The 72,089-nt window shown below is 45.1% G+C and overlaps 1 protein-coding gene across 1 annotated transcript; it reads right to left on the reverse strand.

Moving 5' to 3' along the window:
• Positions 1-611: 611 nt before the first annotated feature.
• LOC140207943 (probable G-protein coupled receptor 139) lies at positions 612-27,579 on the reverse strand. The gene is made up of 2 exons (XM_072276481.1): positions 27,489-27,579; positions 612-1,519 (listed from the first exon to the last, which is right to left on the reverse strand). The coding sequence occupies exons 1-2, from the start codon at positions 27,577-27,579 to the stop codon at positions 612-614; spliced, it is 999 nt and encodes a 332-aa protein (XP_072132582.1).
• Positions 27,580-72,089: the final 44,510 nt, after the last annotated feature.

The following is a 72,089-nucleotide window of genomic DNA, read 5'->3' on the forward strand; positions in this document are numbered from 1 at the left end:
GCAGCTTTTAATATTTGGCAATGAGATATGGTGCAGGAACATCCAATTCAAATATGTTATCGCAATGTTCTCTTTCAGCCAGTGATGCCTCGCTGTATTTCAATGTTGAACTTGCTTTAAAAATTGGTTCCCTACAATGTTCAGTTCGGTAATGACTATGGAAATTTACACTCATATAAGGTGTTTGAGAGGCTAGGAATGTTCCATTCTCCTAGCTACAACAATTTGGAACTAGTTACTCTCATGAACACCAGGTTGTCATTGTTCTCACTATGTGATTTGAGATGGTCATTTGTCTGATATTACATTGCAGGTAGACAGTTTTGAATTTATTGGTCAGTTTTACGGCTCCGAGTTGTGACACGGAAAGGAAAGGCTGCACCTGCTTGAAACAATTGGGCTGCTTAAGGTATTGAAACAAATCAACAGAGTTGCAGATGACAACAGATGAGACTGTATCAGGGCAGCGTCAGTGTCAGGGAGTGTTGAATCAGAGAGTTGTGTCCGTCCATCCAGGGAGAATCTGGAGCGACACGGAGCATCAATGGACAACATTCCGACCTCCTTCTCTTCTTGAAAGTAGAAGAGACGGATGCTGGTCACATGAACCCTCAGTTTCGAATCCGTTTCCAAATGAGAGTGAGAGGAGAATTCAGCACCTGCTTCAGCTGCTGCCTGAACTTAGTCTGGCTGACAGCGTAAAGAACGGTGTTTGTGCAGCAGCTCAGCAGTTGCAGCATGTAGCACAGTTCAGTGAAAAATGAAGGCATCGTCAACCAGTACAGGGGGCCCACGACATGAGCCATTCTGTTCCAGATAGCCGTCACCACATACAAGGCCCATAACAGGATGAAATTTCCCGAGATGACCAGCAGTAAAACGAGGGACTTTCTGCGGCTCTGCATCTCCGGGTCTCTGGAACTCTGACCATTACTGGAAGCCCGGAGTCTGTCGCGGGCTTTACTGGCCAGTAAAACGTTTGTGATGGTGAAAACATTGAGCAGGATAACAACGAGGAATGGAATCACAGTTGAAAAAACAGAACGAGCGACATCGATTACTGTCCAGAATAGTGACCCCAGTAATTCCCATTTCCGCATGCAAGGCCACCAAATGTTAGAGGAAGTGTATATATCTTGGACCATGAAGAACCAGAAAACATTCTTTAAAGAACTCAGTACAGTCAGTGTGCTGAGAACCACAGCCGCCGTTCTCCCAGTGCAATAGGTAGTGTTTAGATCCTGGAAGCAAATGGCCACAAATCGATCAAAGGTGAAGGCGACGGTGAACCAAACAGAGCAATCTGTGGCGGCCTGCAGTAAGAAGACGTGGGTTCTACACACGCGGACGTAAAACAGGAAGGAAAACTCATCCGGAAAAGCTTTCGGAATTTTCATCATTATAACGTCCAGGAAAACCACCGTCAGGTCTGCCGCTGACATGGCCAACAGATAGCGGGTGACGGTTTTAGAGAGTCCGCACTTTCCCCGTGACAGTATGACAATCGTCACCACGTTCACTGTGAAAAGCAGAAGTACAGAAATTATACATCAAATTCAGAGCATCGTTGTAAAATTTACTAAGAACAAAATCATAGTACGCTTCAGAGGTAGGATAATTTATGGGTGATTGGCAACAATTCTTTGGTCAGTCAGGGATTAATATTCAATGAGCTAATTACTGGAAGTGACGTCATCCACTGGCCAGAAGAACCCTTGAAGACAAAAGTCAGCAGATAGCGTTTGTATCATTTTTCTCCACACATAAATACGCAATCTGAGGGAAGCAGCAAATATTGTGTTCAACTTGTGCCACATTTCAGTCGAACAAATCGAGTTGATATTCGCCCCGGTTCAGTGCAGTGTCATCGATCTCCGTACATCACTGTAACACACGGCCAAAGTCAATAAGACAGTGGTCGTCCTTGTTGATCGAATACTGTGGCTGCATCCAAAACGGAACAGGGGTCAATAAAATCCATAACATTTCAGCTGGACACGTTTCGGGGAAATGCCGCAACCTTTATATCTTCCACTGTTTTTGCTCCTGCGTTATCAAATCAAACATTTCACCAGAAGGCACGGATATGATGAGCCGTTATAATTGACCGACTCCTCGGTCCCTTTGAAAGTTTCGGATGCATAGAAAAGCTGAAAACAGAAGGTACTGCAGTCTGACATTTCAGGTGGGAGTGATGCAGATAAACACCCAGATAGAGTTGCTGCTGAAACTGTCGGACGGTTATTCAACGCCTTGGCGTCACTATTAGACCACAGGTGGAGTATATTTGTAAGTAATGGAGATTGCTAGAAAGCATTAATACCCAATGAACACACGGGTACACAATGAGAGTGTGAGAAGGCTGCGGGAGATCGAAACTGGCGGCATGAACAAATGCAAGAATATTTAGGCCAATCCAAGGTGTAAAATAAAATATTCAGGCAGGCGTCCGGTGGAGACAGTAAAGCAATGTGAAAAACAGTAAGTTAGGTACGGGTAGAATCAACGTGCATTGAAAGCATTATCAATGGCTGGGGTGGTGTATTTTAATTTCCTCAAAGCCACCGGGTCAAGGCAAAAAGCAGAATTGACATCATTACTGAACCAACAAGCACTAACTTTAATGAGATGGGATATAGATTACGTAGAAATTTCACTCATTGTATAGATGGTCTTGAAGTTTTCACTAAACCTAAGCCTACTGATTTTCCATCTCACCGATCGTCGTCTTGTATTCTGTTGCAGATCCGACCGGAATCTCGCAAACTCTCTCACTGACCACTGCCCCCCCCCCCCCACCGCCCCCTGCACTGACAGAGCGGTAATTTCTCCGCCATTTTACTTCTTCCGCTATCGTCATGAATCTATATACTGTACACTGATCTTACTGATTTGTTCCGCAGATACTCTTCCTGCGGATAGAAAATGTTCACCTGTCTGGCAAAGGTGCAGATGCTATGTACTGTGTGTGTCGGTTTAACCCATCAGAGTTTGGAACCCGTGTTTTAGACTAACAAACGATAGAAAGGCAGAAGGGACTATTTTTCTCCTCATGATTCACTATTTGGTCCACGTTGAATGCATTGCGTGCCGAACAATAAACCGGACTTTAGCGAGAAGCTCAAACATGTTCCGATTGTGCGTGAGGAGCAGAGTCTGGAGTGTTGCACAAAAATTGGTCAGAGCTCAGAAAGGGCGACAGATAATAGGTGAAACGTCTGTCTCTGAAGCCAGGAATTGAACTGAATAGGGAATTATGGGTTCATCATGCCTGGTGACAGAGAGAATCGAAATCATCGATTCTCCACAGGAGGAGTTGAACTATGGGGTTTACTTTAAATATTCAGTAATGGAGAGGACAGAGGCTTTCACTCTGTTCAGAGTCGAAAACAAACAGGCGGATGAAGACGTCCATTACATCTGCCTGTGATACTTATGGAAGGTTAGCCCAGCGGGCAGGGACAGATTTTGGAATCGGCGCCAGGGTAAGATTACATTCTCGATAAGTAAAAACCAACACAAGAAAAGAGTACGGCGCGTATCTTTGAAAATCTGCGGTAATTGGTGCCGTCTACACTATACACTGGAGCAACTCAACAAGGCTCGTTGACAACTTCCTAACCTACGACTGCGACCAACTAGAAGTTCAGGAGCAGCACAGCATGGGGATTCCGCTGCCTGGACATTTCCCTCTAAAATACGGCATTCCAACGCGGAAAAGAATATTGCAATTCCCTTACAGTCTCTGAGTCAGGACCCTGGTTCTGTCTCCCCAACAGCCATGTGGGATACCCAGTCCTCAAGTACATCAGTTGCTCCACAAGACACCTGACACGCTCGTTCTCTAAGAGAGGTACGGATGGACAATACAATGCCGGGTCAGCTTGAGAAATTTACCGCTCTTGAGCAGATGAAACAGAAATTGAATGTAAAGATTTGACAGCATCCCTAACTGTCGGAACAGAGAATAAGTCGTCAGTCTGACACGGGCGTTTTCAACATTTACCGAATATACACGTGGAATTACTAATATATATCAAGCAAACAACAAAGACAGTGTGTATTTGTGGGGAACATGGGGAGGAGTGGATGTGACATACGTGTTGTGTGTGATAATAAGACCATGGTACAGCTACCGCTCGAAATATTTTCAACATGAGACTTTGACTTACCAGGGATGGCAACAACAGCAAGAATTGGATAGTAAATCGGCGCAAAGTCCAAGAGCGCAATTTGGATCCGCTGTGATAATGTTAGTTCATTTAAATGAGTTTTGAAGTCAGCATCCAAATTGAAACTTTCTGATCCATTGGTGTAACTTTCCACTGAGCTGATCCCAGATTCCGACCCATTCTTGAACTGTCCCGCTCTACTCTCCAGGATCGGTGAGTCGGAACTCCGATTCGCAGGTCTGTTGAACAATGTCATTCCTGGAGACGTTGCTCGTACTGACAATCATTGTAGGAAACCCCTATTTGTACTAAAGAAGCACACTCCGATGACGCAATCAGGCCACGTGGATGTTCACTTAATTAATCCAATGCATGAGCAGGTGCAGTTAACCCCTGCAGAGACAGTGAAATAAAGCAGCAGGGATAGAGTGGAGGGAACAGTATGTAAGGCGCGGGGTTTAAAACTAGATGTCATTGGCATCGGTAGAGAAAATTATCACTGAGACTGATACGCCGAATATTTTCTCCAGGCGGATGGAGCATTAGATAGTTGTTTGTTTGATTTTTTTTTTTTTGGCAGACACAATATGTGGTCGGCTTAGAAACACACAAACATAGAAAATCTACAGCATAATACAGGCCATTCGGCTCACAAAGTTGTGCCGAACATGCCCTTACCTTAGAAATTACTAGACTTCCCCATAACTCTCTGTTTTTCTAGGCTCTATGGACCTAACCAAAAGTCTCTTAAAAGACCCTATTGTATCCGCCTCCACCACCGTTGCCGGCAGCCCATTCTACGCACACATTAATCTCTGAGTAAAAAGCTTACTCCTGACATCTCCGCTGTACTTACTCCCCAGCACCTTAAACCTGTGTCCTCTTGTGGCAACAATTTCAGCCCCGGGAAAAAGCCTCTGACCATCCATAGGATCAATGCCTCTTGTATAAGCACTCGGTGATAAACTTTCTAAGGCTCAAAACGGGATCAGGCCCTTGAATTTACAAACGTACAAACCGATACAAATCCAAGCCTCGTCATGTCCTCGCCACGAGGAACCCTAACAGAAAGAACCCATGCCATGTCCAGTTTAGTAGCCATGTCATGTCCTCGCCTAGTTCCGGGGTCCGAGCACCAGTGAAGACCCAGGTTCGGGGTCCTTGTCCAGTCTCCCGCTCTGAGTCCAAGCTCAGGCTCCTAGTTCCCAGTTTCTAGTCCTGGTCCCGCTTGTCAAGTCCAAGTCTGCGTTCTTGACCCTGCTCCTAGACTGCATCTAGTCACAGCCCTAACTCTAGTTTCTAATTCCTGTCCTGTTCCTAGTACTTCAGTGTCTGTGTCTTGCTTTTGGGTCCCAACAATCATCTAGCAACACACATCAAAGTTGCTGGTGAACGCAGCAGGCCAGGCGGCATCTCTAGGAAGAGGTACAGTCGACGTTTCGGGCTGAGACCCTTCGTCAGGACTAATTGAAAGAAAAACTAGTAAGAGATTTGAAAGTGGGAGGGGGAGGGGCAGATCCGAAATGATAGGAGAAGACCGGAGGAGGAGGTATGGAGCCAAGAGCTGGACAGTTGATTGGCAAAGGGGATATGAGAGGATCATGGGACGGGAGGCCTAGGGAGAAAGACAAGGAGGAGGGGGAATGCCTAAAGAATGGGCAAGCGGTATAGTGAGAGTGACAGAGGGAGAAAAAGGAATTGTGTATATACATAAATATATAACGGACGGGGTACGAGGGGGAGATCGGGCATTAGCGGAAGTTTGAGATGTCAATGTTCATGCCATCAGGTTGGAGGCTACGCAGACGGAATATAAGGTGTTGTTCCTCCAACCTGAGTGTGGCTTCCTCTTTACAGTAGAGGAGGCCGTGGATAGACATATCAGAATGGGAATGGGATGTGGAATTAAAATGTGTGGCCACTGGAGATCCTGCTTTCTCTGGCGGACGGAGTGTAGGTGTTCAGCAAAATGTTCTCACCGTCTGCGTCGGGTCTTGCCAATATATAGAAGGCCGCATCAGAAGCACCAGATGCAGTGTATCAACCCCAGCCGACTCACAGGTGAAGTGTCGCCTCACCTGGAAGGAATGTCTGGGGTCCTGAACGGCAGTGAGGGAGAAAGTGTAAGGGCATGTGTATCACTTGTTCCGCTAACGAGGATAAGTACCGCGAGGGAGATCACTGGGGAGGGATGGGGGTGGGACGAATCGGCAAAGGAGTGGCGTAGGGAGCGATCCCTGCGGAAAGCAGAAGGGGGGCGGCTGGGAAAGTTGCGCTTAGTGGTGGGATCCCGCTGGAGGTGGCGGAAGTTACGGAGAATTATATGTTGGACCCGGAGCCTGGTGGGGTGGTGGGTGAGGACAAGGGGAACCCTATTCCTAATGGGGTGGCCGGAGTGGGGTGAAAGTTGAGGACAAGGAGAACCCTATTCCTAACGGGGTGACGGAACATATAATTTTCCATACCTTCTGCCACCGGGCAACGTGATCCCACCACTAAGCACATCTTTCCCTCCCCTACCCCCTCTCTCTGCTTTACGCAGGGACCTCGCCCTACGCGACTCCCTTGTCCATTCGTCCCCCCATCCCTCCCCATCGATCTCCCTCCCGCCACTTATCCTTGTAAGTGGAACAACTGTTACACATGCCTTTACACTTTCTCCCTCAGCACCATTCAGGGCTCTTGACAGTCCTTCGAGGAGAAGCGACACTTCACCCGTGAGTCGGCTGGGGTGATATACTGCGTCCGGTGCTCCCGATGTGGCCTTCTATATATTGGTGAGACCCGACGCAGACGGGGAGGTCGTTTCGCTGAACACCTGCGCTCTGTCCGCCAGAGAAAGTAGGATCGCCCAGTGGCCACACATTTTAATTCCACGTCCCATTCCTATTCAGATATGTCTACCCACGGCCTCCTCTACGGTAAAGATGAAGTCACACTCAGGTTGGAGGAACAACACCTAATATTCCGTCTGCGTAGCCTCCAACCTGATGGCATGAACATTGACTTCTCAAACTTCCACTAATGCCCCACCTCCCCCTCGTACACCATTCGTTATTTATTTATTTATATGCACACTTTATTTATCTCTCTCTCCTTTTTCTCCCTCTGTCCCTCTCACTATACCTGTTGCCCATCCTCTGGGCTTCCCCCCTCCCACTTTTCTTTCTCCCTAGGCCTCCTCCTGTCCCATGATCCTCTCATATCCCTTTTGCGAATCACCTGTCCAGCTCTTGGCTCCATCCTTCCCCCTCCTGTCTTCTCCTATCATTTCGGATCTCCCCCTCCCCCTCTTCCTCCCACTTTCAAATCTCTTACTAGCTGTTCTTTCAGTTAGTCCTGAAGAAGGGTCTCGGTCTGAAACGTCGACTGTACCTCTTACTAGAGATGCTGCCTGGCCTGCTGCGTTCACCAGCAACTTTTATGTGTGTTGCTCGAATTTCCAGGTCTGCAATGACAATGATCTACTTTTTTTTGCTTGTTGAGATCTTAAATACTTATGTTCCATATTCTTCTATCAGTCGTATTGTAACCTGATGATCTGTTTTGCATTTAGTTAGTCTTATTATAACTTTCCTATGTTCAATATTCTGCACTTATCTAATCCAAAGATCATGTCTATATCTTCAGAAAATAGTTCTACTATTTGAATTAATTTTGCCATCTTTTCTGATGAAGAAGCGTATAATTTCAAATCGATCATGTGTAGAAGGGATTTCAAGGTCTAATTCATTTTGTTGCTTCTGATCTGATTTCGAACGTTCGTGCGATCCAGGAAATGAGATTTCTACTGCCACAATAGCTCTCCAGCAGATGCAATCTCAATAGTTCCTCACACGGCCTTGCATCACCTGGCCGGGGGGGGGGGGGGGAAACGTCCATATCAAGATGCTGTTCGTTGACTATAGCTCAGCGTTTAGCCCTATCATCTCCACAGTCCTGAATGATAAGTTATATAATCTGGGCCTCCGTACCACCGTCTGCAATTGGATCCTCGATTTACTAATCGGAAGACCACAATCTGTGCATATTCGAAATAATAACTCCCCCTCGCTAATGATTAACACTAGCCCACCTCAGGCTGTGTGATTAGCCCATTGTTATGGTCCCTCTGTACCCAGAACTGTGTGCTAGGTATGGTTTAAATACCATCTATAAATTCGCTGATTATGGAATCATGTTTGGTACAATCGCAAAGGGCGTACAGGAGCGAGATATACCAGCTGGTTGAGCAGTGTGACAGCAACAACCTGGACGCAGTGTCAGTAAGACGAAAGAGCTGATTTTGAACTACAGGAAGGCAAAGAGGAGCGAATACCAATTAATCCCTATAGAGGGATCAGAAGTGGAAAGAGTGAGCAACTTAAAGTTGCTGGGTGCCAAAATCTCTAAGGATCGAAACAGATCCCAACAAGTCGATTGAAAAATTAAGAGTGAAAGACAGTGGCTATATTTCATCAGGAGTACGACAACATTTGACTTCTCACCTAAAACACTTGAAAACATCTACAGATGTACCGTCGAGACCGTTCCGAAAAGTTGCAGCAGAATTATTGAAGCTACAGATAATTGTAAAGTTAGTCAGATCTCAGATCCATTTTGTCTTCTCACCCCCCGTAGGAGCAGTGCATCATAAAGCCCAGAGCATGTCGTCCTCACGTTATTACCGTCCGGAAGAAGGTACAGAAGTCTGAAGGCACACATTCAGAGAGTTGGGAACGGTTTCTTCCCCTCCGACAGACGATTTCTAAATGGATATTGAACCGGAAATGGAACTGAACAAAGTGTCCATCGGAGCCGGTGGGAGGCGAGTGCTGAAATTGTACTGGCCCTGGCAGAATCGGAGGATAGCTAACGTTGTTAATGAATTGCTACAATAAGACAATAAGACAATAGGCCAGCGAGCCTGACGTCACTAGTAGGTAAATTATTAAAAGCATGGAAGCATAGAAAAGCTACAGCACAATACAGGCCCTTCGGCCCGCAACGTTGTACTGAGCATGTTCCTACCTTAGAAATTACAAGGCTTTCCTATAGCCCTCTATTTTTCTAAGCTCCATGTTCCCATCCAAAAGTCTGTTGAAAGACCCCATCGTATCCGCCTCTGTCAGCGTTGCCGGCAGCCCATTCCACGCACACACCAATCTCTGAGTAAAAAACTTACCCCTGACATCTCCTCTGTACCTACTCCCCAGCACCTTAAACCAGTGTCCTGTTGTAGCAACCATTTCAGCCCCGGGAAAAAAGCCTCTGAATATCCATAGGATCAATGCCTCTTGTATAAGCACTCGGTGATAAGCTTTTAAGACTCAAAACGGGATCAGACCCTCAAATTTACAAACGTACAAACCGATACAAAGCCACAACCTATAAAAAGAAGACGGCTGGAAGCAACATGGCGCCTTTGAAGTTTCGATGTCGAAACATGATGGAGTGTATAGCGGATAGTGATGCTCCATTAAAAATATTGCATTCTCCGGTTATAATTTATTTTGTACACTTGGATCTATACTCGGCATCATCCCCGCCACCTCCCACCACGTTCTCTTATCAAAAATGAAGACACAATTTAAATACTCATTTTAAATCACTGAGCGAGAGATAAGTAACATTTTCTTGTCAATTACTGTGCACTGTCAGAAGCTTCTAATTATATTTCTCCTCCCTGAATCCGCATTATTTACAATAAGAGAAAATCTGCTGCTGCTGGAAATCCAAGCAACACACACAAAATTCTGGAGGAACTCAGCAGGCTAGGCGGCATTTATGGAAAGGAGTGAATATCCGACGTTTCAGGCCGAGACTCTTCATCAGGAATGGGAACAAAGAAACCTGGAGTCCCACAGCAGCGGGCTCCAGGACAACTACTTCACTTTAATCATTCGATTCCCAGACATGTAATTAATTCGGGTTAGCAGCACCGTTCCCACCTTTGCATTAAAATGGACCGAGTTTTATTCGAATTGTCTTTGCTTGTAAAATCTGCGAATAATTTATGCATATTTTTTTTTCGCGAATGCTGTTTGAATGATGCTGCGTGCCGGAAATGAACGTGATAGTGCCGGAAATAAGTTTCTATTTTCAGCTGTGCGAACACGTAGCTGTGCATACAACCTTAAACTCGGATTGCTACTTCCGAACTGTCACATTCCGTAAGACTATAAGACAATTAGTCCACATCGAGTCCGCTCCGCAATTCCACCATGGATAAGTCATTAACCCCTTTCACCAGCTTTCTAACCGATACCCTTGACATCCTTACTTATCGGAAAATTATCAGTCTACACTTTCAATATACCCGATGAATTCCCCTCGACAGTCGGCAGTGGCAATTAAATCCACATTGTCACCACCGATTGGCTCATGACATTCCTCCCTATCTCTGTTTCAACGTGACGGCCTTCTCCTCTGAGTCCGTGCCGCCTGTCCTGGACTCCCCCATAATAGGACACATCATCGCTGTGCCCACTCTGTCTCGGTTTCCCCTACAGACAGAAACAGGTGAATTGATTATGGGGAGCAAGGACATGGCAGACCAATTAAATAATTACTTTGGTTCTGTCTTCACTAAGGAAGACATAAATAATCTTCCAGAAATAGTAGGGGACAGAAGGTCCAGTGAGATGGAGAAACTGAGCGAAATACTTGTTAGTAGGGAAGTGGTGTTAGGTAAATTGAAGGGATTGAAGGCAGATAAATCCCCAGGGCCAGATGGTCTGCATCCTAGAGTGCTTAAGGAAGTAGCCCAAGAAATAGTGGATGCATTAGTGATAATTTTTCAAAACGCGTTAGATTCTGGACTAGTTCCTGAGGATTGGAGGCTGGTTAATGTAACCCCACTTTTTTAAAAAAGGATGGAGAGAGAAACCGGGGAATTATAGACCGGTTAGCCTAACGTCGGTGGTGGGGAAACTGCTGGAGTCAGTTATCAAAGATGTGATAACAGCACATTTGGAAAGCAGTGAAATCATCGGACAAAGTCAACATGGATTTGTGAAGGGAAAATCATGTCTGACGAATCTCATTGAATTTTTTGAGGATGTAACTAGTAGAGTGGATAGGGGAGAACCAGTGGATGTGGTATATTTGGATTTTCAAAAGGCTTTTGACAAGGTCCCACACAGGAGATTAGTGTGCAAACTTAAAGCACACGGTATTGGGGGTAAGGTATTGATGTGGATGGAGAATTGGTTAGCAGACAGGAAGCAAGGAGTGGGAATAAACGGGACCTTTTCAGAATGGCAGGCAGTGACTAGTGGGGTACCACAAGGCTCTGTGCTGGGACCCCAGTTGTTTACAATATATATTAATGACTTGGATGAGGGAATTAAATGCAGCATCTCCAAGTTTGCGGATGACACGAAGCTGGGCAGCAGTGTTAGCTGTGAGGAGGATGTAAGAGGATGCAGAGTGACTTGGATAGGTTGGGTGAGTGGGCAAATTCATGACAGATGCAATTTAATGTGGATAAATGTGAAGTTATCCACTTTGTTGGCAAAAATAGGAAAACAGATTATTATCTGATTGGTGGCTGATTAGGAAAAGGGGAGGTGCAACGAGACCTGGGTATCATTATACACCAGTCATTGAAAGTGGGCATGCAGGTACAGCAGGCGGTGAAAAAGGCGAATGGTATGCTGGCATTTATAGCGAGAGGATTTGAGTACAGGAGCAGGGAAGTACTACTGCAGTTGTACAAGGCCTTGGTGAGACCACACCTGGAGTATTGTGTGCAATTTTGGTCCCCTAATCTGAGGAAAGACATCCCTGCCATTGAGGGAGTACAAAGAAGGTTCACCAGATTGATTCCTGGGATGGCAGGACTTTCATATGAAGAAAGACTGGATGAACTGGGCTTGTACTCGTTGGAATTTAGAAGATTGAGGGGGATCTGATTGAAACGTATAAAATCCTAAAGGGATTGGACAGGCTAGATGCAAGATTGTTCCCGATGTTGGGGAAGTCCAGAACAAGGTGTCACAGTTTGAGGATATAGGGGAAGCCTTTTAGGACCGAGATTAGGAAAAACTTCTTCACTCAGAGAGTGGTGAATCTGTGGAATTCTCTGCCACAGGAAGCAGTTGAGGCCAGTACATTGGCTATATTTAAGAGGGAGTTAGATATGGCCTTTGTGGCTACGGGGATCAGGGGATATGGAGGGAAGACTGGGGCGGGGTTCTGAGTTGGATGATCAGCCATGATCATAATAAATGGCGGTGCAGGCTCGAAGGGCCGAATGGCGTATTCCTGCACCTATTTTCTATGTTTCTATGTTTCCAATATGTGACTGGATGCAATAGGTCCTCCATCTACTTTCATTCCTCTAAATTGTAGTGAATAAATGTCGTGAGCCCTCAAATGCTCCTCATATGTTAACGTTTTCATTCCCTTAACCATTCTCGTGAACCTGGTCCGGACACTTTCCAATGCCAGCACATATGGTCTTTGATAAACGGTTTCAAACTGCTCATAATTGCGAAGTGCCCAACCGTCCAGGAGGAACCGTAGAACACGGACAAAGACTGTTGGACATGGAACAGTTTTTTTTTTTTCTGTAAGACCACTGAAATCTCTGCCATGTCACATCACGTCAGCCCCGTCACGTTGTATCGGATATACATCCCATTTTTGTTTACTTGTGAGTGTAACATCACTTCAGTGCTGCATGTGCGTTACAGGTATTGTGTTGTGCGCCGCGGTGTGGAGGGGCGTTTTCTCGCTTGGCGGATCACAGGAGCACTGTTGAATAACAATAACTTTGAACGTAAAACTTGAATGTACTTGTTTATATTTTCTGTCGAAATGGTTGCTAGCATTCTATTTGCCTTTCGTACCACTGGCTCAAGCTGCAAGTTAATCCTTAGGGAAACCCGCATGAGATCCACCACGTCCCTTTGCACCTTTGATGCAAATTTGCTACCCGTTTAGACAAAGGCTTGCGACGCCATTCGTTCTCGCAAGTCGTGAGAACATACAGCTCCCTACACTATTTTCCATGTGTCACTCCCATGTGCATTCTCCGAATCTGTCTACATCCTTCTGTAGACTTCTAGCTACCTCAAACATTAACAGCCCTGCACCTGCCTTTCTATGACAAACATCCAAGTACCTCCAGAGAGTGAGACAGGTTCTACAATAAAAGATGAATGGGAAGAAGAAGATCGGAGCCGTCAACACATTCATCACACCGGTCATCAAATACCCAGTCACAATACTATGCTGGCCAAAGAGCGAACTGGAAGCTGCTGACATGCAGAGCAGGAGATAAACCACAATACATGGAGGATTCTACCCAAAGTCCATCGTTGAGCGACTGTACACTCACTGGAATAAAGGACAACCGGAACTTTGAAGTGTCAAGGCCACAGTCATGGAGGACATGCGAAACACTCAAGAATATGTCAGGAAGATGGTCCAGAATGCAACTATGAGAAATACCTCATACAGCAGGCAGGGGATGTGGAAATGGAAGAAGGTGTGTCAGAGCCAGAGGACCAGAGGCATGGAAGGACAAGCCACTGCACGTGGTGTACCATCGACAGACGTCAGCGTTGGCTGACGCAGGACAGTCCAGTCAATGGGTGGATGTGGCAGAGCTCAGGGGCAGCACACAGACGCTACTCATGGGTGCAAAAAAAAAAAAAAAAAAAACAGAAGCTGAGCACAAGAATAAGAGAAACAGGGGTCTGTCACACTAGACAAGACCCACGATGCAGACTCCGCTGAAACCAGTCATCATGTGGTATCAGTGTACAAAATGCAGGCAGGGGCAGGGACAGAATATACTGAAAGGCACAACCAAGTTACCGGAATTGTGTGCAGGAAATGGGAAACTCCCGGGAAGGTCATGGAGAATGACAGAGATAGGATACTGTTGGACTTCCAGTTATAGACGGATAAGCAGGTGCTGACAACCCACCAGTCATACCAATACTGGACAAGAAACAGAAGAAAGCAATAGCAATGGCAATTCCGAATGCAGAGACATCGGGGAAAAAGAATAAACGAAGCTGGAGAAATACCAGGGCTTGAAAGAGCGGATATAAAGGATATGGAAGGTTAAGGCCAGAGTAATCCCGGTGGTGCTAGGAGTACTTGGATCTGTGACACTTGGACTGGGAGTGTGGCTCTAATAAATCCCGGAACAACATCTTAGATCTCGGTTCTGAAGATTCCACTACTAGGAACATCAAGGCCAGTGCGCCGAACTCTCAGGCTCCCAGGACTCTTGTAGAGGACCTGAGATTGAAGGAAAATATACACACACGCCACCAATGAGAGCTGAGAGAAATATATATATGAACTAAAACATCAAAGAGTGCAGAGAAAATGTGCAAGCATATAACCAGATATGTCTCCTCAGTTATCCGGAAAGGTACAGTAGTTTAGGACATTATTCTGTAGATCGTAGGAGAATAAGGGGAGAATGGATGAAGATATGGAAAATTATGAGAGGACTAGAATGGTTCAATGTTGAGTTTGGGTGAGACTAGAACAATAGGTCAGGGGTTAATTATGGAATGTGACATGTGTAAGGTGAACATGGGTGAAATTCTTCACACAGAGGGTGGTGAGTGTGTTTATCGAATTATCGAATGGTGGATTCGAGTAGGCACATGGATGTTAGGGCTGAGTGACAGATGTATGTCGCTGGGACAAGGCAGCATAATAGGTCTGTACTGATTAGATGGATCGAAGGGCTTATATCTGTGTTGCCGTGTTCAATTACGCTAAGGGGAATTTTTTTTTCAAAAAAATTCTGAATATTTTGAAAGTGACTTGAAAATGACTTGCGAGGAGGGAGGAGAAGATGGCGGCGCGACGCAGCGCGCGCGGCCGTTCCGAATGAATATCGTATTGTGTAACTAGGGGGGCGTGCACAATCCGGATTTGATGGAGACATCCGTGAGAGTACGGAAGAACACCTGAAGTAACTTCTGAAATGCTTGCTTCGTTGCTACTGTGCGATCGAGAATCTCCGGAGACGAAGGCCCCAAATCCTCGGCTTGCTTATTGCTTGTTGCCGGGGCCGGGATCGAAGCGCTCGACAGAGATGGTACTCGGTGCTCGGTGTTGATGAGGTGATCGGAAGCTCGGAGTTTTCGGACGGTCTCGGAGTCGGACTGTGGTCGATTGCTTCCAGGATGCTGCATCGGCAGGTTTGCGGCGCTGGAGGTTTACCGTCTGCGTGAGATGCTGGGACTTTCGAGAGACTTTGAGACTGTACCGTGCCATGGTCTGTTCTTATCAAATTATGGTATTGCTTTGCACTGTTGTAACTATATGTTATAATTATGTGGTTTTTGCTAGATTTTAAGTCGGTTTGCCATGTGTTTTCGTGATATCATTCTGGAAAAAAACATTGTATCATTTCTTAATGCATGCGTTACTAAATGACAATAAAAGAGGACTGCGTGTCCTCATATTCTAATCTAATCTAATCTAAATCCTTCAGCTCACTACAAGGATTCTTGGATTGTGGAACGGTGTTTGAGTAGAGAGTATGGGAGTCTGACTGGTGTCCCCCTCTTCATCATGCCATGGGAATGGAGGGTATAGATTAACACACGGGGAACGTTGGACGGACTGAATAAATCAGTAGGGCTATGCAGTGGTTGGAAAGCCAGTTGGAACTTAAGAGGTGAAGGAAGGTGGGAGGGATCGGAGCTAGGCTGGGGAGCCGTATGGTTAGTAGCTGATAATTGATAAGTTATAGCTGCAAAGGGCTGAAAAAGAAAGTCTTTTCAAGAAGAAGAGTGTGGACTACTCGTGACAGAAGTAAGGTAGGAGGCGGCGCACAAGAGTGAGGTGAGATACAGGTAAGGGGAAAAGAAACGTTAACAGGGGAGCAAAATGGGCAATCGCAAGGAGAATGCGGAGTGGAGGAATGGTTGAGAATAAAAGCATCTGCAGAATATATCTATGAACGGCATATATATGAGTCGTTATGCTTGACATTATAATTGCTTGCTGGTCAAGTCGTCTTTTCCGACTGGATTTCCGAGTGTGCAACTTCCAGAGCATCCTGCCTTACGCAACTACCAACTGCCCTGTCTGGTTCTCCGTCGCTTTCTCCTTTGAACGAATTCTGGTGTTCAGAAGCCGAAGATAAATGTTGAATCGAAAGAACGGCCGCTGAGGTTCTGAAGACAGAGATCGTGCGGTAATTTCAGGAAAACATTTTGTCATTTTACGTTGATCGGAGAATAATATTTTGATAATATCCCTTGAGAACGAATCGGTACACAACATCAAAGGGGTTTAGTCAGTCTTCTTGATGTTCTGCTTCCAGCTTTGCTGACTCACACACAGTTCAGTGGCCAACAAGTCCCTCAGGCATTTCTGTAGTCCAGCTGATGTGGATACTTCCATGTTCCCGGAAAGGAGAAGCTGCAGGAAATCCCTCAATATGTTCTGGTAATCTAGGGTAAGTTTTTTGCCCTGTGAGCTATTTATTTATTTAGAGATGCAACTCAGAGTAGATCCCTTAACAAAGGACCCGGATGGGAATTATATGCAGATACACAAATAGTACCAAGGATATGATCGAAAACTTAAAATGAGGGACAGAAAATATATGCCAAAAAGGCAATGTTACAACTGTCCTGGGTGATTTCAATATGCACGTAGGTTAGAAAAATCAGATTGGTGGTGTGTCCCAAGAGGGAAAATTCTGATTGGCAATGAGATGGCTTTTATTTTAGAGCAGCTCGTGGTTGAGTCCAGTTGAGTAGGTATTCTGGACAGGGTGTTGTGCAGTGAACCCATATTAATTGGAGAGCGTAAGGTAAAATAAACCTTATGGCCATCATAATATGATAGCTTTGACACTGAAATTTAAGCACAAGCTAAAGTCAGATGTCTTTACGCCGAAGGAATCCCTGCCCAGCTAATTAAAAACCGCGAGTCGTGACAGGCTTACAGGTAACCATTCTGAGACGAGACTAAAGCCTATAGAGACTTAATTGGACACACGCAAAGTCTCGAGGATAATTCATTGGAACTATTCAAGGACAATGGCTAATCAAATGGAAACGAGAGAAGACCCGACTACAACACATAAAAAAACAGAAACACTAGAATACATTATAACTATCATTACTAAAACGCTGAAACACACACACACCGAAAAAAAACCAGCAAGGAATATTCAGAATTCTCAAAATGCTCCGTCGAGGACTCGAGTTCGTGACAGAAGCCGTCCCCCTATGGCCGACACCTGACGGCCCGGTGCTATCCAGTGGAATTCTGAAGTAAAGCCAAGATCCAAAATATCCCTGGTTCCCCCAGCCCATATCCCTCCCAAACTACTCTATTGTAGGTGTTCCTTTAATTTTCTGAATTAAACAGTCTATGGACTGTGTGGATAGTTTCGCCGTCTAAGATTCTGGGAGAAGTGTGTGGCTTGTGTTTCCGGGTCAAGTTAAATATTTCAATTTGGATACAAGAAAGGGGAGATGAACATAGAACATAGAATAGTACAGCACAGTACAGACCCTTCGGCCCACAATGTTGTGCCGACCATCAAACCCTGCCTCCCATATAAGCCCCCACCTTAGATTCCTCCATATACCTGTCTAGTAGTGTCTTAAACTTCACTAGTGTATCTGCCTCCACCACTGACTCAGGCAGTGCATTCCACGCATCACCCACTCTCTGAGTAAAAAACCTTCCTCTAATATCCCCCTTGAAATTCCCACCCCTTACCTTAAACCATGTCCTCTTGTATTGATCAGTGGTGCCCTAGGGAAGAGGCTCTGGCTATCCACTCTATCTATTGCTATTATTATCTTGTACACCTCTATCATGTCTCCTCTCATCCTCCTTCTCTCCAAAGAGTAAAGCCCTAGATCCCTTAATCTCTGATCATAATGCATACTTTCTAAACCAGGCAGCATCCTGGTAAATCTCCTCTGTACCCTTTCCAATGCTTCCACATCCTTCCTATAGTGAGGTGACCAGAACTGGACACAATACTCCAAGTGTGGCCTAACCAGAGTTTTGTAGAGCTGCATCATTACATTGCGACTCTTAAACTCTACCCAATCCACCTGTGAGGCAACTCTCAGAGATCTGTGGACATGTACCCCGAGATCCCTCTGCTCCTCCACACTACCAAGCATACTGCCATTTATTTTGTACTCTGCCTTGGAGTTTGTCCTTCCAAAGTGTACCACCTCACAGTTCTCCGGGTTGAACTCTATCTGCCACTTCTCATCCCACTTCTGCATCCTATCGATGTCTCTCTGCAATCTTTGACAATCCTCTACACTATCTACAACACCACCAAACTTTGTGTCGTCTGCAAACTTGCCAACCCACCCTTCTACCCCCACACCCAGGTCGTTAATAAAAATCACGAAAAGTAGAGGTCCCAGAACAGATCCTTGTGGGACACCACTAGTCACAATTCTCCAATCTGAATGTACTCCCTCCACCACCACACTCTGCCTTCTGCAGGCAAGCCAATTCTGAATCCACCTGGCCAAACTTCCCTGGATCCCATACCTTCTAATTTTCTGATTAAGCCTACCGTGTGGAACCTTGTCAAATGCCTTACTAAAATCCATATAGATCACATCCACTGCACTACCTTCATCTATATGCCTGGTCATCTCCTCAAAGAACTCTATCAGGCTTGTTAGACACGATCTGCCCTTCACAAAGCCATGCTGACTGTCCCTGATCAGACCATGATTCTCTAAATGCCTCTAGATTCTATCTCTAAGAATCTTTTCCAACAGCTTTCCCACCACAGATGTAAGGCTCACTGGTCTATAAATACCCGGACTATCCCTACTACCTTTTTTGAACAAGGGAACAACATTCGCCACCCTCCAATCCTCCGGTACCATTCCCGTGGACAACGAGGACATAAAGATCCCAGCCAGAAGCTCAGCAAACTCTTCTCTCACCTCGTGGAGTAGCCTGGGGAATATTCCATCAGGCCCCAGGGACTTATCTGTCCTAATGTATTTTAACAACTCCAACACCTCCTGTCTCTTAATATCAGCATGCTCCAGAACATCAACCTCACTCATATCGTTCTCACCATCATCAAGTTCCCTCTCATTGGTGAATACCGAAAAGAAGTATTCATTGAGGACCTCGCTCACTTCCATAGCCTCCAGGCACATCTTCCCACCTTTATCTCTAATCGGTCCTATCTTCACTCCTTTCATCCTTTATTTCTTCAGATAATTGAATAATGCCTTGGGGTTTTCCTTTACCCTACTCGCCAAGGCCTTCTCATGCTCCCTTCTTGCTCTTCTCAGCCCCTTCTTAAGCTCCTTTCTTGCTTCCCTATATTCCTCAATAGACCCATCTGATCCTTGCTTCTTAAACCTCATGTATGCTGCCTTCTTCCTCCTCACTAGATTTTCCACCTCACTTGTCACCCATGGTTCGTTCACCCTACCAATCTTTATCTTCCTCATCGGGACAAATTTATCCCTTACATCCCGCAAGAGATCTCTAAACATTGCCAAATGTCCATAGTACATTGCCCTGCAAAAAACATCATCCCAATTCACACCCGCTAGTTCTAGCCTGATAGCCTCATAATTTGCCTTTCCCCAATTAAAAAAAATCCTGTCCTCTTTGATTCTATCATTTTCCATGATAATTATAAATGCGAGGGAGCGGTGGTCACTGTCCCCAAGATGCTCACCCACTGAGAGATATGTGACCTGACCCGGTTCATTACCTAGTACTAGATTTAGTATGGCATTACCCCGATCGGCCTGTCCACATACTGTGACAGGAATCCATCCTGGACACAGTTAACAAATTCTGCCCCATCTAAACCCTTGGGACTAATCAGGTGCCAATCAATATTAGGGAAGTTAAAGTCACCCATGATAACAACCCTGTTATTTTTGCACCTTTCCAAAATCTGCCTCCCAATCTGCTCCTCTGTATCTCTGCTGCTATCAGGGGGTCTCTAGAATAACCCCAGTAGAGTAACTGCTCCCTTCCTGTTCCTTACTTCCACCCATATTGACTCAAAAGAAGATCCTGCTACATTACCCACCCTTTCTGCAGCTGTAACAGTATCCCTGACCAGTAATGCCACCCCTCCTCCCCTTTTTCCGCCCTCTCTATCCCCTTTAAAGCACTGAAATCCAGGAATATCGAGAATCCATTCCTGTCCTGGTGCCAGCCAAATCTCTGTAATGGCCACTACATCATAAGTCCATGTATGTATCCAAGCTCTCAGTTCATCACTTTTGTTCCTGATGCTTCTTGCATTGAGGTACACACATTTCAGCCCTTCTACCTTACTGCCTTTACATCGTTTATTCTGCTTCTCTTTCCTCAAAGAATCGATAGTTAGAGGTGCAGATTGGAGGTTCTGTGGTCGTGACAGAGAATCCAGGGTGGTTTGTTGCCTACCGGGTGCCAGGGTCAAGGATGTCTCTGATCGCTTGCATGACATTCTGAAGTGGGAGGGTGACCAGCCAGATGTCGTGGTGGACATCGGTACCAATGACATAACAAAGAAGAGTGAGGAGGTCCTGGAGAGTGAGTATAGAGAGCTTGGTAGGAAGTTGAAAAGCAGGACCTCGAGGGTGGTAATCGCAGGTTTGCTACCTGTGCTAGGTGCCAGTTAGGGTAGGAATAGGATGCTCTGGAGGATAAACAAGTAGCTGAGGAATTGGTGTAGGGGGCAGGGTTTCAGATATCAGGATTATTGGGACCTCTTCTGGGGCAGGTGGGACCTGTATAAGAGAGACGGGTTACACTTGAACTATAGGGAGACCAATATCCTTTCAGGGAGGTTTGCTAGTGCTATTGGGGAGACTTTAAACTAGATTTGCAGGGGGTTGGGAACCAGAGTGCCAGAGCTGACAATGTGGCTGGAGTGAAAATAAATGATGTTAAAAGTTCAAGAAAATCCGCTAATAGAAAGGTTGTGAGTGGTGGTAAAAATCTTCTGAGGTGAATATATTTCAATGTTAAGAGTATTGCGGGGAAGGCGGATGAGTTGAGGGCGTGGGTTGACACGTGGAATTATGACATTATAGCAATTAGTGAAAATTAGCTACAAGAAGGGCAGGACTGGCAGCTTAATATTCCAGGGTTCCGATGTTTCAGATGTGATCGAGGCAGAGGAATGAAAGGTGGGGGAGTAGCATTGCTTGTTAGGGAAAATATTACAACAGTGCTCAGGCAGGACAGATTAGAGGGCTTGTCTACTGAATCCTTATGGGTAGAGCTGAGAAACAGGAAAAATATGGCCACATTAGTGGGATTGTATTACAGACCACCCAATAATCAACGAGACTTCGAAGAGCAAATCTGCAGAGAGATAGCAGGCAACTGCAGGAAACATAAAGTTGTGGTGGCAGGGGATTTTAATTTTCCATATATTGATTGGGACTCCATACTCTTTGGGGTCTAGATGGTTTAGAGTTTGTAAAATGTGTTCAGGAAAGTTTTCTGAATCAATATATAGAGGGACCAACTTGTGGGGATGCAATATTGGATCTCCTGTTAGGAAACGAGTTAGGACAAGTGACGGATGTCTGTGTAGGGGAGCACTTTGGTTCCAGTGATCATAACACCATTAGTTTCAACTTGATCATGGACAAGGATAGATCTGGTCCTAGGTTTAATGTTCTGAACTGGAAGAAGGCCAAATTTGAAGAAATGAGAAAGGATCGAAAAAGCGTGGATTGGGACAGGTTGTTCTCTGGCAAAGATGTGATCGGTAGGTGGGAAGCCTTCAAAGGAGAATTTTTGAGAGTACAGAGTTTGTATGTTCCTGTCAGGATTAAAGGCAAAGTGAATAGGAATAAGGAATCTTTGTTCTCAAGGGATATTGCAACTCTGATAAAGAAGAAGAGGGAGTTGTATGACATGTATAGGAAACAGGGAGCAAATAAGGTGTTTGACGATTGTAAAAAGTGCAAGAAAATACTTAAGAGGGAAATCAGGAGAGCTAAAAGAAGACATGAGGTTGCCTTGGCAGTCAAAGTGAAGGGTAATCCAAAGAGCTTTTACAGGTATATTAAGAGTAAAAGAATTGTAAGGAACGAAATTGGTCATCTTGAAGATCAGAGTGGTCGGCTATTTGGGGAACAAAAAGAATTGGCGGAGATCTTGAATGTATTTTTTGCGTCTGTATTTACTAAGGAAACTGGCATGAAGTCTATGGAATTAAGGGAAACAAGTAGTGAGATCATGGAAACTGTACAAATTGAAAAGGAGGAGGTGCTTGCTGTCTTCAGGAAAATTAAAGTGAATAAATCCCCGGGACCTGACAGTGTGTTCCCTCGGACCTTGAAGGAGACAACTGTTGAAATTGCGGGGGCCCTGGCGGGAAATATTTAAAATGTCGCTGTCTACAGGTGAGGTGCCGGAGGATTGGAGAGTGGCTCATGTTGTTCCGTTGTTTAAAAATGATCGAAAAGTAATCCGGGAATTATAGACCGGTAAATTTTACGTCGGTAGTATGTAGGTTATTGGAGGGTGTACTAAGAGACAGAATCTACAAGCACTTGGATAGACAGGGACTTATTAGGGAGAGTCAACATGGCTTTGTGCGTGGTAGGTCATGTTTGACCAATCTATTGGAGTTTTTCGAGGAGGTTACCAGGAAAGTGATTGAAGGGAAGGCAGTGGATATTGTCTACATGAACTTCAGTAAGGCCTTTGACAAAGTCCCGCATGGGAGGTTAGGTAGGAAAATTCACTCGCTAGATATACAAGGGGAGGTGGTAAATTGGATTAGACATTGGCTCAATGGAAGAAGCCAAAGAGTATTAGTAGAGAATTGCTTATCCCAGTGCAGGCCTGTGACTAGTGGTGTGCCACAGGGATCAGTGATGGGTCCATTGTTATTTGTCATCTATATCAATGATCTGGATGAAAATGTGGTAAGTTGGATCAGCAAGTTTGCTGATGATACAAAGATTGGAGGTGTAGTAGACAGTGAGGAAGGTTTTCAGAGCCTGCAGAGGGACTTGGACCAGCTGGAAAAATGGGCTGAAAAATGGCAGATGGAGTTTAATACTGACAAGTGTGAGGTAGTGCACGTTGGAAGGACAAACCAAGCTAGAACATACAGGGTTAGTGGTAAGGCACTGAAGAGCGCAGTAGAACAGAGGGATCTGGGAATACAGATACAAAATTCCCTAAAAGTGGCGTCACAGGTAGATAGGGTCGTGAAGAGAGCTTTTGGTACATTGGCCTTTATTAATCAAAGTATTGAGTATAAGAGCGGGAATGTTATGATGAGGTTGTGTAAGGCTTTGGTGAGGCCGAATCTGGAGTATTGTGTTCAGTTTGGTCACCAAATTACAGGAAGGATATAAATAAGGTTGAAGGAGTGTAGAGAAGGTTTACAAGGATGTTGCCAGGACTTGAGAAACTCAGTTACAGAGAAAGGTTGAGTATGTTAGGACTTTATTCTCTGGAGCGTAGAAGAATGAGGGGAGATTTGATAGAGGTATATAAAATTATGATGAGTATAGATAGAGTGAATGCAAGCAGGCTTTTCCCACTGAGGCAAGGGGAGGAAAAAGACCAAGGACATGGGTTAAGGGTGACGGGGGAAAAGTTTAAAGGGAGCATTAGGGGTGGGCTTCTTTACACAGAGAGTGGTGGGAGTATGGAATGAGCTGCCAGATGAAGTGGTAAATGCGGGTTCTTTTTTTCAACATTTAAGAATAAATTGGACAGATGCTGATGGGAGGTGTATGGAGGGATATGGTCCGTGTGCAGGTCAGTGGGTCTAGGCAGAAAATGGTTCGACACAGCCAAGAAGAGCCAGAAGGCCTGTTTCTGTGCTGTAGTTTCTATGGTTTCTATGACATTTGTGGACATCAAGGATCAGATAGAACAATGAAAAAGTTGAAGAATCTGTGTTGGTGGCCGAAATTGCGAGGAGATGTACCACATTATGGTCATAATTTTTTTTTTGATTTGTGCCCAGATAAATCGGCTAGAGAAGCAGTTTTAAGATCCACCCAGTAGAAGGGCCATGTGTTAACTTGCAGGTTTATTTTGTTGGATCTTCACCTCCATCCCCTGGAGGACTGAAATAAATCCTCCAGATAATGGATGCGTTCACCAATTGGATAGATATTGAAAACCGCTGACGTTACAGCCAGGGTTTTGTCCGAGAGAGTCTTTACCCTTTGGGGATTGCCAAGGAATCTAGAATCTGATCATGGTTCCCGCTACACCGCACAGGTGACACAAAATCCAATGAAACTGTTTGGGGTGAAACAAAGGTTCTATATCCCTTACCGACCACAATAGTGCGATTGTTGAACGGATGAACTGGACGTTAAAGACAATGTTGGCTAAAATGACAAATGGCTCATGGGTCACTGTCTAACCCAATGTTCTTATGATGGTCCTCACCACAGAAGCATCCTCTCCTGCATTTACATGTTTTAAGTTGACGATCGGGAGGAAAATGAAAGGGTTAGCATTCCTGCTTGGCTAGATTTATCATAGACCGAGTATGATATCAATGGAAAGGTCAATGGCAAGCAGCAATTAACAGACTCTGTTAAGGAGTCCCATTACAATGCCGTCCATAATACGTGACGGAAGAAACGGCAGAGCGAAGCTTGATTCGAGGTGCGAGCAAAACCGCGGGCGTTTGAAATAGGACAGAAGGTTATGATGTTACTATATCAGCCGAGCCCCTTTACACCTTCGCGATTTGTCGGCACCGAGCCAGTCCATCAGTATATCAAATCCAGACTGCTCCATATAAGTTGGGTTGATATCATATTAACCAACTCATACCCCTTGGAGATAGTGAATATCCTCTAGTAGCTGAGTTCCAGAAAACATATTGTCAATGGGATGCTGTGGACCGAAATGAGATGATCCTCTTAGGTTTATGTTTCAGGCAATCGACAGTGACGAGGATGAAGGAGCAGCTGTCCGCTCAGTGAGTTGGACAACCACTTCTAGCTTGTACCCGGAGGATAACGATAGTTCACATCTTTACACTCGCCCAAGACAAGGCGGAGACAATGGAAGAGAGAAATAGAAGGGAGAACGTGTTTATTGTGTGGTCTTCTGCAAATAAAGTGGGGGATAATTGATCTGATATAAATGAATTTTTATCAGGCCTTATTGTTAGCCATGGTAGGACCATTCATAACGTCAGAAAGCTTGTTATCCAGGGAAAGTTGGCTGCTGGATTCAGAACTGACGCTCACAGAAGGGAGAGGATAGTTGTGGATGGAGTGTTTTCTCCCTGGATGTCGGTGAACAGCGGAGTCCTGCAGAGATCTGTTCTGAGACCCCCGGCTTTTTGTGTTTTTATGAACGATTTGGATGAGGAGGTGGAAGGTTTTTTTTTTAATTGTATTTGCAACGATGTGGATGATGGTGGAATTATGGATAGTACAGAAGTTTGCCACAGATTACAACAGGACAGTGACAGGACGCAGAGCAGCGCTGAGAAGTTACAGATGGAGTTCAAACCGGAACTTTACGGAGTGATTCACTTTGGAAGGATGAATTTGAAGGCAGAGGTGATGCTTTTTCGAGTCAACCGAGAGACGCACATTAGTACGAGTTTCACAGTGGAAACAGAGTGATGAGACTCTCTCCAACAAGCCGAGTGCCGCTCATCGCTGTGAGACCACAATAGGCACGGAGAGATGAACTGCAGGAGCAGGAAGAAGTGTGATTGACAGGTGAGTTTGAACCCGTTCTCTGTTCTGCACATTCTTATAGTGACGCTCGAAAGGCAATATACCTGAAAGTAAATCGGGGGGAAAAAAAGAAAACTTAATAACAAATAATAGAACAGCCGGGGATAGTTCACAGATTTCCCTTCCTACTTTTGTTCAAACAGAGAATGGATGGAGAAACAGTGGTAGAATTGTGGCAGGTCTGAGAATATCTTTAAAGTTAATAGACTGCATCGCACGTCACGGGTATGGGATGGTCAACTCATTCACCGGTAGAGGTCAGGTTCCTGCCAAACGGCCCATGTGTGCGCTGGAAAACATTGTTCTTCGAACTGTCCGCAGCCCTCGCTAATTTCCCGAAGACCCGCTCCCTTTTTGACCACAGGTTTCTGGAATATCACTGCAGATCTTTAAAAATGTTTGGAGGAACTTCAGTGCAGTGTATTTTATTGTAGCACGTGTCAGCTGTCACTGTCAATTCCATCACTCAAACCGCCCGGAATGACTGGAACGAAAGAAAGAAAAGAATGAGCGAATGTTCCCCTTTAATAAAGAAGTGTTCCCCATTTCACTTGCCAGAAGAAACTCCTTCCCTCAATTTTAGAAGCGAATGTGCTCGGTCAAATATTACAAAATTAATCGACTTCAAGATGAATGCCTCTTTTAAAGCAACAATGATATAAAAACATTCTATGCAAATAGTTGAAACCAGGTAGAGTATCATGGAAAATAACATTGAAAAAAGCACATCATATTTTGTTTTAAAGTAATAGACTCCCATGAGGAGTCAAATTCATGACACGGGGACAGAGTGAGAAAACATAGTTTAACGTAAGTATTTGTGCTGTTGGTCGTCACTAATGTCCCTGACGTGATAGCCACGCTAATTGCCTCTGTGGAATTGCTCTCACCTCAATAAAAGTCTGCTAAACCAATCCCCAGTCCATCTGAGTAGCTGAAACGTTCTGTACAACTGAACTCTGCTTCTGACGGAATATGGGATATCCGGCGACTTATTACATCGCAGCCATTTTCTATCCTACACTTCTAGCGGTTGGTGTCCCCGGTAAGATGCTGGAGCTGATTACTTTATGTAGGGTGCCGTCGTCTTGCTGCTACTCTGCTGCGGTATCCGCACTGTTACTGAGCACAGATGCTACCGTCGGCTGAAACGTGTTTCCGGAATGGAGGATTCAAGCGTCTGATTGTTTTATTTTCATTTTCCGTACTTAGATCGCAGTGTTTTCTTCTTTGGTCAATGAAGTTGGTGTCGATGTTGTCGTTGTTTCGTACTTTCACCTCGCTCGGCTTTCTGAAGTGATGCTGGACTCTCCTTTTCTCGGTTCCAGTTTCTATCAGTGCAGACAGTTCAACCTTATAACAACGTGGCAGCTTATTTAAATGATTTCACAGTCTATTTTCCACACGCAGGTCTGTTCTTCTGTAAGTCAGTAAATGAGAACTCGTGCTTTATATCACCTTGAATCCACTTTGTCACCGCTACAAACAATGCCTTCAGCTATTTCACCACTAATAATGGACATGGTGTTGTTTACAGGAGCGATCGACTGCTCACCGGTACGTGAGTCTTGGAACTCGGATGCCGCGGTCTAAACTGTGGGAATGTCGCCAGTCCGCTGACACTCACATCTGTCATTGTCCTCCAGCCGGAGCGCAGCGACGGAGACCGCACACACTGGGTTTTCACTTTCCACTTCCAAACAGACCATATCCTCCATAGCATCGGTAGAATGGGGGCAGTCAAGGAGCTGACCATATTTCGATTTTTTTCCCCAAATTTTGCAGTTAATTTAACGGCGATTGTGATCCTTTCTCGGGGAAAATGCGGACTCTCTAAATGCATCACCCGTTACCTGGTTGGAATGGCCACAGCGTATCTGATGGTGGTTATCGTTGTTGCTTTAGTGGAACAGACCAACAATGTCTACAATTATTCCAGATTCCTGCTCATCACTCCTGTATGCGCTCTGACACTTGTATTTCGGACTGTAACGACGGACTGTTCTGTTTGGTTTACAGTCAGTTTTACTTTCGATCGCTTCATTGCAATATGTTGTCGAAAGCTGCGGGACCGATACTGTACTGAGAGAACAGCAACGGTGGTTATCGTGACCGTGGTTATAGTGAGCTGCGGGAGATGTGCCCCGATTTACTTCGTCATTGAACCTTACGTCATCATTGACAACACGCCGTGGCGGTGCATCGGTACATATGAATACGCTACTTCACCCGTGTGAATTACTGGGGAGTATTTTAAAAACATTGCTACCAATCGGCTTAATTCCGGTGTTTAACGGGTTAACCGTAAGACATATCGTTGTGGCAAATAGAGTCCGCAGAAGGCTTCGGCACAGCAGCGACAATCAGAAAGATGCCGAGGTGGAAAACCGCAGAAAATCGATGATCTTGTTGTTTTCTATATCATCTAATTTCATATTATTTTGGATGCCCTATGTAGTCCATTCCTGAAATGGCAAGCACAAAACTCTTTTTACCAGGACAGATATTTGAGTTCCCCGGTATACATCCTGCAGCAATTTGGGTTCATGTTGCAAGTACTCAGCATGTGCACCATACTTGTATCTATACACTGACACAGAGGAAATTCAGTGAAGAGCTGAGGAATGGAATGATGTATGTGTTTACATTAAATAGCCATCTGTGTAGGTAAGGCCCGCCTCCAATGGCAATTCAGCGAATTTTCAAATAAAGCCGTTTTACAATGAACAGGACTGGCAAATATGTCATAAATTCAAACAATCATATGCCTGGTCATTCTGAAATTGCAGAATTGGCGGAAGATTGCTGACTTCATACAGTTCAGATAGGCAGCAATACAAGCGGTCAATGCTGCTGGCGTGATTGTTACAATGGTTGAAGTATGTTCCAAATTATCACAGACACTCAACTGTCACAAGGGCAGGAATGGCTTCAGGACTTGCCGTGTTTTAGATGTTGAAAGATGGAGAGGGTCGGGTAACAGGGTGTCAGGCAAACCAGCGATAGAATCGCAGATGCAGAAAGGGAGGACAACGTGGAGCGTTCGTTTGTTAAAAGATTGTGAGTCGAACACAGAAACATGAAACATGGAGGGCGCGATCCCCCCATTTGGAGTGCTGTATTCTCATTTGGAATACTGTATTCCATGCAGCCGCCCACCAGATTAACAAAAAAAAAAACAAAAAAAAAAAACCGCAACGGGAATATTGAGGAACCAATAGCGAGCGGAACTTGGACATGTGTCATGTTTTTGGCACGGGAAACTGAAACTTCCACAGTATTCTTTGGCATCTCCCCAGGGTAAAAGATTTAGGAATGGCATAATTTCTCAGTTGTGTCCAGGAAGTATTCATGTCACTATAAGAAGAAAGGTGGACTAGCGAACAGTCCACACCGGATCTAATATTAGAAAAGGAAACGGGTCAGGTGACAGATCTCTCTGCGGGTCAGCATGCCAGAACGATAGGGCAGAACTCCCCGAAATTTACCTTGCACAGGGATAGGACCAGGGAGCATGGAATGCCTTTAATTGGGTTTATGCGATGTATGGTGCTGCCTGGCAGGAGCTTGGGAACGTAAATAGGGAAATGATGTACTCAGGGAAATGCGCAACAGATATGTGGAGATTGTTTAGGGAGCAGTGACATGGGGTTCAGTAAGGGCTTGTCTCACTGACACAGGACAAGAATGATAGCGTGACAAGAAAGTTGGAACAACTCGTCAAGAGGAAGAAAGAAAGAAACTTAAGATTTAGGAAAAATCGATCAGATCGGGTTATGGCGAGTCACAATGCAGACAAGAAAGGATTTAGCAATGGACTTAAACGAGTTAGAAGGGGGCTTGCGAAAGCCTTGGCGAGTTGCACTGTGAGGAACAGAGGGAGACTGGAGAGAGTGTGGGCAGATCAGAGGAAAACTAGTGTCTGGAGTCCAAGGAGGCAGTGAAGCTCCTTACTGAATACATTGATGAAAGTGAACAGAGCGTAAGAAGGCAGATACACCAGATCATGCCGAGGCTCAGAAAAAGGATGCGCTGGAAACTTGGAAAACATTATGATGGATGATTCCCCCATACCGGAAGGGACATAGTCCAGGTAATTTTGGAAAGCTAGCGAAGTTACTCCAGAGCTTTTGGACAGGATATTTGTGTCTTCTCTGGCCACGGAAGTAGAACTAGATGACTGGAGGGTGGAAAATGTTATTCATTTGTTGACGAAAAATAATAGGGAGACTTATTGGAATTATAGACCAGGGAGTCTTACATCAGTAGTGGGTAAACTACTGGAGAGGATTATTGAAGAAAGAATTAATGAGTATTTTCAGAAACGTAGTCTGGCTACGGAGAGACAACATGGCATGTTGTCCTTTCTGAGTCAGATTGAATTATTTGAAAAAGTGAAAATAAAACAAACAAAAGAATCAGAACAGTCGATGTGGGTGTGTTAATTCTGGTCAGGCGTTTGATCAGTTCCTCATAGTAGACTCATTCAGAAAGTCAGGAGGCATGGGATCTGGGGAATTCTGACTGCGTTGATTCAGAGTTGGCTTCCTTACAGAAGGCAGATGAGGTGGTGGATAGGGTGAATTCTGTCTGGAAGACAGAGAGCTTCGGTACAGAAATTTCTGTACACTTTATAACTCTATTTCGAGTCTGCAGTGACGGTGCTCCGAGAAATAGGGCTGAGGAAATGACCGATTTAATCTGACCACACAACAGCACCCGGATGATTAATGGAATTAGGGCTGACAATGTAAGCAAATTGCTGAGCGATTGGCTGCACCAGCGCGTTTTATGAACCGGCCTGTCATTTACATATTACAGGGGAGATGCTACAATGACTTCAAAGCATCTTTTCCAATAGAGCCCTACAACTCAAAACCAGCATTTCAAAGTGCTCGGCAGCAGCTTCTGGTGCTTATTAAAAGAACCAGCCTTCCAAAGTGCCAATTCCAAATTCCCAATTCAAGAACACACCAATTTATCCCAATGCCAATTTATCTCTGAATCGTGGTTTTATCGTATTGGGTGTAGATACGCTCATATTTCGATTTATTTAACCCTGAATCCACATGGCCGGTGTTGAATCCGTGTCTCCCCTTGAAATCAATAATAAATGAAACATACGAAACTACACAAACTAAAAACGCAGCAAAGGCAAAGAAAATTTCCGGGCTCACACTTGTCTTCCTTCAAAACCATCGCAGGCAAGTGGAGAATGCAGAATAAACTATTTCCAAAGCTTCCATCTTCTCATGCTATAGCCACCCATTTCACTCAGTTTCCATGCTTCAGTGTGCAAGGACAGAGGGATAGAACAGTATCACCGACTTTCTAGATTGGTCGATGCTGTACGACACTGAAGTTCTAACCCAGAGATACAGTCAGACAGCTAAAGGGAACCACTGCACAGAAACAGCGGCTTCAGCCCGTCAGGTCGGTGAAGAATTATTTAAGCTGCCTATTCCCATCGACTGCACCCGGAGCGTGGTCATCCATATCCCAGTATTTATCCAATCATCTCTTAAACGTTGAAATCGGAATCTCAATTACCGGTTGCGTCGGCAGCACTGTCTACGCTCTGATGACCTTCTGGATGAAGAGGTTTCCCCGCATGTTTCCCGTAAACATCTCACATTTCACTCTTCACCCATGACCTCTAGTTGTATTCTCGCCCGATATCAGTGGAGAAAGCCCGCTTGCATGTGCATTCTCTATAGGCCTCATAATGTTGTATACCTCAGTCAAATCTCCCCTCAGTCTTCTACCCGCTTGGGAATCAAGAGCTGACATGCGTAATTTTTCCTTTTAATTCAAAACATTCAGACCCGGCAATAGCCGTGTAATTTTTTTTCTGAGTTCTTTCAAACTTTGTTACACCCGTCCTGCAGGTAGTTGAGCCAAATCGCAACAAAATTTCAAATTAGGCTTCAACAAAGTCTTAAGCAACATCAAGATAACATCCTAACTCCTGTACTCAGTACTTTGGTCTATGAAGGCCATTGTGCGAAATCTTTTTTTTTTTTTCCGATCCTGTCTAACTCAGCTGCAACTTCCATTGAATTATGAATCTACATTCCCAGATTCGTTTGCTCTATCGTACTCCTCAATGCCCTATTTCCCATTGTGCCAGACCAACCCTGGCGGTCCTGCCAAAGTGCAACATCTAACACTTATCTGCGTTAATTCTGATCCGTTATCTTTCAGCCCATTTTGCTAGCTGGTCCAGATCCCGTTTCTGGTACCATTACCTGGTATTTTTCCTTGCTGTTAACTACACTCGTAATGCTGTTGTTATCGGCAAATTTGCTGATCAAGTTAATGACATTACTACAGTATCCAGATCGTTGATATAGATGACAAATAACAACGGGCACAGCAACGATCCCTGCGGCACTCCACTCGTCACAGGGCCCGGTCAGAGAGACAACCATCCATTACCACACTCTAGCTTCCCCAACACAGCCCATCGCTAATCCAATTTACCACCTCAACGTGAAAGCCAAGTGAATGAACCTTCTCGTGCATCCTCCCATACGGAACCTTGCAAATTTCTTTCTGAAGTCCCTGGAGACGGCATCCACTGTCTTGCCTTCCACACCATTCCTGGTAACTACTCGCAAAGCTCTGTAAGATTGGTTAGATATGATCTACTACACACTGGTCCACACTGACTATCGCTAATGTTCCAGTTTGTCCAGATACTTCCCTTCATTCCCCATGACCAGCATAGTCTGAACACCGAGGACAATTCCTCATTTCATAATTCTGGACAAGTCCTTTCCAAACAAAATTATCGATATCATCCAGCGGCCGGCACTCACATTTATGCGCTATTGTTCTTAAATTCTCCTGCAGTATTATCAGACGCATTGAGAGTAATCTGGAAAAGGAGGGCGCCGTAGCTTTAAATAATTATTCGATTGGACTTAAATAGTAAGATACGGTACACTAGATGGAGCATAAAACAGAGAATATTACAGCAACAGTATAGCTCATCGTCTCATCAGGCTCTGATAGACTTTCAACTAATTTAAGTTCAACCTAATACATCGCTTCTGCATCTGAATCAGAATCAGAACCAAATTTAATATCATCGAGATACGTGATGAAATGTGTTAACTTTCCTGTAGCAGTACAATGAAATAAAGTAAAAATACATTTAGAGAAAAAGAATCATTTGTTACAGGTGGCAGCGGGGAAGACACTGTTCCTGAATCGCTGAGCGTGAGTTTTCACGCTTTTGTGTCTCCACCCCGATGTAAACTCTGTGTAGAGGGCATGTTCTGCTGGTGAGCAACTTTAATGATGGACGCCACTGTTACAAGAATCACCCCTTGTCATAATGATCAGTGAGGTACGGAGAATCTGTATTTGTCAATAGGTTCACATGCCATCTTGACTCCATGTCACTCCATGAGCAGTCAATGAAGACAAAAGTTATTATCCGGAAAGGAGTCGACTCTGGCCAGAGAGACAAGAGAGAGGGAGTGGGGAGAAAGGAACTGGGACAGAGAATGGTGAGGGAGCGAGAGAAAGAAGAAGGTAGAGAAGGACCATGGGGAGGGAGGCCCAGGAAGTCAAGCGATCTGGTGTGCAGAGAGATCGGGGATTGGTGAAAGATTTTCGACGGGGAGAGAGATCGGAGTCGGGAGTTTAGTGTCGGTAGAAAGCGGGAGGGGATAGCCGGGAGAGTGAGAAGCAGAATGGCGGAGGGTAAGTCCGGAGGAAGGCGAGGAGTTGGGGTAGGTAGAGCGAGAGGCTGGGAAAGAGAGCCCGGGGTTACGGAAAGACGGGGTAGAGAGACTGTGAGAGACGGGTGAGAGGAGAAAGAGGCCGGGGAATGTGGAGAGACGGCGGCGAGAGTGTGATAAAAGAAGGGCGGGAGGGAGAGAGAGACGCAGCCGAGATTCCAGGAGAGGACAAACGGCAGAGGGAGAGGGAAACGGAGGGAGACAGAGTGGGGGCGGGGTAAAGGGCGAATTATATAACAGAGCTAGGGTAGAGAGATGGAGGAGAGACTTGGGAGAGAGACCGGTGAAGTAAGGAGAGACCGAGCGGTTAGAGAAAGACCAGGGGGACGGAGGCCGGGGAAGCCGTGAGATCTAGGGTTAGGAGAGATATTTGGGAACGAGAGAGAGATCGGTGTGAGGAGGAAGATTAGAATAGAACTCGGAAGGGGAGACACCGAGACGGGAGTTGGGGGTGGTGGGATTAGGGTAGGCGTGACGGCGGGTAGGGAGAGAAACTCGTGGGAGAGAGAGACCGGGATTAGGGAGTGAATCTGGGGAGAAAGGCTGGTTTAGATAATCGTAGTCGGGGAGGTTGGAGAGACGGGTACAGAAAGACGGAAGATTATAAGACGTCCAGAGAGAAATAGACACTTGGGATTGAGAGAGAGAGGCTGAGATGAGGTAGGGAAATGTGAGTCAGAGAATACTGTCCATAAATGCACTGAGCGATTAGAGGACTTTCCTTCCTGCAGGGCATTCTGGGATTACAGTGCTTCCATTCTAAAGTCTCTCTGAAGCAAGCAACCTGTGTCATATCGCTGACCTCTCCCACCCCGCCTGCCTGACCCCACTCCATCCCATATATTATCTGCGATCTCCCTTTCAGGAACTGATATCCCCTACAAAGTCATTCCTGGTTGATAGGGTCATGAGGCCGGCGGTATCGAATGACGGGGGTAGAATTTTGAGATTTATCTCACTTCCGTGGGGCTGATTCATGGAGCCAGCAGCGGCAAGGAAAGTGGGGGTGGGATGGAGAATCCCGGATTCCCGGCACCTATGGGGTGGGCGGTGCTCCTGGGCTCGGGATTCCGTGGTCCTGAGCTCAAAGGAAGTGTGGAGTGAGAGCGCGGTAATGCGGCGTTGGACCGTGAGGGGGAGCTCCACGACTGAGAGGAACTGAGTACGCTATGTGGTCTTAATTTAGCTCGATAGATGACGCTAACTATTTATGGAATAATACAAACAGAGGACTTGTGTACAATATGATAATATTAATATTTTTTTTTGATTCTCTCTGTTCCAGCAGCCTCCATCCATAAACAGGGAACACACATTAATCGCAGAGCCCTACGTCAATACTCAAAATAATTCCACAGACACCTGTCAGACCCAAAGTAATCACTCTACACCACAATTGCCCCACAGCCTCGTGTAGGTCTCCAAACTAACAACACTGCCCATCTCATTACCTGCAGACTTGTCAGTCGCCAAATTAATCACATTATCCCACCCTCTCCCCACAGTCCGTGTCAGTCCATGAAATAATCGCCTTGTCAGACTCCGTCCACACAGTCCGTGGCAGTCTCCAAGCTAATCACACTGTCCCACTCTCTCCTCACAGACCGTGTTCCCAAACTAATCACTCTGCCCCACTCCATCCCCCACAGCCCGTGTCAGTCTTCAAACAAATCGCACTGTCACTCTTTCTCTCTCTCTCTCCCCCCCCCCCCCCCCCGGGCCCATGTCAGTCCCTAGACGAATGCCACTGCCGTACTCTCTGCCTACAGCCAGTTTCAATTCCTTGATTAATCCCAAGGTTCGGTTCTCTTCCCACTGGCCCACGTATGTCCCAAACTAATTCCACTGCCCCTCTCTCTCCACCCATCCCCGCCTTGTCAGTCTCCAAACTAATTACACTGTCCCACGACCTCCCCTCAACCAGTGTCAGACCTCGAATCATACCGTCCCACTATCTCCCCGCAGCTCTGTTTGAATCCCGAAAGTAATTAGTTGTGCGATGCTATAAACCTTGAAACGGACTTTAAATCGGGAACAGATGTGCTCTGCGAAATACACAACGGAAATATGGAGGATATTTAGGCAGCACTTGCATGGGGTTCTGGATAGGTTTGTCCCACTGAGGCAGGGAAAGGATGGTAAAGTGAAGGAACCATGGGTGACAAGAGATGTGGATCATCTCGTCAAGAGAAAAACGAAGCTGATTTAAGACCTCGGAAGCAAAGATCAGACAGTTCTGTAGCGAGTTACAATTTAGCCAGAGACGAACTGAAGAATGGAATTAAGAGAGCATAAAAGGTCTTTAGAAGGATTTAGCAAAGAGGATTAAGGAAAGCCCCAAGGCATTCTAGGTTTATGTGAAGAAGAAGAGGATGCCTGGACTGAAGGTAGGACCGGTCAGCGATAGAAGATGAAACGTGCGCCTGCAGTCGCGGAGGTGGGGCAGACAGGCCGACTACAGACTGGGCATGCCAAACAATCCTTCCACTCCACTCTATCCTTTCTGCTTTATTTCACTGTCAATGCAGGGGTTAACTGCACCTGCTCATGCATTGGGATTAATTAAATGAACATCCACGTGGTCTGATTGCGTCATCGGAGTGTGCTTCTTTAGTACAAATAGGGGTTTCCTACAATGATTGTCAGTACGAACAACGTCTTCGGGAATGACATTGTTCAACAGACCTGGGAATCGGAGTTCCGACGCACCGATCCTGGAGAGTAGAGCGGGACAGTTGAAGAATGGGTCGGAATCTGGAATCAGTTCAGTGGAAAGTTACGGCAATGGATCAGAACGTTTCAATGGGGATGCTTACTTCAAAACTCATTCAATTGAACTAACATTATCACAGCGGATCCAAATTGCGCTCTTGGAATTTGCGCCGATTTACTATCCAATTCTTGCTGTGGTTGCCATCCCTGGTAAGTCAAAGTCTCATGTTGAAACTATTTCGAGCGGTAGCTGTACCATGGTCTTATCATCACACACAACACGCATGTGACATCCACTCCTCACTATGTTACCCACAAATGCACATTGTCCTTTTTGTTTGCTTGATATATTATTCGTAACTCCACGTTCGGTAAGTGTTGAAAACGGCCGTGTCAAACTCACGACTTATTTTCTTTTCCGACAGTTAGGGATGCTGTCAAATCTTTGCATTCAATTTCTGTTTTATTTGCTCAAGAGCCGTGAATTCCTCAAGCTGACCCGGCATTTTATTGTCCATCCGTACCTGTCTTAGAGAACGGGCGTTTCAGTTGTCTTGTGGAGCAGCTGATGTACTTGAGGACTCGGTATCCCACATGGCTGTTGGGGAGACAGTACCAGGGTCCTGATTCAGAGACTGTAAGGGGATTGCGATATTCTTTTCCGCGTTAGAATGCCGTATTTTGGAGGGAAATGTCCAGGCAGCGGAATCCCCATGCTGTGCTGCTCCTGAACTTCCAGATGGTCGCAGTCGTAGGTTAGGAATTTGTCAATGAGCCTTGCTGAGTTGCTCCAGTGTATAGTGCAGACGGCACCAATTATCGCAGGTATTCAAAGATACGCGCCGTACTCTTTTCTTGTGTTTCTTTTTACTTATTGAAAATGTAAACTTACCTTTTCGCCGATTCAAAAATCCGTCCCTGTCCGCTGCACTAACCTTCCATAAATATCACACGCAGCTGCAATGGACGTCTTCATCCGTCTGTTTGTTTTTGACTCTGAGCACAGCACAAGCCTCTGTCCTCTCCATTACTCAATAATTAAACTAAACCTCACAAATCAGCTCCTCATGTTGACAATCGACGTCCTTCGTCTGATAAAGGCTTTGATTCTCTCTGTCACCGACATGATGAACCCATAATTCCCTATTAAATTCCCGGCTTCGGAGAGAGTGGGAAATCTCATCCACACTCTGTCCCCCTCCCGAAGCTCTAAACAATTTCTGTGCAGCACTTCAAACCCTGTTCTTCACGAAGACTTAGGCCATGTCTGACTTTCTCGCTAAAGGCCGGTCAGACACGCAATGTATTCAGCGCGGACCAAATAGTGATACGTGAAGAATAAAAAAAAAAAATCCTTACGCATTTCTATGGATTGTTAGTCCAAAACACGGATTGCAAACTCTGATAGGGTTAAAGCAACGCACAGTACATGGCATCTGCACCGCTGACAGACAGTCGGACATTTTCTATCCGCAGAAATAGTAACTGTGGAACAAATCAGGAAGATTAGTATGTACGGATTAATGACCTTAGCGAAAGAAGTAAAATGGCCCAGAAATAACAGCTCTATCAGTCCGGGGGTGTGTGGGGTGGGTGGTTAGAGCGTTTGAGATATTACGGTCGGATCTGGAACTGAATACAAGACGACAGTGAGTGAGACTGAAAATCTGTGGGTTTAGAATTAATGAAAACTTGAAGACCATCTATTCAGTGTCTGCATCCCGCCCTCTTAAAATTCCTGCTTGTTGGTTCACTGATGTTGTCAAGAGAACTTCTTGCCTTGACCCGGCGGCTTTGAGAAAATTGAAATAGACCACCCCAGCCATTCACAATGCGCTCACTGCATGTTGAATCTACCCGTATCTCAGTTACTGTTGGTCACGTTGCCTTCCTCACTCCGCTGGATCTCTACCTGACTATTTCATTTTACACTTTGGGTTGACCTAAATATTCTTGTTTATGCTCATGCCACCACTTTCGATTCCCTGCAGCATTCTCACACTCTCGTTGTGTCCCCGTGTGTTCATTGGGTATTAATGCTTTCCATCACTCTCCATATATACTCCACCTGTGGTCTTACGGCCGAGGCGCTCAATGAGCGTCCGACAGTTTCCGCAGGAACTGTATCCGGGCGTTTCTCAGCATTACTCCCATCTGAAACATCACACTGCAGTACTCTTCCGTTTCCAGCTTTTCTATGCACCCGATCACTGCCTTTTCAAAGGGACCGAGGAGTCGGTCAATTATAATATACTGATCAGATCCGTGCCTTTGGGTGAGATGTTTGATTTGATAACGCAGGAGCAAAAGCAGTAGAAGATGCAAAGGCTGCGGCATTTACCCGAACCATGTCCAGCTGAAATGTTATGAATTTCATTGACCCCGGTACCATTTTGTATGCAGCCGCGGTGTTCGATCAAAAAGGACAACCTCTGCCTTATTGACTTTGGCCGTTTGTTACCATGATGTACGGAGATCAGTGATACTGCACTGAACCAGGGCAAACATCAGCTCGAATTGTTCGACTGAATTTGGCTCATTGTTCAACTTAGTATTTGCTGCTTCTCTCAGATTGTATATTTTATTTGGGAAGAAAAATGACGCAAACGAATTCCGCTTATTTTTGTCCTCCCTCAGATATCCGATTTCAAAGCGTCTTCTGTCCAGTGGGTGACGTCACTTCCACTAATTAGCATTCTTATTGAATATTAATCCCCAAAATCCGTCTCCAATCAGCGATACCTTCTTCTACCTCTGAATCGTGCAAGTGTCTGATTTTGTTCTTAGTAAATTTTACAAATTTTGCTCTCAGTTTGATGTACAATTTCTGTACTTCTGCTTTTCACAGTGAACGTGCTGACGATTGTCATACTGTCACGGGGAAAGTGCGGACGCTCTAAAACCGTCACCCGCTATCTGTTGGCCATGTCAGCGGCAGACCTGACGGTGGTTTTCCTGGACGTTATATTGATGAAAATTCCGAAAGCTTTTCCGGATGACTTTTCCTTCCTGTTTTACGTCCGCGTGTGTAGAACCCACGTCTTCCTGTTGCAGGCCGCCACAGATTGCTCTGTTTGGTTCACCGTCACCTTCACCTTTGATCGATTTGTGGCCATTTGCTTCCAGGATCTAAACACTATCTATTGCACTGGGAGAACGGCGGCGGTGGTTCTGAGCACAGTGACTGCACTGAGTTGTTTAAAGAACGTTTTCTGGTTCTTCATGGTCCAAGATATATATACTTCCTCTAACAGTTGGTGGCCTTGCATGCAGAGATGGGAATTACTAGGGTCACTATTCTGGATAGCAATCGATGTCGCTCGTACCGTCTTTTCAACTGTGATCCCATTCCTCATTGTTATCCTGATCAATGCTTTCACCATCACAAACGTTTTACTGGCCAGTAGAGCCCGTGGGAGACTCCGGGCTTCCAGCCGTGGTCAGAGTTCCAGAGACCCGGAGATGCAGAGCCGCAGAAAATCCCTCGTTTTACTGCTGGTCGTCTCGGGAAATTTCATTCTGTTATGGGCCTTGTATGGGGTGACGGCTATCTGGAACAGAATGGCTCATGTAGTGAACCCCCGGTATTGGGTGACGATGCCTTCATTTTTCAATGAATTGTGCTACATGCTGCAACTTCTGAGCTGCTGCACAAACACCGCCCTTTACGCCGTCAGCCAGACTAAGTTCAGGCAGCAGCTGAAGCAGGTGCTGAGTTCTCCTCTCACTCTCATTTGGAAGCGGATTCGAAACTGAGGGTCCATGTGACCAGCATCCTTCTCTTCTACTGAAGAGAAGGAGGTCGGAATGTTGTCTATTGATTGTCCGTGTCGCTCCAGATTCTCCCTGGATAGGTGGACTCAACTCTCTGATTCAACACTTCCTGACACTGACGCTGCCCTGATACAGTCTCATCTGTTGTCATCTGCAACTTTGTTGATTTGTTTCAATACCTTAAGCAGCCCAATTGTTTCAAGCAGGTGCAGCCTTTCCTTTCCGAGTCACAACTCTGAGCCGTAAAACTTACAAGTAAATTGAACACTGTCTTCCTGTAATGTAATTTTAGACAAATGACCATCTCAAAATCATATAGTGAGAACAATGACAACCTGGTGCTCATGAGAGTAACTAGTTCCAAATTGTTGTAGCTGCAAGGATGGAAAGTATTTGGCCTCTGAAACATCTTATATGAGTGTAAGTTTCCATAGTCATTAATTAACCTGAACATTATAGAGAACCGATTTTTAAAGCAAGTTCAACATTGAACTACAGCGAAGCATCACGGGCTCGAAGAGAACATTGCAATAACGCATTTGAATCGGATGTTCCGGCACGATATCACACCACCCAATATTAATAGCAGCGCACTCAAAATGCTGGAGGAACTCAGATGGTTAGATAGCATCCACGGAAGTGAAAAAGATAACAGTTGGCGGTGCTGTCCAAGGTACTTCTTGAGAATTGGAAAGGAAGGGTGAGGACGGCAGAATGGAAAAGCTGGAGGAGGGGAAGGAGAATAGCAAGAAGGTGATAGGTGAAGCCAACAGGACAGGAAAGCTGAAGCGCTGGGGAGGAAGGTCTCGGATCGGAGAGGGGAATGCATCATAGGAGAAAGGGAAGGAGGAGGGGACCACGAGCGGGTGATAGGCAAGCGAGAAGACGCCAGTGTAGACAACAGAACAAGAGCGGAGAGACAGCATTATTACCGGTAGGAGCCCCGATATTCACGTCATTAGGTTGGAATGAAAATTAAAAAGCGTTGCCCCTAAACCGTGCGGAAAGCGGAGAGTTGGGGGTGTGGGAGAGGTAAACATACGTTTCTTGGTAGGATGGTGGAAATTGCGGTATAGAATATGTTGAATGCGAGGTGATATTCGGTGGTATGCAAGGACAAGAGAAACTCTGTCGCTGTTAAGGCGGCGGGAAGATTAGGTGAGCGCGGATAAGCCGACCATATTTTTAAAGGGATACCTCAAACAAACATATCTCCACCTCCCATCTCTATCACTCCGTTTTCGGCAGGGATCACGCCCTCCGTGATTCCCTTTGTCACCTGTCCTCACGACTGATCTCCCTCACGGTACTTTGCCCTGCAAGCGGCCAGCCTACCACAACTGCCATTCACCTCCTCCATTCTGGTTGCCAATCCCGACCTGATATTTTCGGTCCATGGGTTATCCTTGTGCCACGGTGAAGATACACTCAAGCCGTAGGAGCAACAACCTGATGTGATGAATGTCAGTTAAATCAATCCATCCACCCTCCTCCCGTCTAATTCTGCTCACCACTCCGGCCTCATGTTTATTCTCACCCGCCTATCAGCTCACACATCGTCCCCGTCCTGCTCCTTTTCCCTATGCTCCTCTCTCCTCCCCTACCAGATTCCTTCCGCTCCAGCGCTTTATCGTTTATACCTCATTTATCACCTTTTCCCTTCCCACGTCACTTATTCTGGCGTCTCGCCGCTTACTTATCAGAACTGAAGAAAGGTCTTGGGTAGATGATGGAATGAATGTCAACTGCTTATTCATGTCCAGAGATACTGCTTGACCTGTTGAGTTCCTTCAGCATTTTGTGTGTTGCTTCGGATTCCATCATGTACAGAATTTCAAATGTTTAAAATATTAAAATATATGTATTTTGAAGATTTGAAATGGATGGAGACGCACGAAAGACAGAATCATTCCCAAATACTTCCCACTGCACGTGATTTCGGAGTTTAAATTGTCGGAGAAAATGTGAAAGGAAGAAATTGTGGCAGGAATAAATTTTTAGCACAAAAATAAACAAGATATATCCCGAATGATTTTCTGCTGTTAATCGTGATGGGATTTATCCGAACGGCAAAGCACCCTGTAGTAATATAAGACCTCACACCGGTGGTGTACCTCAAAATAATACTTAGACGGTCATACTTTATCTTTTAGAAAAAAAAGAAATCATAGAAAACATACAACACAATACAGGCCCTTCGGCCCACAAAGCTGTGCCGAACAGGTCCCTACCTTAGAACTACCAAGGATTTACCCATAACCCTCTATTTTATAAGCTACATTTACCTGTCCAAAAGTCTCTTTAAAGGCTCTATCGTATCCGCCTCCACCACGGTTGACGGCAGCTCATTCCACGCACTCACCACTCTCTGCGTAAAAAAAAAAACTTACCCCTGACATCTCCTCTGTACCTACTTCCAAGCACCTTAAAACTATGCCCTCTCGTGCTAGCCATTTCAACCCTGGGGAAAAACCTCTGACTATCCACACGATCAATGCCTCTCATCATCTTATACACCTCCATCAGGTCGCCTCTCATCCTCTGTCGCTTCAAGGAGAAAAGGCCGATTTCACTCAACCTATTCTCATAAGGCATGCTTCCCAAATCCAGGCAACATCCTTGTAAATCTCCTTTGCACCCTTTCTCTGGTTTCAACATCCTTCCTGTAGTGAGGGACCAGAATTGAGCACAGTACTCCAAGTGGGGTCTGACCAGGGTCCTAAATAGCCGCAACATTACCACTTGGATCCTAAACCCAATCCCACGACTGATCAAGGCCAGTGCACCGTATTCAGACCACCCAGCTTCTGAGGTCGTAAGTAAATGCATATAAACGGTTGTAAATATGTGAAAACCAGGGAAATTCAGAATTACACTGCCACAGGTCATCATCATCAGATCCAATTGCAAACTGATGGAGACAAGGTCAAATTCGAATCAGCGATGCACCCCGACAAAGAAATTGCGACTGTGCAGAGCACTGCGGAAACCGCTTTCAGCATCTTCAGCTGAAATCGCACCTCCAGCACCGCGGGCCGACAAAGCGTCTATATTGCAGTCTAGCATTGACCACGGCAATAATAAATGTTGACAGAACATGGAACAAATAAAGCAAGGCTCAGATGGAACACGTTAGTTGAAATTGTACAACTGTTCAGGCCAAATAGGGCATGAAAATCACACAGCACAGCATTATTAGTGATCTCCCCGGATTAGACAGTGACACTTGTATCGTAATATACAGAACATACTTCAATCTGAATTGAAGTCTAACAATGTACGAGACTCAGAATAAAACTCAAACTTTCAAAATACATATTCTAACACATCAGGTAGGCCATTCTCCAAATAAATACAATATCTCAGGGCACACACACAAAATGCTGGTGAACGCAGTGGGCCAGGCAGCAGCTATAGGAAGAGGTACAGTCGACGTTTCTGGCAGAGACCCTTCGTCAGAATTAACGGGAAAAAAGAGATAATAAGAGATTTGAAAGTGGGAGGGTGAGCGAGAGTTGCGAAATGATAGGAGAAGACAGGAGGGGGAAGGATGAAGCTAAGAGCTGGAAGGTTGATTGACGAAAGGGAGACAGAACTGGAGAAGGGGGAGGATCATTGAACGGAAGGCCTAGTGAGAAAGAAAGGCCCAGGGAGGGGAGCTCAGAGGAAGATGGAGAGCAGGCAAGCAGTGATTGTGGGAGGGACAGAGAGAAAAAAAAAAGTGAGAGAAAAAAGCGGGAATAATAATTAAGTAAGTAAGGAAATAAATAAATAAATAAATAAATAAGGGATGTGGTAAGGGGTGGGGGGCATTAATGGAAGTTAGAGAAGTCAATGCTCATGCCATCAGGTTGGAGGCTACTCAGACGGAATATACGGTGTTGTTCCTCCAACCTGAGTGTGACGTCATCTTTACAGTAGAGGAGGCCGTGGATAGACATGTCAGAATGGGAATGGGATGTGGAATTAAAATATGTGGCCACTAGAAAATCCTGCTTTCTCTGGCGGACAGAGCGTAGGTGTTCAGCGAAACGGTCTCCCAGTCTGCGTAGGGTCTCGCCAATATATAGAAGGCCACATCGGGAGCACCGGACGCAGTATATCACCCCAGCCGACTCATCCAGAGAGCAGATGCAGCTGATACGGAGAAATTTCGAGAAGGGGATGGCATTTTTGCAGAGACAGTGTGGGAAGAGGGATAGTCCCGATAGCTGTGAGAGTCCGTAGGCTTATATCAGACATCAATATACAGACATCAGCTGTCTCCAGAGATAGAGACTGAAAGATCAAGATCAGGGCCTTGCCCCATTTTACATGTAACACCACACAAAGCTGCTTTAGCATACTGATGCAGACTCTTGCTCAGCAGTGTAATGACAGTCTTTATTTTCTTTCAGTACGGTATACAATATCCGATACAATCTTAAAACCGGCAAAAATACTAAATAAGCAAACAGAAAATCCCCTTAAAAGAGCAAACCGCACAGGAGCATGACTCAGATAAATAGCGGGTCAGGTGCAGTTTTAAACTCCTACAAAGTGATACATTTCCTCACAATGATGACACGCTGATGGTAATTTCATAGCGCTCAACCGCAATTCTCAGCACGGCACGCATCCTGGTAACTCATCAAACAGTAGAAAAAAATATGTCAGCAAACTATTTGAAATTCAAAACCACAGCTTTATAAATCGGGATGACTGGATGAAATCTTAAACGGCCAAACTATGGAATATAAATTTAATATTGATACTTCTACCCATGAAAAATCTCTGCAGTAACAAAATGCCGAAAGCTGATAGTCTATCTGTGAAAATTATCCGAAGGATTGAACCGTACAATGCCAAAAACAGCTTCTTTGTGTAAAGTAATCTCCCGATACGTCCACATAATTCAGCCTTCTGTCCCTGGAATAAGCTAGGAACAACACATCTCAACATTTCCAGATGAGTTCAGATAGTGGGTCTGCCTGATCTATACAGAACAATGAAAGAGGAAATTCTGCCAAGGTAGCAGAACAGGACAGGAATAAATGAGAATAAAGAGAACCTTCCGATATTGCAGCGAATATATAGACGCATCCACAATTACCTCAAATCGTCGGACTGATTGACCTGAGCAAACATACCGAGTGTTACGAGACAGGAATTCTAACCAAGCAAAAGAATTAGTCATACAGAATAAATCCTGGTCATAACATAAATCTTCAGAACGCTATCCCGGACTCAAACCCCTCCAGGAAAGTTAACATCTGACATGCATGAAGTACATGGAATCATACACTGCGCTGAGGTCCTCAAGGGTAAATGGAATATCTACTCCAAATGTAAATTAATTCCAAACCATTTTAAGAGACTCCTAGATAGGTATTTAGAGCTTAGAATAATAGAGCTATGGGTCACCCGGGGTAATTTCACAGCATTGCGGGCCGAAGGGTCTGTATTGTGCTGTAGGTTTTCTGTCTTCCAGTGTTTCTATTTTCCACAGTCATGCCGCATCATACATATCCCCATCCTTCACTGCGAATGTGTTCCATATCCCGATACAGCTCCCTTGGTTAACACGGAAAGTACACCCTGATGCTGTCATAAGAAAATCGAAATGAATATTATATTATTTATGAACGAGACATTGCTCGAATAAATTAATTTCAATATTTCGTTTATTTTCAGTCAACATTTAAGAAGTTGTGTTGCCAAGTCATATAAAGTTTTAGAGCAGGCGCTGCTCAATTGGCTGTATGTGGTTAAGCAAAGAATAGCGTGCAGAATGAACTCGGGCCGAACGGTCTGTTATCATATGACTCCATTGTACAGGATGTACTGCTCCATAAAACGTCATCATTCATAAGTGAACTGTCCATCTCACAATTTTAACATAACCAACTGCAGAAGACTCTTCTTCTTAAAAACAGCTCTGGGAATATAGAATATATTTTTACCAGATTTACTATATTTAATTGACTTGAGGAAGAGCGAAAATGATGAAAAAATATACTCCCACTCACACTGAATCAGAGGTTCGCAGGTACTGGAGAGACACAACACACTTTCTGCCCGAACAGAGCCTGACTAACACAAAATGAAGCCCACGCTCTCGCACCGCAGCAGAAACTGACAGATGCAGAATGAACCCCACGCTCTCGCCCAGGAGCGGAGACAGAGAGACGCAGAAATAAACCACCGCCCGGCACCTCAGCAGAGAGTGTTTTTTTTACGCAATGAATTCACTGAACCAGAGAGTGGCACCTACAGAACACCACTCTCTCAGTCTATACCAGGGGCTTATATAAACAAAATGAACCCCAAACCCTCACGTAGCACCGGAGACTGGTGGGTACAGAATGAACAACCCTATTCACGCTCTTCTCACGAGAAGCACGTGGAGATTGAAACGCACACTCTCAATTTATAGAACATAGACTAGTACAGCAATGTACAGGACCTTCGTTGTGCCCACCCTCAAACCCTGCCTCCCATATAAGCCCCCATCTTAAATTCCTCCATATACCTGTCGATTAGCCTCTTAAACTTCACTAGTGTATCTGTCTCCACCACTGACTCAGGCAGTGCATTCCACGCACCAACCACTCTCTGAGTAAAAAACCTTCTTCTAATATCCCCTTGAATTTCCCACCCCTTACCTTAAAGCCATGTCCTCTTGTATTGAGCAGTGGTGCCCTGGGGAAGAGGCACTGGCTATCCACTCTATCTATTCCTCTTATTATCTTGTACACCTCTATCATGTCTCCTCTCATCCTCCTTCTCTCCAAAGAGTAAAGCCCTAGCTCCCTTAATCTCTGATCATAATGCATACTTTCTAAACCAGGCAGCATCCTGGTAAATTTCCTCCGTACCCTTTCCAATGCTTCCACATCCTTCCTATAATGAGGTGACCAGAACTGGACACAGTACTCCAAGTGTGGCCTAACCACAGTTTTATAGAGCTGCATCGTTATATCGCGACTCTTAAACTATAGCCCTCGACTTATGAAAACTAACACCCCATAAGCTTTCTTAACTACCCTATCCACCTGTGAGGCGACTTTCAGGGATCTGTGGACATGTACCGCGAGATCCCTCTGCCCCGCCACACTACCAAGTATCCTGCCATTTACTTTGTACTCTGCCTTGGAGATTGTCCTTCCAAAGTGTACCACCTCACACTTCTCCCGGTTGAACTCCATCTGCCACTTCTCAGCCCACTTCTGCATCCTATCAATTTCTCTCGGCAATCTTTGACAATCCTCTACAGTACCTACAACACCACCAGCCTTTGCGTCGTCTGCAAATTTGCCAACCCACCTTTCTACTCCAACATCCAGGTCGTTAATCAAAATCACGAAAAGTAGAGCTTCCAGAACAGATCCTTGTGGGACATCGCTAGTCACAATCCTCCAATCTGAATGTTCTCCCTCCACCATCACCCTCTGCCTTCTGCCGGCAAGCGAATTCTGAATCCACCTGGCCAAATTTCACTGGATCTCCATGTCTTCTGACTTTCTGAATAAGCCTACCGTGTGGAACCTTGTCAATTGCCTTACTAAAATCCATATAGATCACATCCACTACACTACCCTCATCTTTATGCCTGGTTACCTCCTCATATAACTCTATCAGGCTTGTTAGACACGATCTGCCCTTCACAAAGCCATGCTAACTGTCCCTGATCAGTCCATGATTCTCTAAATGCCAATAATTCTATCTCTAAGAATCTTTTCCAGCAGCTTTCCCACCACAGACGTAAGGCTCACTGGTCTATAACTACCCGGACTATCCTTACTACCTTTTTTGAACAAAGGGAGAACATTCGCCTCCCTCCAATCCTCCGATACCATTCCCGTGCACAACGTGGACATAAAGATCCTAGTCAGAGGTTCAGTAATCTCTTCTTTCGCCTCGTGGAGCAGCCGGGGGAATATTCCTTCAGGCCCCGGGGACTTATCTGTCCTAATGTAATTTAACAACTCCAACACCTCCTCTCTCTTAATATCAACATGCTCCAGAACATCAACCTCACTCATATTGTCCCCACTATCATCAAGTTCCCTCTTATTAGTGAATACCGAAGAGAAGTATTCATTGAGGATCTCGCTCTCTTCCACAGCCTCCAAGCACATCTTCCCACCTTTATCTCTAATCGGTCCTAACTTCACTCCTGTCATCCTTTTTTTCTTCACATAATTCAAGAATGCATTGTGGGTTTCCTTCACCCTACTCGCCAAGGCCTTCTCATGCCCCCTTCTTGCTCTTCTCAGCCCCTTCTTAAGCTCCTTTCTTGTTTCCCTATATTCCTCAATAGACCCATCTGATCCTTGCTTCCTAAACCTCATGTATGCTGCCTTCTTCCACCTGACTAGATTTTCCACCTCGCTTGTCACCCATGGTTCCTTCACCCTACCATTCTTTATCTTCCTCAAAGGGATAAATTTATCCCTAACTTCCCGCAGGAGATGCCTAAACATCGACCACATGTCCGTAGTACATTTCCCTGCAAAAAAAACATAATCCCAAATCACACCCTCAAGTTCTAACCTTATAGCCTTATAATTTGCCTTTCCCCAATTAAAAATTGTCCTGTCCTCTCTGATTCTATCCTTTCCCATGATAATGCTAAAGGCCAGGAAACGGTGTCACTGTCCCCCAGATGCTCACCCACTGGGAGTTCTGTGACCTGACCCGGTTCATTACCTAGTACTAGATCTAGTATGGCATTCCCCTGGTCGGCCTTTCCACATACTGTGACAGGGATCCGTCCTGGACACACTTGACAAACTCTGCCCCATCTAAACCCGTGGAACTAATAAGGTGCCAATCAATATTAGGGAAGTTAACGTCACCCATGATAACAACCCTGTTATTTTTGCACCTTTCCAAAATCTGCCTCCCAATTTGCTCCTCTGTATCTCTGCTGCTACCAGGGGGTCTATAGAATACCCCCAGTAAAGTAACTGCTCCCTTCCTGTTCCTGGCTTCCTCCCATATTGACTCAAAAGAGGATCCTGCTACATTACCCACCATTTCTGTAGCTGTAATATTATCCCTGACCAGTAATGCCACCCCTTCTCCCCCTTTTACGCCCTCTCTATCCCTTTCAAAGCACTGAAATCTAGGAATATCGAGAATCCATTCCTGCCCTGGTGCCAACCAAGTCTCTGTAATGGCCACTACGTCATAATTCCATGTATGTATCCAAGCTCTCAGTTCATCAACTCTGTTCCTGATGCTTCTTGCATTGAGGTGCACATATTTCAGCCCTTCTACCTTACTGTCTTTACACCATTTATTCTGCTTCTCTTCCCTCAAAGCCACTCTGTATGTTAGATCTGGCTCTACTCCATGCACTTCTTTCACTGCACTATCGCTCTGGGTCCCATCCCCCTCGCAAATTCGTTTAAATCCTCCTGAACCATGCTAGCAAACCTACCTACAAGGATATTGCTCTCCCTCGAGTTCAGGTACAACCCATCCAATCTGTACAGGTCTCACCTTCCCCAGAGGAGATCCCAATGATCTAAAAATCTAAAACCATGCTCCCTGCACCAACTCCTCAGCCACGCATTCAACTGCCAACTCCTCCAATTCTTACCATCACTGTCACATAGCACTGGCAGCAATCCTGAGAACGCCACCCTTGAGGTCCTGTTCTTCAGCCTTCTGCCTAGTTCCCGAAACTCATACTTCAGGACCTCATCCCTCTTCCTGCCTATGTCGTTGGTCCCAACATGTATCACGACTTCTGACTTATCTGACTGAACGTCTCCCATTTGTTGATTGTTTCTGCACTGCTGTTGTTCTCCACCACTAATCTGTTTTTTTTTTTTAATGTGAATTGCAAATCAACCTTCTGTTCATTTTCGGATTGAAACGTACTGTCTGTTCCCCCAACTCACTTTTTTTTTCATTCATACTGCTACCATTGCATTCTTTCTGCAACATGGCCCTGCGACCGTTTCAATGTCGTTTCGGGTTTGTTTTCTGTCTCTTAAACGATTTGCAGACTCAACCGTAAAATATCTCGTTTAGTACCTTCAGTGTCGGGAGAGAAAGACATGAACAGGGACATTTGCAAATAGTTTAGTGAGTGAACTGGCAAGAGATCGAGCACGTGAGGGAGAGAGAAAAGGGGTGGGGAGAGAGAGAAAGAGAGAGAGACACAGAGAGAGAGCGAGAGAGAGAGAGAGATGGAGGAAGAGAGTACCTGTGAGTTGTAGAGAGAGAGAGTTAGTGAGAGAAAGAGGGAGATGAAGGAAGTGAGTGTGTGTGAGTTTGAGTGAGTGAGTGTGTGTGTGTGTGTGTGTGTCTGTGTGTGTGTGTGTGTTGTGTGTCCGTGGTGATAATGGTTTTTCTAATTTAACTTTATTTCGTGTGTGACCCGGTTTGGATGTCCAGCGTCTATTTACACCAGGGCAGTGCGGAGATAATACCACTGCATCCGTATTTTATGATAAAGCAGGAGATGAAGACATCTGTTTACGGAATTGAGCCTCTAAATGACAGAATATATCATGCCAGTATTTACACCCGAGACAATCGTGTTGATGGTTGTGCTCGGAACCCACAGGACAGTGAATGATAGCCTTATCAGCCCATTGTATTCCTATAGACAATTGAACGCCTCAGTATTTCAGGATCAAACTGTTCCTCAGGTGGATTCAACAGCCGCTGTCTCCGTTAACTTACCGTTTCAAAATCCACGGCAGGAATCGGAAAATTTATTCATATGCTATAAAAAATATATAAGCGGTACGACTACACACAAACACTCATATAGTCACACATATACGCATAGCTATATATATACAATTAAACACACACATACAGACACACACACCAACACTCATCCACCTACCCCCCACACGCACACACACACACATATCCACCCACCCACACACACACACAAACGCTCACACATACACACACAGTTTACACACAAACACACTCACACATACACACACACACACGCGCGCGTACACACCCATTCACACACACACACACACACACACACACACACACACACACACACACACACACACAGCGACACACACACAGTTTTCACACAAACTCACTCACACATACACACCCACACCCATTCACCCACCCACACACACACACACACACAAACACACCCCCACCCCCCACCCCCCCCCCACACACACACACTCACACAAACGCTCACACATACACACACAGATTTCACACAAACACACTCACACACACACACACACATGCACACCCATCCACCCACACACCCACACACACACATACACACACATAAACACGCTCACACATGCACACACATACACACCCATAGCCGTCCACCCACCCACATACACACACGCAGACACACACACACAAACACGCTCACACATGCACACAAACATACTCACACATACACACACAAACACCTTCACACCCATCCACCCACCCACACACACACACACACACACACACACACCAGCACCCACACACCCACACACACACACAAACACACTCACACACACACACACACATACAGGTGCTACAGATGCGGAGAAGATAGCTTAAGCGATGAAAGAAACTGTCGACAGCTCTGGAATTCAAGGTATCAAAAATAAATATACAGGGGAGACTAATCAAAATGACTTCAACATCGATGTCGTCCAGGGCTGACGGAGGACTGGGCAGAGTGTCTGTACACACAGCGGGTATGTTTTATATCTAGTGGCACATAATGTGAAGGGTTGGTTGGGTTTGGTGACTGAGCGGCCAATGTGGAGCTGCTGAATTAATAAAAAGTGAAAGATGTTAAACTAAAGTCTGCAGGAGGAGACTGAGAGGGGTTTTCATGTGTCCCTGGATCCAGAGCGCACTGAGGGGAAACCGGATCTATTTGTAGATGAAACAGCAGGCGTGTCGGTGGAAAGTGCCGAAAATGCTGGAAACATCGATTCCGGATTGCTTGTGAAAACAGAACCACCGTGAAAATTTCAGGTTTAAAAATGGGAAAAATCGTGACGGCTGCCAATACACTGTGGAAAAGTTGTAAATACAGCCGCTCATTGTCCGTTCACTGGTCTCATTGCACATTTTGTTCGAATTACACAGAGGAATCGAAATATGGTAATTGACGTATTGGTGTTACATCCCCACAACATTTTCACCGGAGACACTGCTGGTGATGCAATGTGTTTGTTCAATAACAATGGTCAGAGGTGGGGCCTCGTCACTGGAGACTGATCCCCTGTATAAATCAGATCCTGTTGCAGTACGTCAACCCAGAGTGACTTGCCGAGCTGTGGAATTCAGAGCAATAGGTACACTGCGTCACTCAAATGGGATACCCAGTAATCTGGCGGATAGAAGACATTTACTACCCAGTTATTTCAGCCGTTGGAATTCCCGGTAACCCGCTGTCACGCCTGCAATCGGCAGGAACTGATAGTTAATTCCGATTGTCTGAAGTGTTTCTCTCGCTACTTGTTTCCACAACCACCTGCCCGGTCCCTGCATTTCAGTCATGGGCGGAAGCGCTGACAATATTCATCTCATTGCTTTCGTAGCAGGCAGAGTTCCATATTGGAGCTGAGATGCTGCCTTTGACTGAAATCCTCTCCGCCGTCTCGATATCATGTAATAATAGTGAATTGAAATGACTGCACAGGAGGACACCGGGTGACACTGCATCTGTGAGAGCCAGCTGACCTTCTGTTTTGTCCGTATGAATCGTCCGTGAATTGCGCTACTGCGTGATCGAACAACGCGAATGGTGGCTCATTGATGTTAGAAATATGAGCAGAGGGAACTGCCGATGTGGATTTCATTTCATTCCTGTGCTGCTCTGAGCAGTAATGTTGGTATTTAATATCCATTCCTTACTGCTGCCGAGGAAGCATTTTACCAGCTGTCCTCTCGTCGGGTTGGAAATTCGCCCAGATTTAACTCATTTACAAATCTAGCGGCTAGTTCTCCGTCACGCAGATATTGCACACTGTCAGTAGCTTCATATGTCCGTGGCCTGGTTTCCACCATTTGAAGCAGAGAAAAAAAAAACACAAGATCAAGTCTAATGCTACTATATTTTTTTCTCTATTGCCCTGACAGGTCAGTAATTCCACTGCTTCTTTCCCTCCCTCTTGCAGTTAACCTGGTGGCGATTGTTATCCTGTTCCGAGGAAAGTGCGGTCTCTCCAAATGTATCACTCTCTACCTGTTAGGAATGGCAGCGGCCGATCTCCTGGTCGTGATCTCTGACCCTCTGCTGAAGTGGACTGTTTACATATACTTTAGGTCTTCCTTCCTCCATAGGACTTCCGTTTGCAAGGTCGTTCATTGCCTGCTTGTAGCAAGCACCGGGATCTCTGTCTGGCTGACAGTCGCGTTCACCTGTGACAGGTTTATGGCCATTTGTTGTGAAAAGCTAAAGACAAAATATTGCACTGAAAGAATGGCAGCTGTAGTGATCGGGTCAGTGAGTGTTCTGGGCTGTTCAGAAAGAACTTTCTACTTTACTTTACATTGGAGCCTTTGGCGATAATTAATGGAGTTTCCTATGGCTGTTTGACCAAAGGGAACTTGTATACGTCCCACTCGTGGGACGCACTTCTGATGATTCATCGTATTTTAATGCCTTGTTTCCCGTTTGTTCTGATTTTATTGTTCAATTCTCTGATAGTTAGACGGATTTTTTCCGCCAGTAAAGTCCGGATGGGGCTCCGGGGCCGCAGTAACGGAAAGAAAGACAAGGACCGGGAGATGGAGAACCGACGAAACTCCGTCGTTATACTATTCAGTGTAACCGGTAGTTTTATATTTCTGTGGCTAACACGGCTGTTTTTTGACATCTACGTACTGATTGCAAGCATCCCTCATTTTTCGGACACTGGTCCGATTTATATCGCAGACTCCACGGCGACAATGCTGCAGATCCTCAGCTCCTGCACCAACACATGTATTTACGCCGTGACTCAGAGCAAGTTCAGAGAGGAGCTGAAGAACGCGGTGATATACCCACTGAAACTGTTAACCAAATTCCTTAAATCATAGAGCGCCTTGTTGCTTTCTGCCGGAGATGTAAGTCAAACACCATGTTTCCTTCATAATCTATCTACTTGCCGATATGTTGAACCACGGGTAACAACTGAGCGCTTTGAAATAAGCGTGAATTTTGCGATGATATATTTCACTCGCTGTTTACCCCGTACAGGTGAAATGTGTCCTTCATCAAATATGTAATATGTAACGGTCACCTCAGCTGTAATTCACCCCGATGGAGGGTCTATAGTCAGGTCCGCCCGTTTTATTTTAATAATCTCTATTACATCTGACAGTGTTTCACTCTGGGTTGGTTCAGTTAGGAAGAATCTGCTCCCTTTACTCGTTGTCCTCACTTGCTCCCTCAGCCACACCGGTGAGGAAAACGTTAACAGACTGCAACATAGCGGAGTCACGTGTGTGTCTGCGTGTGTGTGTGTGTGTGTGTGTGTGTGTGTGTGTGTGTGTGTGTATGTGTTTTTTTCCTTGTCCAACTCCTTTTCTACCTCCAGACTGCTCCAGTTTGTCCTTTCATATCTGCCACTTTATCTCCGTTCACGTTCTGAGGTCCCGTGAACATCTTTCTCCCTGTCCACACGTCCGGTCCCGTTCCTGAACAAAATTTAATCTCATTGCAGACTAGTGAGTTTCACCGTGAGGGAAACATGATCGCGCTGAAACATAGCGTGTTTTATTTTCCCCTTCTTTTTTTCCCACTCCATCTCCATCTCTGACCTGCTCCCTCGTTGTCCCTGTATATCTCCGGCTTTATCTGTATTCACATCCTGAGGCCTCGTGACAGGTTCTTTCTTTCCTTCTCCGTCCACTCTCCGTTTCTTTCTGAGCACACCTTTTGTCCGGTACTGAACAAAATAAATCTAATTTCAGGAACATATATCTATATTGATAACAAATGTACGCTGAAATTTAATGAACTTCCAGAGCAACAGAAAAATGTTATTTGTTTTCTTTTCTCTCTCTCGAACTAACTGAGTTCTTCCTGGAAGGTTTATCGAGTTTGAAAAATAAAAGAATGATACTGGAAATCGGAATTAAAATTACTTTAAATGATGTTGTACCGCTTTCTGACGGAACGTTACTCACTCTGCTGCATTTCCAGTTCCGTCTCGCTGATGTCTTCCCTGCCACCGCTCAGCGTTATACAACACCGGCGATTCTCCTCGCCCGGGGTTGGCGGAAGTAAGAGTTGACACGACCGATATCTTTTCGAGCGTACGTAAATTTATGCTCTTCGCGTCTGTTATTACTCGCTAAACGCTTTATCATAAATAATGTTTCCAGTGATACGTAAAGATTATGTCCCATCTCCGACCACCGTGAACACAATAACAGTTTGAATCCCAAGCGACTTCATTCTAGTCTTGGCCAGTTTAACTCCCAATCAGATTGACTGCCTTAAAGACTGTAACAAAATTGCCTGGCAAGATTAAATGACAAGACCATCGCGTTCCGGAGTTGGTATTGATTGGGGTTAACTTTGTCTCCTGTCTGCAGCGCAGGCTCTTACGTTAACGACTTTGTCCAAGTCTAGTCGCAAACAAGAGAACATTTGCAGATGCTGGAAGCCAAAATAATTCCCACACAATCCTAAGGAGCTCAGCAAGCCAGGCAGAATTGTTGCAAAAGAGTAAACAGTCAATGTTTCAGGCCTACACACTTCATCAGGGAGATCTAATTTCACAGGATTTAACGTTTCTACTATTACTATATGTATAAAATGATGAGGGGCATTGATCACGTGGATAACCAGAGGCTTCTTTCCCAGGGACGAAATGGCTAACACTTGAGGAATACTTTTAAGGTGCTTGGAAATAAAAACCGAGAGAATGCCAGAGTTAAGTTTTCACACTGAGTGTGTTGGGTTCGAGGAATACACTGCGGCGGCGGTGATGAAAGCGAATGCGATATGGTCTTTTAAGAGCATAGGTACATGGGACTTGGAAAACTAAATGTTTATGCGCTAGGGAAATACAAGGCAGTTTGTGCAGTAGGTTACATGCTGGGCACAACTTTATGGGCCGAAGGGCCTGTAATATGCTGTAGGTTTATATGTTCTATGTTTGTATTTTTAATTGTAGTGTCGGCGACAGTTGTTGGACAACCAGGCATCCTATTACAACTGCTGGTAATTGTGCAGAACACTATGCAATGGGTTGTCTGCGGCCCCATGTCGTTCTGTTAAATTGCCGTTCCTGAACCCTTCACATGCTATCGTGCTAATCGCCCTTAAGTATTGCAAAAAGATAAAAAGTCACTCATTATCACGACCTGGTTTCGGAACTGGTGAAATAAGAGAATTACGGGGATTACAGGTTGATACAAAGCCTTCCTCATCGGAAAGTGCGTTTATGACAGGTTCCATGCCTTCCATTGCCTCCAGTGACAAATCACATTGCCGTATCATATAGAGGGCAGAATAGCATCGGTCTCCGTATGGTGGGGCGGAATGTACAAGTATCTCTTGATTTTTGTTTATCGCCTACAGGGAACGGAAGAGTGGGGGGAACAAGCAGGCCAACCTTATATTAACGATGAAGAAGGAAATATTATACATCCAGCCTGAGAGGAATGAAGTTGTAGAGAAGCATTAGTATTAGGCAAAGTTATACACTGTGTGCGGTTTAACTCGAGTAAAGTCTTAAGCATGGGTTCGAGTGTTTCAAGAATTGCAGTGGGGTTGATGACTATAGTGACATGAGCGGTTCAGTTTGGCAATTTAAATCGTTCACTCTGTTGTTCACTCAATAACACTTCTGCCACTCTGCCCTCTGAACCATAATAGATGCGTCCGGTTAAAGAAAGAGTTTCTGCTCTGTTACGCAGGGAAAGAACCTTTTGGTGATTGCTCGACTGAGATGTCTCAGTGTATCGGGCGGTACAATGTAAATGCATCAGGGATCAGCATGTCAGAATAAGCTGCTGTAGATAATAAACGTCGTTAGGCAGTTTAAAAGTGCCGTTCCGTCTGTAAGGCAGCGCAGAGTTGTCCTGCAAGACTATTCCAGCAGAAGATTCCCATCTGTTAGGGAAACGGGAAATACATAGACACATACAAAACCTACAGCACAATACAGGCCCTTCGGCCCACAAAGCTGTGCCGAACATTTCCTTACCTTAGAAATTACCTAGTGTAACCCGTAGCCCTCTATTTTTCTGAGCTCCGTGTACCTGTGCAGGAGTTTCTTAAAAATACCCAATTGTATCCGCTTCCACCACCATCGCCAGCAGCCCGTTCCACGCACTCACCACTCTCTGCCTAAAAAACTTACCACTGACATCTCCTCTGTACCTACTTCCAAGCACCTTAAAACTAGGCCCCCTCGTGCTAGCCATTTCAGCCCTTGGAAAAAGACTCTGACTATTCAGACGATCACCTTATACACCTCTATCTGGTCACCTCTCACCCTCCGTGGCTCCAAGGAGAAAAGCCCGGGTTCACTAAACTATTCTCATTAGGAAATGCTCCCTAATCCCGGCAACGTCCTTGTAAGTCACCTATGCATCCTTTCTATAGTTTCCACATCCTTCCTCTACTGAGACGACCAGAACTCAGCACAGTACTCCAAGTGGGGTCTCACCGGGGTCCTATATAGCTGCCATATTACCTCTCGGCATTTAAACTCAGTCCCAAGATTGATTACGGCCAATGCACCGTATGCCTTCTGAACCACAGAGTCAATCTGTACAGCAGCTTTGAGTGTCCTGTGTACTCGGACCCAAAGACCCCTCTGATCCTCCAGACTGACAAGGGTCTTACCATTTATACAGTCAAAAATGGGAAATAGAGTCTTTTATGTTTCCTCCTGGTTTTTGCCTGTACCTGGTAACCTCTCGGAGATAACTATGCTAACGTGATGCCGCACAATTGCAGCCTTACAGGGTCCCCTTTCACCACGTCTCATTGATAACGTTATCTCCGTCATTATCGTTTCTCCCTCTAATCCTCTGCGAACTTTGCTTGCACTGCAGGTCAGGTGGGTTCCGCACACCACTTTCAATAACGTGAGCATATTCAGCCAAGGGGTTATAAATTTCACTAATTTGTCTCATAGCCCGAACTTCGGACAGGATCCGCGGCCGAACTACCGCGAGAGCGTCAATTATTCTTATTTGGATATTGTGTAACAGGATTTATTTCTGACTTCAGTTCTTTCTTTTCTCTCTCTCCGTTTTCTGTTTTAAGAAGAAATAATAGTCATGTTCTGTTCTTTTCAGCCCCTTCCACCAGTGCACAAGCGACAATGAAATTGCACGCATTTACCCCTGGGTAGTTCGTTGTCTTGCTGTCCCCCCACCCCTGCGGCTTCGGTTCCTGAGCGTTATAAGGCGGGGTCTGGGTGTTTGATTCTATCGTATAGCTTCTGATAACATTTTTTTTTGTTCAGACCTGGATTCGGCCTGGGCTCAGGCTCCCTAGATGAGGATATAAACATTGATTCGCCTCCCCTTTCTTTTGATTTGACACCGTTTGGTCAGACAGTCTATTTTCTTTTTGCTTCCGAGATTGATGTCGCTTAGCTACCTCCAGCCCTTATTCAAGACAAGTCAAGTCAGGATAATTGTCATTTAATTGCACACATGCACACCGACAAACGAGACAATGTTTCTACGACCCAGGGTGTAAAACACAGCAGCACACACCACACACAAAATCCACAGATGGACCAGGCACAAACAAACAGAGTAAAGTGCATACATCAAAACACTTTATTATATCCCACGTAGGTTCTCCGTCTCCGCTACCACTTTCCTGTTTAAATTATTTAATTTTCTTTTTCTCGAGAGACCCCCAATAGGCCACCTTCCTTGTGTCCAGCCACACAAGTCACTAGTAAAAGGAATCACATAGCTACTATATCCGCTTTCCAACCAGACCTGGTCAGCAGGGGAGATTGGCGGCACCAGCGGCTCTCCAAGCGATATCTTCACTCGCTCAACCTTCTGGTGGTTCTTTCTCGTTTTATTCTTTACCTTTAGAGAGAAAACTGTCCCCGCACCTTTTTTTGCCGTTTTGTTTTTGTACCTGCGGGTCTGAGCCGCAATGACGGTTTCTGAGAGCTTGAGCGCACTGGTAAATGAAACGTCAATGAAAAAAAAAGTTTTAATCCGTAGAATCAGAGTGGGGTAATATTGTCACATGTAGTGAGATATTGCAAACTTCCGTCGTCGTTATGGAAGCCGCACAGATGGCTTGGATCTCCAACATACCTAACTGAAACAAAAAGAACAATGTAGTAGATTGAAAATTAAGGAGTTCGTTTCTATCGCACAAGCGGTCCAATCGAGAGTCTTACAATAGCGAAACAGAGTTCGTGTATGTTTTATAAAGCTTCGTGCCTGATGAAATGTCGCGCTGTTCGTGGGGAGATGGAGTTATGAAGACAGAATTCCCAAGGTGAGACGAACTGCTGATTTTGTTTTCTTTCTCGGAACAATGGAAAGTAGAAATAGGGTCAGAGGCAATGGACCGATAGGATAGCGTAAATGCTATCGTTCACTGATCAGTGAGGGTAATTGATCTTTTTAAATTGTCCTGCTATTCTCCCGAATTTCTTTCTGAAATAGCGGTAGAGGTTTGTTCCTTCTACAGAGCTTCTACGTAACGGGGTAGGACAGGGCGAATTGTTCAAAGTATCAACTTTCCAATTAATATCAGAGTATGTGTACAGTATACATCAACGAAACAAGAACTGCCATAGAATAAACGATGAAAACAGCAAACCACCGAAACCACCCCTCACCCTCCCTTCGCACCAGCAGCTGACACATCGCTACTCCGCTTCCAATCCACAGATGCACCAAGTCCGCCATCCTCTGCGCCACGCAGAACACTGCACCATGTAATGAAGAGCTGAAATCCAAAGCGGCCTTGATCCCGATTCCATTAAAAATTCGAGTTCAAATACGAGAACTACGGTATCTCAGTCACTTTCTCTCTCTCCTAGGGAGGAAGAGAGATGTCGCTACTGTAACAGGGAGAATTGAATCAGAAACCCGCTGTTCCGACGTTACGATCTTCTATGTCGCTTTTTCAAGCCTCCAATCTTGAGAATTGACAAGTTCGCTCTCTCTATCGAAAGAGAGAGAGAGAGAGAGAGAGAGAGAGAGAGAGAGGCTGGGGGAGGTGGGGTGTGGTGGGGGATGCTTGAATATAGGGGCCTTCTTCCAACAGCGGCAGACGATAAAAAGTCACCGGTGCTCTCTCGGTGTTTCAGTCTGTATGTTTCAATCTACTACGGCACTTCAGTTGAGGAAATCGGCAAGGAACGTGGACGTCCACGATGCACTTTCCGTCTTCCATCCACCCAGCGCCGAGGGCGCAAGTCTTCGAGGTCGTTCCGAGAGATCGCTAAGCGCCAGGCTGCAGAATCGTTCCGAAAACCTACCGCTTGCTTAAACTGTAGATCACGGACTCCGACAGAACAATAAAATAAAAGAAAGACATAAAAGATGCGAAATAACCTGTTTCGTGGAGCAACTGGGGGAAGGTGTTTGGTTCTGCGGTATTGGCTGGTCCATTTTCCCTCGCGCTATACTTTTTTATGTATTGCAACTTGAGTTTTTCATTCATCTGCACCATAGCACCATTGATATAAAAGAGCTGTGTTCTCAGCCCTGCTTCCTGCATTCAGTTACAAACTCGCTCTTTTTTTGCTTACAATGACGTTCCTTCCGCGGTCTCAGGAATTTCTCCATTTTTTTTCCTGTACTTTAGGTGCACTATCGCATTCCGAGCTTTGTCTCCTCACTGCGTGAAATCATACCGGCTACAGTGGTATCATAGCCAGACGTGTAAATGTAGCTGGAATGGATTATGTCCCCACAGTTGTAAGTGAATGGGGGAAATTAAGAGGATGAGAATACAGCTTTGGGGGACGCCAATATTAAGGATAATTATCTCCGAATATTCCTGCCTATATCCTTGCCTTCTTTATTTTTTAAGGAAGTCAATGATTCCTGCCGACAGAAGAGCGTTCACGATCGAACTTAGCTCGCCGGCGCTGTGAGGCGAGATCTCGAGCTGCTGCAATGTGCAGTGTGGAGCCCAGTCAACGATAAACTCTATATAGGGAATATGGTTTTATTTAGATTGATTCCGAGATTTTAACAGCAGGAAAATTTCTCGGCGATTGCACTTAATGGAGCAAAGTTATAATGTCACCATGCTCAGTGGAGTAAATATGCAGAGCAGTGTTCCGGAAGTTCGCGTTAGGGCGTACATGGTGAAAGTCATGTCCTAGGCATGTGCTTTAGAACACAGAAGGTTCAAGTGTATATTTCCTAAACGTGGCGTTACATATGGATAAGCAGGTGAAGAAGGCTTTTGGTATGGTGGCCTTCATATGTGAGCAGGTCAAGATTCATTTGTGCAACCGTGAGGACGCACTGCAGTTTTATGTACAGCCTGAATCAGTTAGCTATCGGAAAGATTACCTTAATTTGGAAATGGTGCAGAGGCAGTTTCTGAGCATGTTGTTAGGCCTGAAGAGAATGCGAGAGGCTCCGCAGCTAAAATATAATTGTTTGGAGTTGAGGAGAATGAGGAGTGCTAATCATGAGGGCGTTGGATAAGTTGAATGCATTCACATTTTATTTATCCCACCAGATCTGGCAACTATTATACACAAGGGGTGATATCTATAGTGAATGAACAACCAGGAAACGTTGTTGATGCAGGAACAATAACAATATTTAAAGAATGTTGCACGAATATATATATTGGAGAGGTTTAAATCAGTATGTTTAGTAGGATTAAGGACCTGAGTGGCCGACTGCTGTTCCAGTTTCCCTTTCTCCCGCTTTCGCACGTGATACAAGTGACAAACGACCACCTGCAAGGCTGAACACGGGCCATCTCGTCAGTGAGACACTGAACCACCCCCAGTCACTTTCCAAATATTGGACAGCCGAATGTGTTGCATTCTTGAAATATTATCGATGCTCTTCATACCGCGTTATTCACCAGCCTGAATCATCTGTTCATTCATAATGTGTAAAAAAAAATCATAACTTGTTCTAGAAACGCATCAAAATACAGTGCTCTCTCTGAATAAGCTTACAGATTGCAGACAAACTGCAATACGACCATAGCGGGATACATCAGGAGTAACTGGAAATAATATGGTGTAGAGAAAGCAGGGTGTTACCAAACTAAATGGGCTCATCAGTTTCCTATCGAGAGGTGCTGACCAAACATTTGTGCTATTCGCTTATTATATATAGATCCTGCAGAGGTGACCACAGCGGTTTAAATATGAGCAGATAACAACTGCTGGAGAGTGATCCTGTCTACCTGTTTGGAGTGGCCAAGTTTACGTGACAGTGGGATCTGCACGGGCACTCGCAGATCAACAGAGATACTGGAAGAGAGACTCCCAATGTCACTGTGCTGGCACCATCAGTTTTGCTGGAAAAGATACTCACTCAGAATCATGGGTAATGCTGGACTGCGACCATCAACCTTAACGTTAGGTTAAAATCGTCAGGAAAATGCGAAAGAGCTGTGGGCCAAAATAGCCGAAATATTGCCAGAACTCTGCTTTAGCAGCAGAGATAACCACAGTGAATAAGATATCCATTTATTAAATGCTGGTTAAAGTTAAAGTCCGTCCCGAGCCTTCTGGCCCATCAGGCCGGTGCTAATGCCGGCTTCTGTGGCGTGAAGCTACTGAGAGTACGAGACTCCTCCACCCCCTCCCCCGGACAGGACGCCAGGTTAACCCCCAGTATTTGTCGGTACCCATTTTCAGCTGGGAGGGCTGGCTGTGAACAGTCTGTGGTTAAGTGCCTTGCTCAAAGACACAACACGCTGCCTTGGCTGAGACTCGAACTCACGACCTTCAGATCGTGAGCCCTAATCATCTGATCACGGGCCATGGTTGGAATGGTGCGTGTTTATTTAATTAATGTGAGGCAGCGAAAAGCTGAGATCACTTTGCAGGATCACTGAGTGAGCACTGATGTCACTTCCAGTGGGAGTAGGATCCGTTGTGGAATGTGAACGATTGCGATTCTTGATAGAACTGATTTACCAATGCATTGTTTACCCGGTCACAGTCGAGCGGAACAACGCTCTTGTTTGTTAAGTGACTGTAATTAACGCCAGTTATACACAACTTTCCCCCCCGACCCCCTGAGGTTTCTGGCTTTCTATAAAACGGGAGGGTTTCAAGATCTCGTTTGTAATCTGGAATGAACTACAAGACATAATAAAAATCAAACGCAATTCGAGGATGAGTCGAGCCCCGATCCTAAAGACAAAAGATGTTTACTACCCGATACTAGCGGTTTTTGCATTGCCCGGTAAGTTAAAATTACGCATTGTCTAAAAGTTTCTGACCGATCCGCAACTCGTTTTTCTATTTTGCTCCGGGTGCAGTTTATGCATCACAATGTACGGCATCTTAAAATGTTAAGATGAGCGGTGCAGCGCCGTCGATCTGTGCAGAGTGTGGGTACAGCAGCCCATTCTGTGAGAAGGAATGTCCTCATCCCTGATGCCGACAACAGATTATTAAGTAAGGGAGCTTTGTCATAGTCATAGTGATAGTCATACTTTATTGATTCCGGGGGAAATTGGTTTTCGTTACAGTTGCACCATAAATAATTAAATAGTAATATGAAAATTATGCCAGGAAATAAGTCCAGGACCAGCCTATTGGCTCAGGGTGTCTGACCCTCCAAGGGAGGAGTTGTAAAATTTGATGGCCACAGGCAGGAATGACTTCCTATGACGCTGTGTTGCATCTCGGTGGAATGAGTCTCTGGCTGAATGTACTCCTGTGCCCAACCAGTACATTATGTAGTGGATGGCAGACATTGTCCAAGATAGCATGCAACTTAGACAGCATCCTCTTTGCAGACACCACCGTCAGAGAGTCCAATTCCATCCCCACAACATCAGTGGCCTTACGAATGAGTTTGTTGGATTCTGTTGGTGTCTGCTACCCTCAGCCTGCTGCCCCAGCACACAACAGCAAACATGATAGCACTGGCTACCACAGACTCGTAGAACATCCTCAGCATCGTCCGGCAGATGTTAAAGGACCTCAGTCTCCTCAGGAAATAGAGACGGCTCTGACCCTTCTTGTAGACAGCCTCAGTGTTCTTTGACCAGTCCAGTTTATGTCAATTCGTATCCCCAGGTATTTGTAATCCTCCACCATGTCCACACTGACCCCCTGGATGGAAACAGGGGTCACGGGTACTTTAGCTCTCCTCAGGTCTACCACCAGCTCCTTAGTCTTTTTCACATTAAGCTGCAGATAATTCTGCTCACACCATGTGACAAAGTTTTCTACCGTAGCCCTGTACTCAGCCTCATCTCCCTTGCTGATGCATCCAACTATGGCAGAGTCATCAGAAAACTTCCGAAGTTGACAAGACTCTGTGCAGTAGTCGAAGTCCGAGGTGTAAATGGTGAAGAGAAAGGGAGACAAGTCAAACCCTGGGCAGATCTATTATAAACGTGTTATTCCACTCGACACTGCACGCAGTCATGTAACATGCAGACAGTCTGAGCTGTGATATTTGGAGAATGTGCGGCGAGGAGCTCTGTGGTCCGCTGTTTCACCAATGGTTTCGAATACAAAGGGACGAGAACATCTCTGGAATATCAGTTGCTTTCTCGCCACAACGTGTGCGGAATCTTGGAAACCAAAGATAAATGAATTTCTTTGTTATTACTTTGAGAAATAGAAGCCTTCAACATCAGTAACTGTGAAGTGAAACAAACCCGCGGTATTTCAGGTACCTTTTGGATCATTATTGTGCAATGAAAGCGAAAACCCTTCCTTACCGGTCTGATTTTCATTGAATTCTCTCTCAGCAGTGCGCCTCGTTCCTTTTATTACCTCTCAGATCAGCTGGAATAATAAAAGCAAAATTTAAAAAAAATGGATCTCGCTGTGAACGTCCACTTTCTGTCAATTAATCAATCTAATTAAATAATGTATTTCGGTATAAATACTCTTTCCTTTACCTGGACGCCCGGAACCCATTCACGTGGCTCCCTAAGGCAAATCTAAGGGGTGGCCGCGATCCACTCTGAATGTTGTGTGTTGTCTCACTCAAATGTACGCTTATACACTTGTCCTAGAAGTAATTGTTCAGGAGTTATCTGTGTTTATTACCGTGACCCCGCTAGCAGCCATAGACCTGTATGCGTCTAGCTGGAGTGATAGGGTTACGTATTCTGTGGTCCAAGGCTTCCTCGGTCCTTTATGACGAATGTTAATTATTTTTACAGCAAACCTGTTGACAATTATCATTCTCTCACGGGGAAACTGCGAACTTTCCGATTGTCGCTGCGCCTACATGATGATCATGGCAGCGTCAGATTTATCCGTCATCATCATCCACGTCGTTCTGCATGGAATTTTAATTCCACGTCTGTCACATACCTTTCTGTATTACACATACTTTCTTGGTCCCATGGTGTATCTGATAATAGTCAGTCTGGATCTGTCAAAGTGGTACACAGTCGCCTTCACCTTTGACCGATATGTTGCCATGTGTTGTCAGAGGTTTAAAACAAAGTACTGCAGAGTGAAAACTGTGAGAATCCTTGCAGTAGTAATTCTGATATTGATTTCCTTGGAAAATATCCCCTATGTGCTTGTACTTCAACCTCTGCGAAGAATTGGCAATATTTCATGGGGCATTGACTTTAACATGGATGTCATGAATTCGCCAGCATTTGCAGCGTTCACCCGATTTAAAGTTTTCTTGGGTACAGTGTGCATCTTTGGTCTAATGTTCCTACTTAATGGGTTGACAGTTAGACATATCCTTGTGGCCAGCAAATCCCGAAAGGGATTCCGCAGTCACAGGAGTGAGGATTGTCGTGACCCGGAAATGGAAAGCAGAAGAAAATCCATAATTTTACTTTTTAGTGTATCCGGTAGCTTCATGTTACTCAGTCTGACAGCGGCTGTGAATCACTTCATTTCCGGTTTCAGCAAGCGTTCTGATCACGACTATTACACCACCGCATATATAGTTTCTGAAACTGGATATCTACTCACCCGGCTCAGTTCCTGTACAAACACCAGTATTTATGCAGTAACTCAAACTAAATTCAGAGAAGAGATGAAGACGTTGTTAATATCTCCCTGCAGGTTAATTCTGTCATTGGTCAAGAAAAGAGTAAGTCAATCTAAGACTTCCAGTCCTGCGTAGTGCTCGCTTCTATCCATGCCTGCTATTTCAGCCGGCACATTTCCCCTCGGAATCCAGATTGTTATTGACAGAAAGAGTGAAATTAATTTAATGGTTTCAATTTCCATTGGCGCTGTGAATTGAAGTAATTTATTTGTGGTATCGTATTGATAATAATTTTCTTACTGTAAAATGAAAACATTTTAATGTGTTCAGTCGCTAGAATTTCGACTTTGAACCCAAAGTTCAAGCGGAGGTATTGCGAATCACAGAAAGACATCTGGACAAAAGGATGTACTGCTGAGCCGGAGCGATCCGTTTTCCACTTTAGACGCCGATCAATGTGCAAACATTAAAAATCAGTGCCTCTCAGATTATTTCTTGTTAGACCCTGATAGAGCGAGGAATCGGTATAATTGTCTCCGTACTCTGACGTCAGACAGAGCAGACTTTCAGTAACTACAGATGTCGTTGAATTTACTTCATTTTCTACATCCTTCACATACATGAGGAGTAAATCTCCTTACGTCACGTCTCCATCTAAATGTGCAATGTATATTTTAAAATAATTTATGATAAATAGAACAGTCAATGTAATATAGAGTACACTCAAATCAGCTTGAGTCCATCAGACTGGTAGAAGAACCTATCCCGGAACCTGTTGGTCCTGGCTTTTATGCTGCGGTACGGTTTAACGGATGGTAGCAGCTGGAATAGATTGTGATTGGGATGGCTTAGGTTCCCAATGACCCTACGGGACATTTTTAGACACCTGTCCTTGTAAATGTCCTGAATCATGGGGAGTTCGCAACTACAGATGCGCTGGTCTATCGGCATCACTCTCTGCAGTGTCCTCTGATTAAGGGAGGTACAGTTCCCATACCAGGCAGTCATGCAGCCAGTAAGGAGGCTTTCAATTGTGCCCCCACAGATAGTTCTTAGGATTCGGGGGCCCATGACAAACTTCCTCAACCGTCTGAGGTGAAAGAAGAGCTGTTGTACCTTTTTCACCAAGAAGCTGGGGTGTACAGACCACATGATGTCTTCGGTGATGTGGATGCCGAGGAACTTAAAGCTGTTTACCCTCTCAACCCCAGATCTATTCATGTCAATGGGGGTTAGGCCGTCTCCATTTCTGCTGTGATCCACAACCTGCTCCTTTGTTTTTGCGACATTGAGGGAGAGGTTGTTTTCTTGACATCCCTGTGTCCGAGCTTGCTTCTTCCCTGGAGGCCACCCCGTTATTGGGTGAGATAAAGCCAATCAATGTAGTGTCGTCGGCAAATTTAATTAGCAGATTGGAGCTGTGGCTGGCGATAGAGTCATGGGTGTACAGGGAGTAAAGGAAGGGACTCAGTACGCAGCCCTGAGGGGCTCCTGTCATTCAGAATACGAGCAATCATGCCTCTGTAATTCGTGGAAGAAATTCATGAATAAATTGATTAGACCACTCCGCATAACCTGTCGTTAACGTCGGTAGCTTTATGGAATCTGACATGTGCCATCAGGCGCTTTTCTTAGGAAAAACAAATCAGTTCACGTCAGCCTGATTCAGACGCGCGCGAGTTCACCCCGGAAACTTGTGACGTTGACCAGTGTTTGTTGTTTTGTCCTCATGAGAACGAATCAACTGGAACAGGCAGCAGAAGCCGGCCATTGATCAAAGTGATTTCACTTGATTGCTTTGCTCTCAAATGAGCTGATTCCCACTTAGCCTGAATTTCAGAGGCTGGGTATGTATTTCAAATCTATTTCCAAAAGTGAATCAACAGTAAAGACTCCGTAGCAGTGGTAACGTATTCTGTAAAATGTGAAACCAAACAGGATCACGTTGGCTTCTAGAATGGCGAGAGAGACCGAATGAAGCGGTGGAGAGCGGAGGTGGCGGGGGGGGGGGGGAGGTGATGTTGAGAGGGGGGGGTTGTTGGGGGGGCGGCAGTGAGCATTTCGGTCTGTGACAGAATATCATCCCAGATCCAGCTCCTTTAGTACGCAGTTTCGTACAAAGAGCGGAATCGGAACCTTGGATGCAAGAATTTGTGAGACGGCTTCTGTACGTCCCGGAGGTCAGAAAGAGAGAGGGTGATGGAAAGGAAGGGGACGGTGCAGACTCTCAGACTATATCGGCAGTACAATCACTGATAATACTCGCGTTCACTCTCAGACACCAAGTGATTTTGAACACAATATCTTGCAGACTGATACTGACATCAGTTTTTGTATTTTACATTGACTGTTCTCATAGCTCCGGGCATAAGTCTCATTCGCCAGTCTTCCATCTCATTACAGCCGAGGTTTAACTGTGACAGAGCGCAGTTTGCACTGACTGTGATGGCGAGTTCCTTGGCAAGAAAATCAGTGACATCGTTCCAGCCAGGCCTAGAGATGAGAGGGACTGAGGGTGAGAGCAGAGAGACTCCGGAAACGGTGTAGATCCCTGTTATTTATTATCAAAGCAACTATTGATCATAGATCATCATCCGACACCCACTTACAATGAACCGGATCACCCAGAGTCTCATGCTCACAAAGACTCTATTACTACCAGTTATCTGCTTTAGAATCCAGCTTTATCAGCATAAAGAAATATGACTCATGAATCTCCCAGATTTCTTTCATTCCGTTTCGGCTTCGTCAGTGACTGCTTTGAAGTGAGATCGGAGACAGGATTCTCGGCACCAGAATCTGTGAGGCGTTTCCTGTCCAGTCTGGAGATCAGATAAAGTGAGAGTGATGGACACAGAGAGTAGAAACTGTCGTTTTTATCAGTGACACGATCAATGACCACACGAACGTTCGGTGTCGGACACTTAGTGACTTCCAAGACCATCTCAGACAGTCTGGTAGTTACAACAGGATCTGCATCAGTATCAGGACTGCACTAGGACAGCGCAAAATAAACTGATTTGTATCCGTTCTCATATCATTTACCTACCAGAATATTTAATTCAACATTAAAACGTTTGTGAAACGAAAAATTGAATGCCCCTTCGGTGTGAAACAAACGGGAACTGAGAAACAGGATGGAACTGAGAAACAGAGAATGTACGACCAAATTAATATGGCTATAATATATATAGGCATCTACAAGTCTCGTGAGACCATGGATTTGCACCTTGGAAAGCTTCCAGGGCGCAGGCCTGGGCAAGGTGGTATGGAAGACCGGCAGTTGTCCATGCTGCAAGTCTCCCCTCTCCACGCCACCGATGTTGTGCAAGGAAAGGGCACTAGGGCCGATACAGCTTGGCACTGGTGCCGTCGCCGAGCAATGTGTCGTTAAGTGCCTTGCTCAAGGACACAACACGCTGCCTCAGCTGAAGCTCGAACTAGCGACCTTCAGATCACTAGACCGAAGTCTTAACCACTTGGCACGCACCAACACATAGAGTTCGTCGGCTGTATTACCGACGAACAAACAGTCCGAGGGATTTAAGGAAACAAATTTGGAAATTAAAAGCATCAAACTCTGTTTGAAGAAACATCAGTTTGTTATAACAGATAGTTTTTTTTTAAATTTCCAATTATTCACCGAGAATACCGTAAAAGGACTGAATGTGATAGAGTTTGTCTAAAGTGCTTCCTTCATATGTAGGTAAAAGTCCTGCAGAGAGACCATGCGGTATTGGATCTGCTATTGAGGAATGCTACAAGGGCAAGTGACATAGGTTTGACACAGTGCAGCGTAGGGCACTGAGGGAGAGTGTGGGAGGACAAAATGAACTAGGAATACAGATAACTTGTGAAGGTGGTGTCACAGGTGGATAGGGACGTAAATAATGCATATATCGCATGGCTGACATAAATCAAAATATTCAGTCCAGAACCGTTTTCTGTGTGTTATTAAGTCCCGAAGATGGGAGGTTATATTGACGACCCCTAAGATGGAGCAATGTTCGCAGTTTTGGTCATCCACTGACAGAAAAGATGTATGCAAGTTTGAACGAGAACAGAGAAACTTGTTCTAAATAATTTTGCTTTCGGGCCTGGAGGAACTGATTTATAGAGAACGATTCAATAGGTCAGGACTGTATTCTTGGCAATGTAGATGACGGAGAGGAGATTTAATTGAGGTATACAAAACAATAAGGGCTACAGGACGTGCAAATGCCAGCAGGCTTGTTCCAGTAAGGGTGATTGCCCGTGGACCAAAGTCATGCGTCAATGGTGGAAACTGAGAAGTTTAAGGGGAACATGAGGTAAATCTTCTTCATTCAGAGGAACGTGGGAGTGTGGAACGAGCCAGCAGCTCAACCAGTGAATTTCAAAGTTTAAGAGAAGCTTAGACAGGTACATGGATAGTAGGGGTATCGAGCTTTGTGACGGGTGCACTTAGATGGCAGCTGGAAGTTTAAATGAACTTTACATGAAACGAAGGCCGGAAGCACCTGTTTTTGTGCTGTCATTTTCTATGATTACATGACATGGTGCTGAGCATGAGGCTGCTAAATCTCCATGGGCTCTATAGAAGACTGGCTGACTGGCAGGAGGCAAAGACGGAATAAAGGCGGCGTTCCCTGGTGGCATGTTACAAGAGTTCGAAGTTAATGCTGATTTTGCCAACATATCAATGATCTGGTTGGACAGATTGATCTCTTTGTTTGCCAAGCTTGCAGATGATACAAAGATTGGTGAATAAGCAGCGAGCGTTGATATTGCATGGTGTTTGCACAGAAATTAGACAGAATGGGAAAAAGATTAAAGAAATGACAAATGGTATACAATGTAGGAAAGTGCCTGGCCATCCACGTTGGTGAAAGGAATAACGGCGTGGACTATATTCTAACTGGGGAAAAGAAACAAAAATAGTAATGCTAACGGATCGTCGGGGTGCATTGTTCTCTAAACGTCCCTGAAGACATTGATAGTGTGGATCTGACGCATTCATCGGTAGGAAAGCCAGAGATTTTTTTGCTCGCCCAGCGCTGTATGGTTAACACGAGTGTCATTGATTTTAGACGCTTGGAGGTAGGTACGGGTGGATGTCAGAGGTAGGTTTCTCGCAAAGAAACTGGTGGGTGCGTGGAATGTAATGCCAGCGACGTTGGTGGTCGCAGATACAAATAAGTATTTTAAGAGACTCGTAGATAGCTACATGGATCACAGAAAAATAGCCGGCAGTTCTAGAGTAGTCTGCATGGTCTGCACAGTCTTTTGGGCCGAAGAGCCAGTAATGTGCTGTAGATATCTATGGTCTATGTTAACTTTCAGGATGAGTCGGTGGTAAGGAAGGCACGAGCCACGTTAGCATTAATTACCAGCGATCGAGTAAGGATGCAATGCGGAGTCTTTAGAGGGTAATGGTTAGAACTCACTGGAGCATTGTGGGCAGCATCGGGCAGCTGTGTAGTAAAAAAAAACAAACAACTGACATTGTGGAGAATCCAGAAGAGATAATTATACAATGAAAGGAAAGATAAACGTATGTGGATCATTTGATGGTGCTGCGCCTCTACTCGCTAGTGTATAGAATAATGAGGGCGGAGCTCATTGTAATCTATTGATTTTTTTTTTAAACCTAGATAAAATGGATCTGGAGAGGATGTTCTTATCATAAGGTAGTCCAGGACTAGAGGGCACTGCGTCATTATGGCGGAACCTTTACAAGGAATAGAAATCAGAAAAAAAATACCCGCAACGAGAGGATGGAGTTCATTTTCGGCAGAAGGCTATGCAGGTCATATCGTTTATTATTTTTAAAGCAGAGGATATTTGATGAATCAGAATATCAAATGTTACGGGGAGAAACAGGAGAATGGGGTTGATATGGATAATCAATCAGCCATGATGGCAAGGCGGAA

The sequence above is a fragment of the Mobula birostris genome, chromosome 13, assembly GCF_030028105.1.
Source record: "Mobula birostris isolate sMobBir1 chromosome 13, sMobBir1.hap1, whole genome shotgun sequence".
Taxonomy (NCBI): Eukaryota; Metazoa; Chordata; class Chondrichthyes; order Myliobatiformes; family Myliobatidae; genus Mobula; species Mobula birostris.

Excerpts from the sequence above, each read along its gene's own strand:
- LOC140207943 (XM_072276481.1), bottom strand. The coding sequence starts at position 27,579 with ATGGAGGATATGGTCTGTTTGGAAGTGGAAAGTGAAAACCCAGTGTGT. Across the intron at positions 1,520-27,488 it reads GCTGGAGGACAATGACAGAT|TGAACGTGGTGACGATTGTC; the intron begins GTGAGTGTCAGC and ends TGCTTTTCACAG.